Below are 71,742 nucleotides of genomic sequence, written 5' to 3'. Positions count from 1 at the left end.
TATCTATACAACCAATGTGTTTATGATTAAAGTGTTTACAAGATCACACAGGTCTTCATAGATCTAGCCTCTTAATTTTGCTTTCAAAGTGCACCAGATTGATGCATTTAACTTTAAAATGTAAAAAAAAAATCTTCCGGGGGACCATGCCCCCGGACCCCCCTAGAGGGTCCGAGATACACCCACCATAGTCTTTCAAAATCCTGTGGGAAACACTGAACTATTACAAGATAATTTTTTTTAACAAGTGCTCATGTACTCGTTGAGATTTGGACCGAATCCATGGAAGAATGGCGCCTATGTCCTATCTATTCTATTCATTATTCTATGGGTGTATTTAAACAAAAAAACAAACATATTCAAACCGAGCAAGACTTGCACATTGGACACACAGCATTGTAGGTTAGACAATTTAATGCATAGTAATTCACCAGCAGCTCAGCTTGTATGTTTATTTAAAACAATACAACATGCGTAAACCCTGGTTATATGTCAGAGGAAGGTATGAAAAAATAGATAGCGCCCAAACCTAGACACAGCCCACTGGCACACATTGTCTTTAGATAGGAATTTAGTGAAGGTGCATCGCTTATAGACATCTTGATTGCTGCTGACTCAAAGGATCATGACAAATTATTGGTTATATATATTTTTGTTTTCTTGATGTATAGAAATGCAGCTTTTAAGACATTAACTTTCACTAAACCCTTCTATGTGTTCTATATATGGGACTAAATATAGAAAAAAATCGATTTATTCATAGAGGTGTAATTATTCAGCATTTTAGTTAACAAATCTTTTTCCATTTAGGAGAGATTGAAACGATTGCCAAGATGGAAGAGTCAGAAACTGAAGGTATGTCCTACATGTTTGTTGTGTGATTAGCTAAGATGATCAGAAGCTGTTAATTTCCATTCCAAACTATTTTGTTTAGAGGCAAGAAAACAGAAGTTAAGATATTGCGTCATTAATGAGCCTGGATAACCCTTGTAGCAAGGTCCATTCTTCACGCCACCTAGGAGGCTGACACATTTCCCCTAGGTGACTTTTATTGGGCTCCTCCAGACAAAGGACGCAGGGTGGTGATGTTGAAGCCGGTCTATTGCAAGGTCTGGGTTGTAATGATACATGGCCTGGTGCTACATTTTGCCATGTAGCAGAACTCCCTGAGTGTGTGTAGAGCTGGCTGGTTTAACCTGTGCACACTGCTCAATGTGCAACAGTTGTCAAGCCCCACCCAGCCCCAGAGTCCAATCAGTCTCGGCCAGGTGAGGCTGCTTAAACCAGCCATCAACCACACACCCTAGCACAACCCTAACTCATCGACCGAGTTGCTAAAGATAGACCATGTACGCTATTGGTAATGATCAGCAAAGTTGGCTTTATTTCAAAGTGTTTTTGTCTGTATAGCTATGGTGGAGAATGGGGTTACAGAGATGACCACAGAGGAGGCATGGGACCAAAAATTGGCAGAGCCAAATGAAGCGGAACCAGGGGGCGGGCCTGAGCCGGACGGGGGACCAGCAGAGGTGGAGGTCACAGTGGTGACCCCAGAGATGGTCGAGGAAGAGGAGGAAGTGCCAAAGCCAAAGGTTGCACCTGCCCAGCCTGATGCCCCCAAGAAGGAACATGTCAACGTTGTGTTCATCGGCCATGTAGGTCAGTGGTCACATGCTCATTCTCTTGTCCTTAAAGCAATGATAAGCTGAAAGCTGGCCTATCTAGAACACCTATCTCCAGCTATATGATTGGTGGTTATGATGGTGGTATGATGTTGAGGATTAACATCATACCTCAAATCACAGACCTTGCCGTCACTGTCTATATTATAATATATATATGTACATTTTGTTCTTCCAGATGCTGGTAAATCTACAATTGGCGGCCAAATCATGTGAGTAGAATGTTCCTTGTTACTACAAAAAGTTTAAAAAAGTTATTTAAATGCTGATGTCAGGAGTCTGATATATTTGAACTTCAATTTGCCACACTTCCACCTTCACCCCTTTATCCACCACGCAATAGGGCTGAACGATTTCAGGAAAAGATCAAATTGCGATTTTTCTGGTAGATATTGCGATTTCGATTTGATCCACGATTTTCTTCAAATCAAGCTTCAGTGCAATATTCACAATGAAAAGTAATATTTACAAACATGACATCATACCATTAAAACATTACATGCCATTACTCTAATGCAAGAATGAAAACTAAAGGTAAGAATTGATTTCAAATGTATTTATTAAGAAACATGCATGTAAACTAAAGTCCTTGACCAGCAGTTGTAACAACTGAAGAACTAAAAGAGCCATCTTTGACTGTCTTAACTAGTAGAGCAAATAATCCTTAATTTTGTCAAGTTAAAAGAGTTAAACAAAATACAAAAGAAACTTTACAGTAAATGAAATTGAAAAGTAATGGTAATTAAAACTGCGCGCAGTGATGAACGGGACCTCGTAACATGTGCGCTGCCACGAGGTCCCGTTCATCACTGCGTGCAGTTTTAATTTTAATTTTTAGCGAATTCATGTAATCTGTAGAAGCAGATGAGATACATTCCCTAGGAGGACTTTGTTGAAATACAAGGCGAAAAAGTGAAAAAATTCCATTCAAAATGGCCAACTTTGACGGCACGCCACGGACACGCCCTTCAACGTACAGTCACAAATAACACGGCGTTGGTTCAGCTCCATTTCATGACTGTACTGACCAATTGTGAAGCAGGTCCGATAAATTCCCTAGGAGGAGTTCGTTCAAATACAAGGCGAAAAAGTGAAATTTGCCGGTAAAAAAGTGAAATTTGCCGGTAAAAGTGCAAATTAAAAAAGAAAACAGCTGACTTCCGGTGGGTTTTGGGGCATGGTTCCAAGAGGCTTTTCTGTAGGTATTGGCATGTTGTACGTGCATACCGAGTTTCATATATATTGGTGAAACGTGGCGCAGGGGCTGTTTTTTAAAGATCCTGTAGGGGGCGCTACACACATGACAACCACGATCTTTGGTATGTGAGCTACAGGCAACAGTCTACACGTGTCCTGTGAATTTCATATTCATAACTATTACGGTCTCCGCAGAGTGATTTACCCTCCTCTGGCGGCCATGTTGTTTTTCCAATCGACTTAATTTGATTTGAGCAGTTATGACTTTGGTCCCTAAAGGCCACTGAGTTGGTCCCGCTCAAATCAAACATTGGGTCTATGAACTGTGGCTATTTTAGTAACAGGCCACGCCCATTTTGAAGCCACGCCCCATAATTTATTTTTTTTACTCTATCTTGTTCAGAATTTGATTCTGAACAACTTTTGTATCTGGGTCAACATCATAGGAGTGAAAGTTGGTGTTGATATGAGCAATTAACTTTTGAGCAATTTTTAACCACACCCATTTTAGAACTAAAAGGCTCATGGGAGCTTTAAACTTTATTGTACAGACTAATCCTTATGTCAGATTGAAGATAATGGGCCATCGATGATATGTGCCAAAGGATTTTTGTCAATGTCGAAAAACCTGGGATCCTTGGGGAATTTGCTGTTTTTAACATAATTCAAAATGGCGGAAAATCTGGCAACCCGGAAATGTTCAGTTGAAGAGACTTTTTTGTTCATCATGAGGATTTGCATGTGTGTGCAAAGTTTCATGAGTGTACGTCAAACCGGTGGCGTGTGCTGCTTGTTTCCGTTTGAATTTTTGGACAGTTGCTATAGCGCCACCTTGGGGCCAATCAGAATTTGACGGCTAGAATATCTAAGTTACAGCAGTCCCCGCAAATGTGCCAAATAAAAATGAGTTTTCGTATATGTTCAAGGGGGGAAAAATGCAGTCGAAGTGGACTAAAAAGAATAATTAAAACTGCGCGCAGTGATGAACGGGACCTCGCGCCGGCTTGCAGCCGCCACTACGAGGTCCCGTTCATCACTGCGCGCAGTTTTAAAAAAAAATCGCGCCGGCTTGCGGCCGCGTCACGTGCCGTCGTAACATGTGTGCTGGCAAGATGTGCACATGTTAGGACCGCACGTGACGCAGCCGCAAGCCGGCACGAGGTCCCGTTCATCACTGCGCGCAGTTTTAAAAAAGCACAGTTTTAAAAAAAATTCGCAAATTGATGTAATCTGTAGAAGCAGAGGTGCCCTGTGGTGTCCTACTGATTGTTTTGACATTAACATGTAAGACCACATTTAACTGAATTACATGTTGTAACAACTTTAACTAACATTATTAACCCTACATCAATGATCCGATAAATTCCCTAGGAGGAGTTAGTTCAAATACAAGGCGACGGAATTCAAAAATGGCCAACTTTGACGGCACGCCACGGCCACGCCCTTCAACGTACAGTCACAAATAGCACGGCGTTGGTTCAGCACCATTTTTTGACTGTACTAACCAATTGTGAAGCAGATGCGATAAATTCCCTAGGAGGAGTTTGTTCAAATACAATGCGAAAAAGTGAAATTCCATTCAAAATGGCCAACTTTGACATCACGCCACGGACACGCCCTTCAACGTACAGTCCCAAATAGCACGGCGTTTATTCAGCACCATTTCATGACTGTACTGACCAATTTGGAAGCAGATTCGATAAATTCCCTAGGAGGAGTTAGTTCAAATACAAGGCGACGGAATTCAAAAATGGCCAACTTTGACGGCACGCCACGGACACGCCCTTCAACGTACAGTCACAAATAGCACGGCGTTGGTTCGGCACCATTTATTGACTGTACTGACCAATTTTGAAGCAGATCCGATTAATTCCCTAGGAGGAGTTCATTCAAATACAAGGCCAAAAAGTGAAAAAAATTCAAAATGGCCGCCGAGAGTGAAAATGAAAAAATTAAAATTTCCGACTTCCGGTGGGTTTTGGGGCATGGGTCCAAGAGGCTTTTCTGTAGATATTGTGACCTTGTACGTGCTTACCGAGTTTCATACATATTGGTGAAACGTGACGTAGGGGCTGCATTTTAAAGTTCCTGTAGGGGGCGCTACACACATGAGAAACACGATTTTTGGTATGTGAGCTACCGGCACCAGTCTACACGTGTCCTGTGAATTTCATATTCATAACTATTACGGTGTCCGCAGAGTGATTTTGAGCCTCTGGCGGCCATGTTGTATTTTAAATCGACTTAATTTTTGGTGAGCAGTTAGAACTTTGGTACCTAATGGCCATTGAGTTGGTCCCGCTCAAATCAAACATTGCGTCTATGAACTGTGGCTATTTTAGTATCGGGCCACGCCCACTTCGATGCCACGCCCCATTTGAAAAATTGTTGACTTAGTCTTGTTCAGAATTTGATTATGAACAACTTTAGTAGAGAGGTCCAACACCATAGGAGTCCAATTAATGTAGATATGTGCAATTTACTATTTTTGGGGTGAAAAACACACCCCTTTTTGAACTCAATGGCTCATGGGTACTTTGAAATTTATCCTACAGACTAATCCTTATGTCAGATTGAAGATAATGGGCCATAGATGATATCTGCCAAAGGATTTATGTCAAAGTCGAAAAACCTGGGATTCTTGGGGAATTAATTGTTTTGAACTAAATTCAAAATGGCGGGAAATCTGGCTACCGGAAGTGCTAAGTTAGTATCTGCAAATTTCTTCATTATGAGGATTTGAATATGTGTGCAAAGTCTCATGAGTTTAGGTCCAACCGGTGACGAGTTATGCTTGTGCAAACGTTGAAATTTTGGCATAGTTGGTATAGCGCCACCTAGGGGCGAATGTGAATTTGAGGGCTAGAATATCAAATTTTTCACCAGTCCCACAAAATGCACCAAGAAAAAATGAGTTTTCGAATATGTGCAGGGGGGGAAAAATGCAGTCGAAGATGAGGGAAAATAAGAATAAGAATAAACACGAGGGTTTCAATAGGGTCCTTGCCAAGTTTGGCTCGGTCCCTAATAAGAATAATCGGACCAAAAACAATAGGGACCTTGCCAGTTCTGGCTCGGTCCCTAAAAACGAAAATAAGACGACGGAATTCAAAACGGCCAACTTTGACGGCACGCCACGGACACGCCCTTCAACGTACGGTCACAAATAACACGGCGTTGGTTCAGCTCCATTTCATGACTGTACTGACCAATTGTGAAGCAGGTCCGATAAATTCCCTAGGAGGAGTTCGTTCAAATACAAGGTGAAAAAGTGAAATTTGCCGGTAAAAAAGTGAAATTTGCCGGTAAAAGTGCAAATTAAAAAAGAAAACAGCCGACTTCCGGTGGGTTTTGGGGCATGGGTCCAAGAAGATTTTCTGTAGGTATTGTCATGTTGTACGTGCCTACCGAGTTTCATACATATTGGTGAAACGTGGCGCAGGGGCTGCTTTTTAAAGATCCTGTAGGGGGCGCTACAAACATGACAACCACGATTTTTTGTATGTGAGCTACAGGCACCAGTCTACACGTTTCCTGTGAATTTCATATTCATAACTATTACGGTCTCCGCAGAGTGATTTTGAGCCTCTGGCGGCCATGTTGTTTTTCCAATCGACTTAATTTTACTTGAGCAGTTAGAACTTTGGTCCCCAAAGGCCACTGAGTTGGTCCCGCTCAAATGAAACATTGTGTCTATGAACTGTGGCTATTTTAGTAACAGGCCACGCCCATTTTGAAGCCACGCCCCATTCGAAATTTTTTTGACTTTATCTTGTTCAGAATTTGATTCTGAACAACTTTAGTAGAGGGGTCCAAGATCATAGGAGTCCAATTCATGTAGATATGTGCAATTTGCCAATTTTTGGGTAAAAACCACACCCCTTTTCGAACTCAATGGCTCATGGGTACTTGCTACTTTAGTGTACAGACTAATCCTTATGTCAAATTGAAGATAATGGGCCATAGATGATATGTGCCAAAGGATTTTTGTCAAAGTCGAAAAACCTGGGATCCTTGGGGAATTGACTGTTTTTAACTAAATTCAAAATGGCGGGAAATGTGGCTACCGGAAGTGCTAAGTTAGTATCTGCAAATTTGTTCATCATGAGGTTTTGCATGTGTGGCAAAAGTTTCATGAGTGTAGATCCAACCAGTGACGAGTTATGCTTGTGTAAACGTTGAAATTTTGTCATAGTTGCTATAGCGCCACCTTGGGGCCAATGTGAATTTGACGCATAGAATATCTAATTTACAGCAGTCCCCACAAATGCACCAAGTAAAATTGAGTTTTTGTATATGTTCAGGGGGGGAAAAATGCAGTCGAAGACGAAGGAAAAGAATAATAATAATAATCGGACCAAAAACAATAGGGACCTTGCCAGTTCTGGCTCGGTCCCTAATAAAATAAACTCTTACTAAAATAAAATGACCCTACCTCTTGCCTTCTGAAAAATATGTCAGACATAATAGGTGGGCTATGGCTCAGCAGCACCCAAATATTGCACATCTATTCTGTAAACCAGGGGTGTCAAACTCAAACTGTACAGTGGGCCAAAATTGAAGTCTTGGACAAGTCGCGGGCCAGAGTTGTTGACGGGTGGGGGGGGGGTTGCGATCTGTCGGAGTTGACGCACCAGGGTTACCGCGCCAAGACGCGCGTCAACGCGTTAACGCTGAAATGCGATATGCCGGCGGGCCAATTACTTTACATTAATTGGGGACATTACATCATAACAGGGTCCGCGGTCTGAATTGTTGACGGGGGGAGACTTTTCACTGGACTTTTTCGTCATGCACTCGTCGTGCAAATGCCTGTGGTGATTTTTCAAGTGCCGGTATAAATAGTTGACAACAGATCTCGACAGGAACACGGAAGAAACCGCGGCTTTGGCGATCACAAGATCGCGTTGTCTGAAATCGCAATTTCGATCAGAAAACGATAAATCGTTCAGCCCTACCACGCAAGATACATGAGCAGTGTTTCCCCTATAATTGTACAGGCCTGGTGAGCCCACCAGGCCAACTCAGACCCCCGACAGGCCAAACAACCATAACAAATATAAGATTAAAATGCAATATATAGTTATTATAATAACATCGCTGTTATCTTGATGTGAGTGCCATTGCCAACAGAGTGTGGCACGGGGCCGCATACACATCAATTATTGGATAAACTCCTCAAGAGTAGTGGAGGGAATGAGGGCGATGTTAAGCAGGGAGGGGAGGTAAGTAAGTAATAACAGGATGAAGGCTCACACATTTACCAACTCTAAGGGGGGGGGGGGGGGCCTATTGGTCTGTTGAAGTGTTGTTGGGCTGTGAGAAGGGCCATTTGAGGTTGGAAACCTAGGTCTGTCAGGGAGCAGGATGAGAACAGGATGACGGTGAAACATTTCTATCTGGCAATTAATACAATCCTCAACAGCCTGTAAAAAATCGACCTTGGATGTGTCACCTTTTCACAAAACGGAAATCGCCTTGATTGTGTACAGTTCCGTTCAACTCGAATGATTTGCTATTTGATTGTTGTGTGAAAAAACGCAACCAACGATGGGATTCAATGTAAAATGACTTTACAACGCACGTTGTGGGTCAGTGCTCTCATCACCAAGGACAACATGGCTAGTTATATTAATGTTGTCGAGAGGCAGCGTTAATATAATATCCTTTTGTGCTTATTATTTACTTGGTAGAATGCCCTCTAGTGGACTGAACGTTTAATAGTGGCGATGGCAAAGCATACATTTTAGAAATCCTAATGGAGGAACAGTGACAGCTCTACTGTGTTCATAATGTGCTATGTTTTTCATAGTTCATAGTTAGTTTTATGCAATAATTGCACTTTATCCAAGTAATCCTCTATTTTGGATCACTGTGTTTAAAGTCTGGATACGCGAATATAAATTGTAGACCGTCTGCTACGCCATCTGACCCAAGCAAACCGCATCAATCTGCCCTCCCACACGCCTCGTCCGTCTAGGGTTTTTTCAGTGCTCCAGGCCTGAAAATAATTATTGGAAACACTGAGTTTGAACTGGAATTGAACAGAGTTGCTTTATTTTATTTTGAATAGACAAATATCTACCAAACAGGTTGTGTGTGTCTAGCAAATAACAACTTACAAATGTGTTGCTTCCCAAACCGGTTGACGCTGAACTGACTTGTGTGTTTATTTTTTCTCTACCTGAAAGGTATCTTACAGGAATGGTGGAAAAGAGAACTCTGGAGAAATATGAGAGGGAAGCCAAGGAAAAGAATCGGGAAACCTGGTAAGAACATTGACCTGCAATACCGTTTTTTAAGTTCATTCTTGCCAGTTATAAAGTGCTTATTCCCAGGTTCAATCAGGGGGCAAATATGGGATTTTCAGTGCTGATACTGAAATTCCTTGCCGATATGTGATGTTGTTAAATGCTTAACAAATGTAGCCAAAAAATAAAAGAGAAATTATTAACAGATGCATATTACAAAATTAATTAGATGACAACATGTGTCATGTACAAATAAAAATGTATTTTGGGCTGACAGTTCTAGAAAGGAGGGGGGAGGGGTGTTACCCACAGGTTATGACCCACAGCAAATTTGTGCTATTTATTTTGTACAGTCGTTGTATAGGAGCATTTTACGGAGCCATGTGTTATAATATAGTTGTCCAAAAAGCTTTACCATCTGTGGAACATTGGCATTTACTTCTGTTTTCTTTCAACTACAGTCTTCATTCATTAACGGTGATAAAATAGTGTATTGCACTATGTGGACAAACATATACGACATATAACCACTTTCATAAAGACAAGACAAGATTGGAGCCAACGCTGTATCTTGTGCAGGTATCTGTCTTGGGCTCTGGACACAAACCAAGAAGAGAGGGACAAGGGCAAGACGGTGGAGGTTGGAAGGGCCTACTTTGAGACGGAGAAAAAGCACTTTACCATTCTGGACGCCCCAGGACACAAAAGCTTTGTGCCCAACATGATTGGCGGAGCGTCGCAAGCTGATCTTGCTGTATTGGTGAGTCCAGGACTGCCATGTTGTTGATTATTAATATAAATAATAATAATTTATACATGGATCCTTTTGATTCACTCTAGTGTAATGCCACCTTTCAGGTCCAAGTGTGTTGGACCTAATGTTGATATTGTTTTAAATAACCAAATGACAATGAATATTGTTTGAACTGCTTGATGATCTGGCCGTAATCCTATAAACTCTGTGTCTGACGGCAGGTGATCTCTGCGAGGAAGGGGGAGTTTGAGACGGGCTTTGAGAAGGGTGGTCAGACACGGGAGCATGCCATGCTCGCCAAAACAGCCGGGGTGAAGCACCTCATAGTCCTGGTCAACAAGATGGATGACCCCACAGTCAACTGGAGCCTCGAGAGGTAGGTGGAGACGGCTGGCTGGGCAGCTCCTCCTCATTTTATAAAAGGGAAGTGTATAGAATCTTTGGAGTACTGCTATTAAAGATTTGTTTAATCGACATTGTGACCTTTGCACTGTTGCTCATGTCATTGTTTTGCATAGCATTTACATTAATCCTGAATCATTTCTCCTTGCCAGGCCGATTGACCGTAACATTGGTATTGTAATGCCTTGTGTGCATTGATAATTGTGGAAAGATTGCAGGCTTTTTGAAAAATCTTTGTTCATGGCCATGTTCCTTGTACGCGCAGGTATGAAGAATGTAAGGAGAAACTAGTGCCATTTTTGAAAAAGGTGGGCTTCAACCCCAAGAAGGACATCTACTTCATGCCATGCTCAGGCCTGACAGGAGCCAACTTGAAAGAGCCTGTAGATATGTGCCCCTGGTATACGTGAGTCCCTTTGTCATACTCGTACCCTACACAATGAAACCTTATCTTTCATGGCGCATTATTGTGGATTATTGTGAAAACATCCAAAGATGTGGAGCTTGTGTTGCAAATATTTTCCCTTGACGATTGGTTATGTAGAACTATAAGGAATTATGAACATATTACATTACCAATAACATTTAATTAATTGTATGAATGTAGTATATCCTTCGGACCAGTCAGTATTCGGGCAATACTGATTGGCCACTTGATTTGGCTAGCTAAGTAGGTTGATGTATCAACCTGTATCTAATGTATCTATTCTCACATATATACTGTTGTGCTTATATTTCAGAGGTTTACCATTCATTCCACATCTGGACAATTTGCCATCTTTAAGCAGATCAAGTGATGGCCCTGTCAGATTACCAATTGTAGACAAATACAAGGTAAGGATCACCAGTTCACGCATACAGCTGTTATCAATCCCGTTGGAGCCAATACTTTTGACAGTATCACTGCTAATATTTTTAGATTATTATTAATTTGGTAATTCATTTTTCTTCTTTTTTACGATAATGTAGTCCATTTAGGTTTGCTGCAGTGAAAATAATGCATATATTTTGATATTCTATACCATACTTTGTTTCTGACAGGATATGGGCACAGTGATTCTAGGCAAACTAGAGTCGGGGATCATCTGCAAAGCACAGCAGCTGGTCATGATGCCAAACAGGGTAACATATCTGCATTATTCTAGCCAATATTGAAGTTTAAAGTATGGAATGGAGGCTAACAATATGCCGGCTGTCCGCAGCAGGGCCTACTACAGGGATTCAAGTTTTCATTTGCCACACCGCCAGGGTTTTAGGTTCAGATAGGCTGTTTTATAGATATAGCAAAAAGAACTGCAGTCATGAAGGTATTCACAGCCCACACGCACCGCCCTCCCCTAGCAGCCGAATTTCTCTAGCTGTTTGCGAGGCACATCATCCGTGGACTAATGAAATAAGGCTTCCCAAGCCATTTGGAGTGAATCCCGGGTCTGGGTCTTACCGTACATGCCATTCATTTTATGACTATGGTGTGCCAATCAAGGTCCCCCCCCCTTAGGTAATGGGGGAAGGTTTTCTGTTGATGGCTAAAAAAGAAAATACGGCACAGGGTCAATTTCAAATGACCACTGTTGCAGTCGCTCAGAGCAATTTTTCTGTAATTTAATTCAATGGGTCAGTAAGCACTGACATCTTCCAGTAGACTTGGAGCAGACAGTAGACCCTCAAATACTTTTCCTGTGAAGCATTGCTCCAATAAGTTGCGCCCACTTGTCTCATTGTGCAGATGCTATCTACACAAATGATGTGTGAAAGCTAAGACTCCACAGAGGCAAACAGTATAAGCTTTATCAAGAAATGTAATGTTCTTTCGGCAAATTTTTGAGATGTACACATTTAATGGCAGTTATTTATCCATGCATCCTGGGGTTCTAATGTTTTTTTTCCCGTGTTCCTGCTGCAGCACGTGGTGGAGGTCCTAAGTCTGCTGTCAGACGACGTGGAGACGGACGAAGCCGTGCCCGGAGAGAACCTCAAGCTGCGGTTGAAGGGCATCGAGGAGGAGGAGATCCTGCCGGGCTTCATCCTGTGCAACGCAGACAACCTCTGCCACTCGGGAAAGACCTTTGATGCCCAGGTGGGTTTAGTTTGATTTGGACCTATGCCCTGGGGCTCAACTTAAACGCTGCGTTGAGTTGTCATCAACAATGAACGTTCAACTCGTGGTTTCAAGAATGACGGAAGGAGTAGCATCTAGCGTTGACCTTCGAGAATCGAAGCATTATGAGACTAATCTAGATTGACTTTCAAAAGTCTAAATGTTTTCTTTCAACTCTTCATTTTTCCTTTGTAGATTGTCATCATCGAACACAAGTCTATCATCTGTCCTGGTTACAATGCAGTACTACACATCCACACGTGCATCGAAGAAATACAAATTACGGTGAGCATGTCTTGATAAGCTGTGTTAATATAGCCGTTCTCATCATGAAATGCATAACTAGCTTGGCCAGTTAATTGTGAATTGATCGGGTAAATTGCATGGGGAGTGAGGGCTGTTCTATGCTCTTTGGACTTTGGTCTGTTTTAAAACGTGTGTGTGTGTGTGTGTGTGTGTGTGTGTGTGTGTGTGTGTGTGTGTGTGTGTGTGTGTGTGTGTGTGTGTGTGTGTGTGTGTGTGTGTGTGTGTGTGTGTGTGTGTGTGTGTGTGTGTGTGTGTGTGTCAAAATGGCAACATGAAGAAAACTAAATTGGTTAGTTTTATTGAATTGATTTGATTGGTTAACTATACTAGCCTACTACAGAGCCTAAAAGTAGGGAACATATTCAAAACTATTAAAACCTGGTGTATCATTTTGGCTTTCATTTATAAGTCACCAATAGGCCTACTTTAGCTTGGCAGACTAACATGTACAGCCTCCACATTTCTGACATTATTGTATTTTCTTTCAAGGCCTTAATCTGTTTAGTGGACAAAAAGTCTGGCGAGAAAAGCAAGACACGGCCGCGCTTTGTCAAACAGGACCAAGTGTGCATCGCCAGACTGCGAGCTGCAGGGACCATATGCCTTGAAACATTCAAAGACTTCCCCCAGATGGGACGATTCACCTTGCGAGATGAAGGTAGGAAAAACAATGCCTGGTTCCAGCATCTGGAATTCTTTTGTACGTGCATTTATAATACTTCTGACAAATGTACTTATTGAAAGTCACTTGGATAAAAGTGTAAATTAAAATATTAAATTACTAATTACTTAATATATATAGATATATATAAATCTAATGGAATACAGCATGATATGGAGGCTTACAGGAATTTAATTACATATTAATTATGAGAAAAGATAAAACAATGATTGCTGAAGAACTACTGCTTCACGGGGAGATGTGGGCTTATTATTAATGTTGGATCAAACAAGAGACGAACAGATAAAATAGAACCTTGACGGGCAAGTGTTGCAACATGAAAATACCTGGACCAAAGGATCTGTTTGAGCTGTACCTGTTAACCAAACTCAGTCTTGTTTTTACTAATTGACTAGCATCAATTAGCCAGACAAGGATGTAAGTCAATCATTGCATATTGATCTTGTTAAAGTTGGAAACATATTGGATATTAATTTCATAATAAAGCGCTCTTCAGCAGAGAACTAATGGGATCATCCTTGGTGGTCATTAAGCTTTTTAAACCTAACAGCAAAACATACTTGCCCAAATACGTTTATTTTGTAGGCATATTTAGTGTATTTAAAAAAATAATAATAATAACTTGCCCGAATGAGCAACTACATGTCACATTTAAGTTGCCCGATCACAGAGTTCACCTGCCCCGGGCAAGCGGGCAACCATTGATGTTGAGGCCTGAGTGTTAACTGAAAACTGACAAGCCAGAACAATGGCGTTAAAGTGAGGCAAAAAGAGATGTTATCCCTGAGTCTTGGTATGATATCCCTGATGACATCCCAAGACTCACGGTTGGAATCCAAAGTGTGCATTGCTTTTGGCTTCAGAGCGCTTCACTGCAGACTCACAATCAACTGACAGATGATCAATGCTGGAGACCAAATTTTTCATTTTTCAGTTTTCACAGGATTCCCTTGTTTTTTTGCGCAATAACTAGATTATAAATTATTTTCATATGCAGCTTGCGAATTCAGAATAAGCAAATATATGCTGTAAATATATTCAGTTTCTTTATAAAATTCTAAATAAAATGCTGTACAGCCTTCTTCAGGGTGAGGAATGTATGTATACCGAAACGTGGGTCAAAATAAAGACGCAGGAAAGGAGAGATTGTGTTAACTGTGGCCTAAGTTATGCTTCTTGTCCAACTCAAGCAGTCATTATATAAAGACAATAGTATTTAATGGTGACACATTGCCTATAAAAAAGCATTGAAGTCCACACAAAGAACATACCGTACCGTTCCTTTGCACTCACTCCGTTCCGTTCCCTCAGGTAAAACCATTGCCATAGGTAAGGTGTTGAAGCTGGTCGCCGAGCGGGACTGAGGAGCCGGGGTCTACTGCGTCGTCCCTGGGGTTGGAAGGCAGGGGGCCGGCCTGTTGTCAGTCTGAGCTTTTTCACAGCCGAACAACTGCAAGTTCCCTGCGGCCCCCACTCCTCCTCGCCAGCCAAACCATGGGGGGAATCGGCTTTTGGGGGTTTCAAACAAAAAAGGACCTCCCGTGTGAAAGGAATACCTGTTTTTTAAGCAAAATGGAAAATCCTAAAATGTCTTATTCTACACGAGTCGGCTTTCTCATATTGAGAGCTCAGTTATACAATTTTTTTTTTCCCAATTTACTTTCTCTGCTCAATTAATGATTCCTAAAGAAATTATTTCCATTTTTTTTTTTTTATCACTTTGAATTGAATCAATAACAATGTATGCAGTTGGAAACAAATGTTTAATCTCCTGGCTAATTGTCTTTTGCTTTCCTTCATGTTTAGTTTATCATTTGTTCTGGCAGTGTGTTGAAGTGTGAACATGAAATAAAGCAAACCAGTATGACAATTAAATGGTCGATATATCGTTGTCTTTCTTTCCCTGACAAATGTACTTATTCTAAGTTGCTTTGGATAAAAGTGTCTGCAAAATGCCCTAAATGGAAATGTTAAATGGAAATATTGATTTGAGATCAAGTAAATCCTTTGGCATCCATCTTCACAAGTCAGATTCTGGGTTTTAGATTTTGTAATCAAGGTCATTGTTTGAAAAGTGTCCATTGGAACCTTTCACAATAAAATAAAGATTATTCTGGCAATTATAGAACATGAAGTAAAGAAATCTACTTAAGCATTTTTGAAGTCACTGATGCCTCCCAGCTCTCTTTAAAAGATAATGTTGTATTCCTTCAGTGAACCACAGCAACAAGACTTTGCTGACATATGGACTACGTTTTTGACAATTGTGTGACGATCAGTGCCTACAAACTCACCTAAAAAAGTAAGATGTATCTAAGCATATGTACACTACTGTTGAGCTGTCTCACCAACTAGGCCTACAGCCTGAACATCTTTTAGGAAATGCAGCTATTGGCTTGACATTTCTGCTTTGCTAACTTGTTTTAGTTAGATGGTAAAATATTACTTTATTTATTTGTTTGAATCCAATTGAATTGCCAATGCATAATTTCAAAGCTTTATACGATTATATTCACTGGTGCAATCAAAGCATTCACCTTGATAAACCGGATTAAGAAAAGTATTGGCTGGAACAATTCACACTAACAGACACAAACACAAGGCAGTTGTAACCCCAATTTTGCTCTTGGAAAGTGTAGTTTATACCAAAGGAGTTTTATACCATAATTTAAGGTGGTAATTTATCAGAAGTTAAAAGGCTAGATTGACTTTTATCCTCAAAGGCATAGTATGTCATTTTTGTGGCTAGGGGGCTCTCAATCCAAACAATGAAAGTCTAGTTTTATGACGTGTAGTAGCGTATGATGAATCAAGATGTGATTTCTCTTGATTATCATAAAAGTTGCTCGGACTTTAGACATGGTTGGAGCATTTGGGATCATGCAAGTACATCACAAAACAATAAATTATATAACAAAGGTGTAGTCGATTTTTTTAATGCGGAAATCTTGCATGTATAATCTATAATCCATTTTTGTCAATTGCAGCTGACAACATTCTGTTGTGAAAACCCAGCATTTATTTTAGTTTCAGTCAGACGCATCTATAATTTAGTCACTACACATATTTTAACTTATTATTTAGGCCTACATGAAACTGCCTTTAATATTATATTTTTTCCCAACTGATAACCCAGAGTATCTGAGTGATTGCCTGCCATACATATCAGTAATACATGTAGGCTATTTCAACATGCTATGAAGAAAACTATTTTGCCCTGAAACACTCACTCACAATCATACCTAAACTAATGGCAAATACTAAACTGAAACAAACAGTGCGGTGTAGTACATGTTTTAGGTTATTTTCAACAGCCCCAATATCCTTAGCAATGACAACACCATGGTCTGTGTTGATCTGTGACATTGTCATTCAAAGCCTCTTATTGGTCAAGACTTAGGCCCAGTCCCATTTCTCACTTGCTTTGAGTTCCCTTAGCTGCAAGTCAGCTCCTGAGCTGGCTAGCGTTCAAGTGTTGATTTTAAGGGAAAATAGGCAAATCTAGGGGAAGGGGGGGAATTGGGACAGGGCCTAATCCTAGGCATATCTTTTGAAAGTGATAATTTTTCTGGTTTTTCTCCATTCTAATTATTAGTATTTCCTCACTCATCAAAGCTGCTTCTATTCAATTAACAGCGGGTAGGGCCTATCTATTGGATATAGCTTACGTATCGTCAAGGTAACAAGTTCATAATTAACACATCATTACCACATTAAGTTAAGACTAAATACATACTGTACACTGTATTTACATATTGACATGTTATTTACAGAACACAAACTTCAACATTAGTTGGTGAACATGATAGATATAGACCTCTGAAGAATAAGTCCCGCCTCCGAGGCTCCGGTTGTCGGTGCCGTTAAAGTAGTAAACGATTATAAATGCTATTTTAACGGCACCGACAATCCAAAAAGCCAGTCAAAACTAGATGTAAAATGCGTGTAGTTCAAAACGTGACGCAGCTTTTACTTATTCGCCACCTACAGAGTTTGTTATGTACAATCATTCAAAAACTCCATGTTATTTCCCATAGACATTTGACCGAGGGAACCGGAGCCGCGGAGGCGGGACTTATTCTTCAGAGGTCTATTTTCTGGGAAATTATACAGAATCATGTTATGGATATTAATGTTTTGTTCCTAATTCATTGTGCTTCTTGCACATTATATATTTCAAAGCAACGTTTTGGGAATGTAGCCATGTTTCCCAACACAGGTAAATTTACAGTTTTACAACTATGATCAATAACAAGAATGAATGAATGATGCAGAAAGATTGAGGACATGGTTGTACATTTGCCATAATAGTAGAAACAAGACCAAGAGTAAAAATAAGACTGGACTAAGAGCTGATTCACATTGACATTTAGGGAATTTAGCAGACGCTTTTATCCAAAGCGACTTATAGCCTACGTACGTTTGTCAAAAGAAAGAAAATAAATATATCGCTGTCGGTACAGTAAGGATGTTCAAACCAAGTGCGAAGCGCCAACAATTGTTAGCTGCTGTTGTCTGCAGTTCTAGAGTCGGAGTCTGTGGGAATAAGAAGACAGTTTAGATGCAGACCTCACCTATTGTTTGAACAAGCATGGCTTGATCTTTTGGTTAATGGTTAACCGATGATAAAGACGTTTCTTGTTCCTGATAGGCTAGTCATACTAGTACAGATTGTTGAAACCAAACAGGAAACATAAATGGGTTATGAAGTGGGTTATTAGTAGGAAATGTTGTAGGGTATATGCAATGAAACATGTTTAAAACTTCAGCTAGAAGAGGGGTGTGAACGATGCATTAAAATTAATGGCATAATCGATATTATAATTAAAATAATATTTATTTATTCTAAACGTTATTCATATCCCAATATTTAAAGATTTAAGAAGCCTACATATATAACATAATATAGTATAAGGTAGGTCCAATTAAGTAGGTGAGCTACTTGCGGGCCATTGTAGCCATCCAAGAACATTGTTTATTCAACTATACTGGTGACCAGTTTCAGCCTACACATTTGATGAAAAGTTAAGAGAAACACACCTTTGTGGCTTTCAGACATTAGGAATAGCCTCTGATGTCCGAGTGTCAAATTCTACAAAGTCAGAGACTGTGTGCAAGTGCTCGCGCGGGAGGGTCGTCAGAGGGGCCGGTGAGGTTCCCACCGGCTGCGGGCCATCCCGAGGAAAGGCTCTGTGTTCGCCGAACGACTTTGGAGTGCGGTTCCTGAGAGAATGCAGTATCCCGTGGGACAAGCGCCTTGAAAGACTCCTCACGGTGCCCTTGATGCCCTCGGTGGCGGGTTTCCTAGGAGGTAACCCAATATCATCCTCAAGTTCCTCAGGGGGCACCTCGATGTTGCCCGTGAACCAGAACACCCACCAAATGAGACTGAGGAAAATGATAATGGCGCCAGCGTATATTAAAAAGTCGTAGAAGAAAACGTTGGCAAAAACTCCAGTGAGAAGAATAAGCATGCCCAGTATGTCGAAGGATATAGCCAGCCAGAACGCACACGCACAGTTCCCTAGTCTCCGGTAATTTGATTCCATATTGAAAGGCTAGACAGACACCGGCGGTGATCCGTCCACCGGTCTTTTCCACCGCTGTCCAATGTTTTGTGTTATTACCCTTCAAACTTTTCCAGTCAAATTGCAGGTGAGGTATTGATCGCGATTTCCTTTGGTCTACAATGTGTAGGGTAACGTCACCAGGGGGCGTGGCGGCAAGGTGAGCGAGACAATGGAAACCATCAGTATTCAGACAGATGGCTATTCTACCTTGTGCAAACTGGGGCTTTTACTGTAGGCCTAAGTCTCAGGAAATTCAGGATTTTTTGGTGTGTAATTTCTCTAGCATTTTTATTTTCAATTGACCTGCATTCATTTGGACAAAATGTACATAGAAATTCAATAATGGAATTTTAATCTTAATTTTCGTTGCAAGTAGGCCTATTGGCCTTCTCTGACAATATTAAAATAAGAGTCCAAAATACCTTTTAAATTTCCTTTTCATAGACCAACTCTGCATTATGGGTTAAAATATCAAATATTAATTCAAGTTGGACTATTTAATTCAGTGGTTCTCAAACTTTTTACCATGAGTACCACCTTAGAAATGATTTGGCTCTCCAAGTACCACCGGAATTAAAATAAAGTTACAAAGAAGGCATTAATATTAATAATATGATTTATTATTCACATAACTTTACTTGACTGAACAACCAACTGTAGACTATGTAAACTCATGTATTGTATTTAAACACTTGCAACGAGACAATACTAACAACAGGTCAGAATATAATGTTTAGGTTTGAAGGAGAATGTAGCCTACTCAGGCACAAATTGAAAATTAAGAATAGTAGGCCCTACTGTGACCTTCTCAAAGTAATCCTGGGGAATGTACCCATAAGAATAATAATAAAAAAGAAATTGGTAATGGCGACTCTGGGCCTATCATGCTTAGTGAGAGGGGTGTGCGTGGCTCTGTGAACAGAGTTCTGTGATGTCTGGGTCGATTGAGGTTAGCTTTAGCCTCAGACTTGGTTCATGATGTTGTGTCAATAAGCTCCACCTGTGTTGCGCAACTTTACCGTGCATTCACGTCGCAGCCGCGATTGCATTTGGATCACGGCAGTGTTTCCCACACAGGGGCCTCATGTAGGCCTACAAAGCTTGCTTACGCACAAAAAAGCTGCGTAAACAACTTCTCACGCAAACGTTCGGATGTACAAAGACTGACTTGACGTGAGAAAGTGCGGTTCTCCACGCAAACTAAATGCCTGGCTTACGCACATTTCTGCTGCATTTTGTCAGTTGGCGGCACATAGAGGCAATGCAGCGCAACAACATTAGGCCTACTCGATCACGAGTCATGAAGTAATATTGCAATATGAGGCTAGTTCAAAGTGGATTTGAACGTCGGGATGTGTGATCTTAAATGCACTTCAATCATACATTATTGTTGTCGAGACGCATAATGTGACACTGTTGTTGATATTAGGCTAAACGTAAACAGACCCATAAAAATATATATTACTATTGGAGTTAAAAGGAAATTAAAAGGAAGCCCCAGCAATATTATTTTCAGTAATGACTTGTTTATTAAACGTTACATATTTCATGACCACGCATGACATCGCTAATGGATCTCTCTTCACGCATATGTCGTCAGATTCTTGACTGCAGTATTATTATTTGATGTTGCGTGGAGTAAGAACAAGCCATTGTTACTTAAATTCAATCTATCAATGAACCAGTCGGTCGATTTCGAATTATGTACATATTATTGACACCTTGGGTGTATGGGAACAACCAGTCAGCATGCATCCAAATAAATGAGAATATAAAAGCATGCGCGAAATGTGGCAATAATCGATAGGTGTGATGGCAGTGTTGGCCTTGTTAGAAGATGGTCGCATTCGAAATGAAGGGTTGTACCAAGACAATTATGATTTTTTGGGCAAAAGTGAGCCGATCCCAAATCACAGCTGCCATCCTTTGCTCAAATAGGGCGAGCTCCCCGACTCCGCCCGCTGCCCGTCTGACCCACACTTCTCCGGTGGGCAGACACCTTTCTTTTTACGTCCACCTTGATGTCCGACCACTTTTTTTTTATGTCAGCCAGAGTTCGGCTTTCGGCCCCAACCTCGTTGACCGACTTGGCAACATTTTCCCACGCCAGTTTTTTGCTTTTGGTGCTGATTCCGGATGAAAGAGAGCCAAACAAGATCTTATTTCTGGCCTCTACCTCCGAAATCAGCACCTCCACCTCGCATTCACTAAAGTTATTTTTTCTTCCTTTCTCCATTTTCTCCTTTCTCCTAACGAGCGCACTACTGCAGGTTTATTTATACGAATTAGCATATTAAATGAGGGAGGAGACTGGGTGGAGAGACGGGCTCGTGCACGTGCGCACAATTTCACGTTAATTGGGATGTACAAAGAGAATCTGCGTGAAATCGTGCTTACGCAAGGATTGATACATCCGGATTTATTTGTGCGCAGCAGCTTTCCAAATTTTGGCGTCCGCAAAGTTTTAGTCAGAAATCCACGCAAGTCTTAGTACATGAGGCCCCAGGTAGCAATGTGTGGCGGATTTGTTGAAGGGGGGGGGGGCATTATCGTTAATAGAAAATGCGGATCATTTTCTTTCTCGTGTGTCTCGTTTTTCGCCCGTGCCTAAAACCGCAGCGCATTTGAAACTTGTGTGGCGGTGCGGCTTATTCTGCTTTTTTAAATAGGCTACATAAATGAAAGGCTTGCGGTTTATCCATGATGCAGCCTGTATGCGGGAAATTACGGTAGGCCCCGACAGGGCGAACCGGACCCCGACTTGAAGCGGCGGTGTCTTCTCCCTTAAGGGGCTTATTTTAGATAATAACCGGCGACGTTCTATAGGCTACATTATTACACGGCTACTTGCCGAAACGAAAAAATAACTTCACACGGTGTGTGAAGTTGTGTGAACCACGTGACTGTGGTTTTTGGGGAGGGGAGGGGTTTGAGCCCATCCGCCATGCTGGTAGCACGGTTGCCAGGAGAAACGTTGTCAGAGCGGCATACAGACAGATGAGGAAACATAGACGCAGAGACGCAGGAGAAATTACGATAGAAATAAATGGAGAAGAATAAGGCGAAGGAAAAGGGTCCTTACAGGAACAAACTCACTACCAGCGCCAAGCAGAGGTATGAGGAGAAGCTGTCAGACTTAAACAACGTCGACCCATACGAGCTACCTGCAGCAGAATGGGACAGAGACCTGGGGCCTCATGTACTAAGACTTGCGTGGATTTCTGACTAAAACTTTGCGGACGCCAAAATTTGGAAAGCTGCTGCGCACAAATAAATCCGGATGTATCAATCCTTGCGTAAGCACGATTTCACGCAGATTCTCTTTGTACATCCCAATTAACGTGAAATTGAGCGCACATGCACGAGCCCGTCTCTCCACCCAGTCTCCTCCCTCATTTAATATGCTAATTCGTATAAATAGGCCTGCAGTAGTGCGCTCGTTAGGAGAAAGGAGAACATGGAGAAAGGAAGAAAAAATAACTTTAGTGAATGCGAGGTGGAGGTGCTGATTTCGGAGGTAGAGGCCAGAAATAAGATCTTGTTTGGCTCTCTTTCCTCCGGAATAAGCACCAAAAGCAAAAAACTGGCGTGGGAAAACGTTGCCAAGTCGGTCAATGAGGTTGGGGCGGAAAGCCGAACTGTGGCTGACATTAAAAAAAGTGGTCGGACATCAAGGTGGACGTAAAAAGAAAGGTCTCTGCCCACCGGAGAAGCGTGGGTCAGAGCGCAGCGGGGCGGAGTCTGGGAGCTCGCCCTATTTGAGCAAAGGGTGGCAGCTGTGATTTGGGATCGGCTCTTTTTTGACCAAAAAATCGTAATAGTCGCGGAACACCCGTTAATTTTGAATGCGACCATCTTCTAACAAGGCCAACACTGCCATTGTCAACCTATAAAGAAAAAAAAAAAAGCATGCGCAAAATGTACCGAAATATCGGTAGGGCCTACATTTCGCGCATGCTTTTATATTCTCATTTATTTGGATGCATGCTGACGAAGGTTGTATCCATACACCCAATGTGTCAATAATATGTACATAATTCGAAATTGGCCGACTGGTTCATTGATGGATTGATTTTAACTAACAATGGCTTGTGCTTACTCCACTCAACATCACATAATAATATTGCAGTCAAGAATTTCACAACAAATGTGTGAAGAGAGATCATATGTCATGCGTGGTCCGGAAAATATGTAACGTTTAATAAACAAGCCATAAATAATATTGCTGGGGCTTCCTTTTAATTCCAATATTGACAATTTAGTTTTATGGGTCTGTTTAAGTTTAGCCTAACAACAGTGTCACATTATGCGTCTCGGCAACAATAACGCATGATTGAAGCGCATTTAAAATCACGCATTCCGACGTTCAAATCCACTTTGAACTCGCCTCATATTGCAATATTACTTCATGACTCGTGATCGCGTAGGCTTAATGTCGTTGCGCTGCATTGCCTCTATGTGCCGCCAACTGACTAAATGCACCAGAAATGTGCGTAAGCCAGGCATTTAGTTTGCGTGGAGAACCGCACTTTCTCACGTCAAGTCAGTCTTTGTACATCCGAACGTTTGCGTGAGAAGTTGCTTACGCAGCTTTTTTGTGCGTAAGCATGCTTTGTACATGAGGCCCCTGGACCTTTAACCACCTTGCACATATATGGACATAGTGAACTACTTGGTTTTTGGCATCAGTCAATATACGATGCAAGAATTTAAAAGCCATAAATCGCTAGAAAGCTATGAGACATTCTGCTGTGGTTGGGTGCAAGACCTGGGGCCTCATGTACACAGCAAAAACTGGAGTGTTGAATCAACTCCCACAGAGTCAATTTTAACACTTTTTGCGGGTTTATATAGCTCCACACTCTACAGAGTTAAATTAACACTTTCAAAATAGTTAATTATTTAACACTGTACCTAGAGTTACTTTTTAACTCCCTAGACTGGGTTGAATTAACACTATATCGAGTTACATTAACACTATATCAGAGTTACTTTTTAACTCCCTAAACTGGGTTAAATTAACACTATATCGAGTTACATTAACACTATATCAGAGTTACTTTTTAACTCTCTAAACTGGGTTAAATTAACACTTTATCGATTTACATTATATCAGAGCTCCTTTTTAACTTCCTAAATTGGGTTAAATTGACACTACATAGTTAACAGTACAATACAACCATTAAAATGACAATTCCAAGAAAAATGCATTTTCAAAAACACAATTTATTTTAACTTTTCCCCCAATGCAGTCAGTTAAAACATGAGGGTATAATGTACAAACTTCCATCTGCTTACCATTTATTTTAAGAACTTTCCCCCAATGCAGTCAGTTAAAACATAATAAACGAGGGTATAATGTACAAACTTTCAAAAATTACGGAACTGTCTGTTGTATGGTTGAGCAAGGAGATGGCTTCCTGGTATGCATCCCCATCAAGCTGCTGGTCAACAACAATGGACCTGCGCACATTTGGGCCTCCTGAAAAAAAGCACACAATTCTTTCAAGAAAAAAAAACAAGAAACACCCTAGATGAAGTTGTAAGAAAGAAAGAAAAATGAGGGGTACTTAGAGAAAGAAAGACAGTTGCGTAGAGATAGATAGTGCCGTAGATAGATAGATAGATAGATAGATAGATAGATAGATAGATAGATAGACTGACCTCCTCCTGGGGAAAAGCCAGTGGGGCTACTTGTAGATGCATGTCCTCTTCGAATCTTTCTCTGAATCGTTTTCAGACGCCAAGAAATGTATCCGGTGCTGCTTGCAGGATCATAGAAATGTTCCTAAAATGGAAATACATTCAAAATTAATGTGATGTCAACCTCATAAGCTACTGTGAAATTTCAGAATCTAAATGTTACTGTAATGTAGACAAAACATGAAAATTATGTAAACAGAGAGTACAATAATAATGACTATACATAGCCTTTCTTGGAGTATGGGTCTTTGAGGGACGGGAACACTGTCACTATCCCAAGAGCGTACTCTTCTCGAACAGCTTTGCTGGGGAGTTGCCTGAGAAAAGATCAAATTAGCATTAATACAAGGGCCAAGTAGTTAACTTGTTAATAAAAAAAAGGATAGTACAGACAAATAGAACACACATACCCGTGTTTATCAATCATGTGTGCCACTATTATATTGACCAACTTTCTTCTGGTAGCATCTGTTAGAGTTTGTGTTGTGTGATACTCTTGGAGGACCTCTTCACCACCTGAGCTGGTACCAAGGACATCTTCAATCAACTTTGAAAAAGAAGCAAAAAAACAAATGTGATAAACTGCCTTTCTAGAGCTTAAGGATGACAAATGTTGATTTTAAGAAACCTGTGAGTACTTAGCACAACCTTTCTAGCAGATGCTGCAGTAAGTGGGCCCTCAAGTCTTGGTTTCTTCCTAGGAACATCATCTAGGAGTATAGTTGATGTACTTGCACATGAACTGAAGCTTGAATCAGAATAATCGGATGGAGAGGACAAGGAGCAATCGGAAAATTCTAAAAAAAAAAAAAAAAAAAAAAGGGGGTGGGGTGTTTATTTGCAGTATACAAGCCAACGGCACACCATAGACTCAACTCATTTAATCAATTGATTCTCAGTCTTGATAGGCAATTCAGAAATATTTTCAGAAATTGTTTTAAAGGCATGAATTAGATTAATCAAAAATACATTTGGTATTCATGTTGGATTTATGTCAGTTAAAATGACATTTAAACCATTTAATAAAAGTCAGGCTGAATGTCCCTGTTGTGTAACCACAAAGAATGATATTGAATATTTGATCCACCTTTAAGTGTATTAAATGACTTAATTCTGAAAACATTAAATTGAAATTGTTTACTGTATTTCTGTACTTATAAATTTGCATTAGTGTTTTGCACATTGCATTATGTAATTTACCCCTTTACATTTCTCACCGTCATTTGAGAAAACTGATAGAGTCACATTGCCTTGGCTGACAAGGTCACTGAAAATGTCCTCATCAACTTCTGTCCCTGTTGCATCTTTGTACACTAATTTTGCGTCAGGTGGCAGGCAAAATCTCTCGATGACTGGAAAAGACAAGATACATCTGAGTGGACCTTTAAGCTAGCACTGATCTTGCCTCATTTCACATTCAATAATTTAATCCACCACTGTAAACAAATTCAGAGATAATCCCCTGCATAAAATACATTCCCTTTTCAGTCCAAATCTTAAAAGAAAGGGGCGTTGTTCTGCCCTTTATATCAAACCAAGCATAAGTAAAACAAAAACAAACCTTTGTCATGGAACTGCACAAAATCAAAACATCCATCAACCTCATCCAACTTCACATACTTCTGCTGTTGGCAATACCGAACCTGGATCAGCATTTTTCTGAGACATGCAACAACAAACAAATGTCAGTAAACACTTAACATGCAAGAAATAATTATTTAACACTCACATAAACGTTGTGTATCATGCAAGAAATTGTTTCATTATTAATTTCACTGCATGTCTAAGATTAAACCACATTCAGCAGCTGCTGGGAGGCTGAACATGCCACAGCAGGCCCAGTGGAAACGCTCTCATTGATGAACGTGGCAGCGACTAGCTGTAGTGACTGCAGCACATGCTACCGTAATTAACATTTACATTTGAGGCAAAACTGATTTATTAAAACATTCCCCTCTGTTAAAAGCTGGTTTTCAGCGACCAAACAAACACAACACAGCACCAGTAAAGTTTACCCTTTTTAGTCTGACTGCCCACTACTACCCATTAATCAGAGTTATTAACCCTCAGATGACCCCTAGACATTTATGTCCACCTGGCACTCTATCCTACCCCCCCACGGTCAAAGGAAAGGTCACTGGGGGCTGATTTTTGGCAAGGAGGTGTATTTTTGGGTCACCTCTGAATGTCCCAAATTTCAGAATGATAGTCAAATTTTTGGGCTCGTAATGAAAAATAAACACGTTAAAGAGCAACTTGCAGGTTTAATTTATATTCTACTCAATGCATGATATTGTCTGAAAAGGTCTTCTAAAAACGTAAAACGTAGAAATTACTATGTTACACAAAACGTAAAATATATAATTTGATGAAAATGCGCCAATTTTTAAGCTATCGTTGAACCCCCTAGCAACAAGTCCTATGACGTAGGCAGAGGCACTCCCCTTCGCGCGCCACTCTCTCACTGTGGGTTTCGACGTAGTACGAGAGCGGTAGCAAGAGACAGATTGCGTTTGCGATTGAGTTTAGTCATGGTGAATTATTGTGTTTGTGCAGGATGCACGAATTCCTGCCTGACAGAACATCGTGTCCATCATTTTCCGTCAAGGAAAAGCAAGGCTTTTCGTTTGTGGGTGCGTTTTGTGGAGGTGAAGAGAGCAGACTTCACGGCAGCGTCTGTCACCGTACACTCGGTGATTTGTAGCGCTCATTTCACTCCGGAGAGCTATCGACAAGGAGATTTGTTGGAGTCTCAGATGGATTTCGGAATAAGGATCATGTGAGGCTGATCGCTGATGCTGTTCCCGCTGTTCACTTGATGGTTTCAAGTTCAAAGCCGAAGGATCCACTTGAAACCGACGCGGGCGGGACTGGAGGACCGAGTGCTACCACTGCTAGTGCTAGCAGAAAGGCTTTGCACCGAAAGCTGTCTCTTAGCCGAGTAAGTCTTACTTTTACCTCTTTTAACTGCTGTTTTGGTGATTTCCTAATGTGTTAGTGTATTAATGGCGGAATAGAGAAGTGATTTGAGCATTGGGCAATCCTCCAGCTAGTTAGCAACATAGGCCCACAACACATTTGGCTATTGCATTAGCAAACATTTTGTAGCTGATGACGTGTGTTCCGATATCCATACTTCCATAGTACACTATCCGCACTCACTAAGTGCGCTGATTTTCAGATGTCAATGTCTTCCAAAACCATGGTGCACTACCCAGAAATTCCCGCAAAAAAACTCTTTACGTGTAGTAGCTATAAAAGCTACAAAATAACTAAATGAATGCAGGCTATGTGGAAAATGCTCGTTGAGTCCACACTTCGCGGTTTGACCGTTTTGAGTACACCATCCCGGTCCTTTCAGTACACTTCTATTCGCCCCGATCTGAATTGGAACGCCCTACCTACTCAAACTAAGCATAGTGAGTGCGGATAGTATGGATATTGGAACACGGCACATAGTGACATGGTTAGCATAGTTCTAGCCCAACACTCCCGTTTCCCCATTCGGTTTTGTATCCTGTGTTACTCTCAAGTGATTTCACAATTTATTTATTGATAAATTCTCTGAAATCCCATATGTTTGCCCCTCAAGTTGACAGACAATGTTGCTTAGGGTTAATGGATGAATCTGGCTACATCTAATGCAGTAACATAGTAGCACACACCTCATTGAAAAAGGTCCAAATTGTTCATTAGAATTACATCACATGGAGGATCGCCTCATGAAACGTGATTAAAGTAACCTTAACCTCTTGCTGGAATGTACTGTATTGCCAGCGTCAGACCACTTTTCTTTTTGTTTTAGTTGTGGTGCCTAATACTGAAGTGTACCTTTTTCCTATAGACTTCTCTTAGCAGTCCTCCATTTCAATGAGAATGGAGACAGAGATGTATCCCGGACAAACAGTGGTGAGGCACGCTACGCGTTATCCCAGGTTTCGCAAGGGTGGCTGGGTTGTCCGACCCATAAAAGAGAAACCATCATATGGTGAGAACTTCATTCAGTTTCTAAAGATATTTTTTTAAGTCTAGTCAAATTTTACCTGACTCAGTCAATGAATTAACTATTCCATTAAATGTGATCTCAATATTTCTTTCCCTCATCTAGAATATGCATCGGCCCTGATGGTCTCACTAAGAGAGGCATACATGAGGTCACCACAGTCCCTCCAAGAAGACAGCAACATCCTGTCCTCAGCTGCACCTGCCCCCCTATCCACACACCACAAGATCGCCAAGGATGAGGCAGTCGGCCACTATCTTCAACGTCATTCACGTTTCAAACAATAAATACATTGTTTACACCAAGGCATTTAGTGTGTTCATTTTGTTAAAGATGTATGTTTATTTATTGATCATCCCCCATATGCCGGCCATTTGAAACCTCTGTATGTTCCCCCTTCTTCTGGAAACTGTCTCCTGATTGCAGCCACAATACAAGCGGTTATCGCCTTCCTGATCTCCCTGCCCAGAAACCCATGTGCCCATCGGACCACCTGTCTAGGCTGTATATCGGAATTGCCTAGAATGAGGGGATAAAAATATTTGATGTAACAGTTTCCATTCTATTCAATAATTAAGTGTATGTGTACATTTAATTAAATATCCACTTAACTGTGAGCATCAAATGCTAATCTTTTGACAGTTTGTTAATTGTGTAGAGAACTGACAAGTATTGGTGTAAGGTGGATAATAATAAGGTAGTATAATTGTATTGTAAATTAGTCTTGTGTAAACATACTCTGCTCTGCTGGTGTGGATAGCGCCATGCTCCTGCCTGAAGTTGAGGTATGCAACCTGCAGCGAAAATGGGTTGAGGCAGCAAGCATCAAACCCGGGATGGAGCGTCAGGCAAGTAATGTCCGTGGCTGGGACTAAATCCTGCACTAGGGCTCAGTAAGCATCCACCTTTGACAACACATGCTGTCCACTGCCAATGCCATAGCCTCACAATGTCCACAAAGGCACCTAGCCAATAAAACACTAATCAGCCGTTTGGAGAAACCCTTCTTTCTAATTTGGCCCCCTCTCCTTCCTTCTAGCAGGCAAAATTGTATACTGGATTTTCAGACAGTGAGATATGATTGTTAGACTGTTATTGTAACTTTGGTATTGACATTATCTATGCATGTAGTCAATATAGCTAGCAGCTAGTGCTAATCAGCTTGAGCTTCCTTGTCTGCGTTAAAATCTCAGGTTGTACGTAAAGACAAAACGTTGCTGGCTTAAATTAAGACAATCTTCATGGATGTTTAATCAAGAACAAGGTCGTAAGTATGTTTGTTAAAGCAGATTTATTGCATAACACCAATGTATGCTCGTTGGCGTGCGTTTCTTCCTCAAAATCCATGTTAACCGCGCTTGGACTTGACTGGACTCCCTCGCGCTACGTCATTTCCGGTCGGCGGTTTCATAGAGACGGAAGTTATTTTCATAATAATATCACAATTTTAGCTCAAAATATCGTTTTAGAATGGTTAAAAAATTATTCAGTCCTGCACATCTAGTTGTGTTATCCTTAATATACACTATTCTATGTAATGGTGTTTAACCTGCATGTTGCTCTTTAAGGATCCTTCGTTGGACATAAATGTCCACCTCCGCCTATGGGATTTTCAATGTATTTTTGAAAATTTTTTTTAACTAACAGGTATCACCATGTAACGTTCCAATTTTATTACTCACATTTAGACAAACATTTTTTGTATTACAAGTTTACTGAAATTTTATGTTTAAATATGTAAATGAGGCAATATCTAATGAAATATTCACTGATTTATTTACATTTACATTTACAGAACTGAAATGGATAAAGCTATTTTCAAAATTCTTTTTTTATTTTGTTGACATATTTGTGTCTAAAGTTTTCCCCGAAGGAATTTTGGATATCTCTTTTTATCACTCTGTAAATGAGAAAATACTGTCAATACCGTACAAAAAATCATATTTCGCCATATGCGTATGAATAAAATGTTGTATGAATGATATATCAACAATCCACTTAGAAAAAAAACCTTCAGAATATAATACAGACTGGAATAAAGAATAAAAAAATTTAAAAATTTTTTTTCTAAAAATAAATGAAAATAGAGAACTCATGTGTTGTTGCTGCAACAACAACAGGCCGGGAAGGGGTTAAAAAAATTTGTAACCCATGTCAAAAGTGGTTTTTATGATAGGTCAAGATCCAGCCTTATATGTATCACAAAATTTTTTGGAGTAACTGATGTCTAAATGTCTCTTACTACAAGTTGAAAATTGTGTCAAGGGGTAAAAATTGAAAAAGGCTGAAGGAGCACCTGAGGGTTAACCACACCTGTATGATCAGAGCCTCGGACACTCTGGTCTCGGTGCAACGGTAACAAGTGTATGGTCGGAGAAATGGGAAGAGGGAGTATTGGGCAGTCGGACTGATGCCATGGACCCGCCATGAACTTCAAGTTAGCTTGTTAACCTGTGCTAACGTTAGCCCCAAACTATATTCGACAGTTAAATATGAAGCCTTGTTTTTACAACCTCTCAAGCACGCGTGAGACTTGGTAAAATGCAACGGATAACATAGGAAACCGGTTTTTTATTGTTAATGTTTATTTTTTAGCAAGTGGTAGTGGTGAAGTTAACATTGCATTAAAAAAAAAAATCCAAACATTCGCTGTCCAGTGCCAACCACAAAAAATGCTTAGCAAAGTTACATAAATATTCTCAGCAGATGTTTAATTCAATGTTATTGTTCCTACAAGTTTGATTTTGTAGCTTACCTCTCGTGTAAAACTCCAACTCCGCATCCATTCCTGATTCCAGCAGCGAAATAAACGACGGTTGACCACGCCACGCACAGAGACTATTGATTGATGCACGGGTTCACCCTGCTGAAAGCCCAGGGGCATAACACACGGGTTTACCTGGACTGAAGCCCAGGGGCCTATCAAGCAAGTTAACTCGGCCGAGATGCACTTTACATCTCTACAGAGTTGATTTGCTTAGGTTTGAATAACTCTGTTAAATAACTCCAACACTGAACACCATTTTAATCAGAATGTGTTAAAATGACACTTTGAGAGTTGAAATCAACTCTGACATGTTTAACCCTGAAATTTCAACACTCCAGTTTTTGCTGTGTACAAAGACTTGCGTGGATTTCTGACTAAAACTTTGCGGACGCCAAAATCTGGAAAGCTGCTGCGCACAAATAAATCCGGATGTATCAATCCTTGCGTAAGCACGATTTCACGCAGATTCTCTTTGTACATCCCAATTAACGTGAAATTGAGCGCACATGCACGAGCCCGTCTCTCCACCCAGTCTCCTCCCTCATTTAATATGCTAATTTGTATAAATAGGCCTGCAGTAGTGCGCTCGTTAGGAGAAAGGAGAACATGGAGAAAGGAAGAAAAAATAACTTTAGTGAATGCGAGGTGGAGGTGCTGATTTCGGAGGTAGAGGCCAGAAATAAGATCTTGTTTGGCTCTCTTTCCTCCGGAATCAGCACCAAAAGCAAAAAACTGGCGTGGGAAAACGTTGCCAAGTCGGTCAATGAGGTTGGGGCGGAAAGCCGAACTGTGGCTGGCATTAAAAAAAAGTGGTCGGACATCAAGGTGGACGTAAAAAGAAAGTTGTCCCACCGGAGAAGCGTGAGTCAGAGCGCAGCGGGGCGGAGTCTGGGAGCTCGCCCTATTTGAGCAAAGGGTGGCAGCTGTGATTCGGGATCGGCTCCTTTTTGACAAAAAAATCATAATAGTCGCGGAACACCCGTTAATTTTGAATGCGACCATCTTCTAACAAGGCCAACACTGCCATTGTCAACCTATCGATTATTGCCACATTTTGCGCATGCTTTTATATTCATATATATTTATTTGGATGCTGACGATAGGTTGTGTCAATAATATGTACATAATTCAAAATTGGCCGACTGGTTCATTGATGGATTGATTTTAAGTAACAATGGCTTGTGCTTATTCCACTCAACATCACATAATAATATTGCAGTCAAGAATTTCACAACAAATGTGTGAAGAGAGATCATATGTCATGCGTGGTCCGGAAAATATGTAACGTTTAATAATCAAGCCATCAATGAAAATAATATTGCTGGGGCTTCCTTTTAATTCCAATATTGACAATTTAGTTTTATGGGTCTGTTTAAGTTTAGCCTAACAACAGTGTCACATTATGCGTCTCGACAACAATAACGCATGATTGAAGCGCATTTAAGATCACGCATTACAACGTTCAAATCCACTTTGAACTCGCCTCATATTGCAATATTACTTCATGACTCGTGATCGAGTAGGCCTAATGTTGTTGCGCTGCATTGCCTCTATGTGCCGCCAACTGACAAAATGCAGCAGAAATGTGCGTAAGCCAGGCATTTAGTTTGCGTGGAGAACCGCACTTTCTCACGTCAAGTCAGTCTTTGTACATCCGAACGTTTGCGTGAGAAGTTGCTTACGCAGCTTTTTTGTGCGTAAGCAAGCTTTGTACATGAGGCCCCTGGCCATCTACAAGCCTCCAAACGCTCAAAACACTGTTGTACTGGCAAAGGTAAGTTGCTTCACCTTTTGAGTTGTATGCTAATACTAATGTGTTGTGAATACATTGCGTTGACCAAAGTGACAAAGTAATTTACCGCGATTGTTTCGTAAACACTAGATTGTAACGAGGTGTTCCATGCACACAAACGTTAGATTAACTTCCCACATGTTTTGCAGCTTGTTATGCTAATTTGATTTTAGCCCAATGAAACATACTAGGCATTGTGTGTTGGGGGCTTCGAAGTAGACAAACCAGTTCTGGTTAGGCTAGGGTAGTTAATGGTCTGGTTAGACTAAAGCAAGCCATTAACGGTGTGAATGAAAGGTCTGTGAGATTCAGGCTGCAGACAAATGTAAATCTGGAAAGCTGCATACAAATGGAAATGGGGGTCTAGACTAGGCTGTAACTTGAAATAAAATGTGCCCCTTGTCTTCAAGGCTTTTTACTGTTTCTCTAATTTATTTACCTCTTGTATCTAACAGGTCATGCATTCACGACGGCTCTGCAAGCCTCCACTCACCCCATGGGTCATCCTCACACCATCGGGGCAAGTGTGTTCGGCCCACTGTACATGCATGGCTGGTGTAGCGGAGTCGTGCACCCATGTCGGAGCCCTGCTGTTTATGGTCGATGCCTGTGTACGGTTAAAGGAGAAGGCCACAGTCACAGACGAACCGGCCTACTGGAAGTTGCCAAGCAGCATCAACAAGGTCCTGCCAGAGGTTGGCCAACGCATCAATTTCATATCTGCTGCAGCTACACGGAGGTCTCTAAACAGACGAATAGACGGTGAGACCCACAATAGTCCTGCGCTGAGAACACGTCCAGCCAAAACAGCCAATGACACACCGACACCAACACCGGAAGAGCTAGCAGTATTCTACCGGGAAATCAGCACGACAGGGACAAGATCAGCAATTTTGAGTGTGCTACCCGAATACTGCGATGAGTTCAGAGACCCTATTCGGCCCATCCGCTGCTTACAGTCTCTGGCTAATGGAAGCGGCCTTGAAAGGAGTGACTTGCCTGCGCTGCAGAAGCACTGCCAGACCATAGGGAGCATTGCTGATGTGTCTGAGGAACAGGCAGTGCAGATAGAGAGAAGGACGCGGGGACAGCACAACTCATCACTTTGGTTTGCTGCACGGGCTGGAAGAATCACAGCCTCCTCAATGCATTGTGTTTATGCAACAGACATTAGTTCACCAGCACCCTCCACCATAAAGAGGGTTTGTTATCCTACACGTGGGCCGGGAACCGCAGCCACCAGTTGGGGCATCAAACATGAGGAGACAGCGAGGCAGGCATACACTGCCCAAACAAAGGATCAGCACACCGATCAACAAGTGGAAACTTGTGGGTTTTTTGTCAACCCGGCCTTCCCACAGGTAGGAGCATCGCCAGATGCCATTGTTACTTGCACTTGTTGTGGGAAAGGCTGCATAGAAGTGAAATGCCCCGCAAAGTACAAGGACAGCACAATCCTTGGTGCGTACTCATCAGATGACCGCAACTTCTGTCTGCATGCTGTTGATGGTCAGGTGCACCTCAAGAAGAACCACCAGTACTACACCCAGGTCCAGACCCAACTGTTTGTAACAGAGAGTGCCTACTGTGACTTTGTAGTGTGGACACTGAATGACTGTGTGATTCTGAGCATAGCTCCAGACAAAACATTTTGGAATGCACGGCTTCAGAAGGCACAGGACTTCTTTGTGAAGGTGGCTCTCCCTGAACTTGCGGTACAATATTTCTCGATACCACCTACCTCCCAAGCATCACCTGGCCCCAGTGTGCTTCGTGAACTACAGCCACAGACCGTGGTGAAGAGGCCAAGGAATTGTACATCCATGCACATTTCTTTATTGCTATTTTTAAATGTTTATTTTTAAATGCACATTGTTCTTTTGCCCACCCAAGAAATCCGACCTCCTCGTGATGTCGGATACTTGCTCTCCTAAGTGCGTTCTCCATTTAGGGAACCTAAAAAACTGTAGCCCACTGTTCTTACGGTTTCCTCGGCGATCGTGTGAGGCATTGGAGCAGTTTTTAACGCAGCAGTTGCTTCCAGGCATTGTTAACAGTAAATAATTTCAACAACCTCCTCTGCTAGCAGCTACCGTGTCAACAATAACGCAAAGCTCAGCTGCACTCGGAGGGGCGTACCTACCAACATGGCGGAAAGGGGGGGGCTTACACGGCTTACTGTGCCGTGAGGTCAACTCCTCATTCCTAAATGAGAACACAATTCGGTGTTTAGCTAGGCTAGTTGCACACGTCTTTTTTATGTAGACTAGCCTAGTCAAGGCCTGCGGTTCGATTAATACTTTTCTATTAGATGTAGGTACCCAATGTGTTCGCGTTATCCATACAGCATGGCCTTTTCATGCATTTTAATTGCCCATAGATAGGCTACACCAGCGGTCCCCAACCACCGGGCCATTCAGCTCTTAGCAGATCTTAGCTAGATTCCTGACCGGGCCTATGGCCGGCGGCGGAACCCCGACCGCGAAGCCCCCCGGCGGCGGAGCTAAGATCTGAATATTAGCCCCAGTTTGATGATTCGGATCTTAGATTATGGTAGGTGAAAAGTTTGGACCCCTGGGCTACACTATCCATTGGAAATTGACACAGTTTCTCGTCGGTGAGTTCGCCTTAGCACTACAGGCATCATGCACTTAGCACGTGATCAGACCACCAGAGTTGTTGGTCGTAGCACATTGAGACTAGTGCCGCGGTCAGTCGACCGCCTATTTATTTTTGTTCTCCCGTCAAACGGCTCACTGTAAATTCACCTCCGCACAAGTCTGTGCGCGCCCTGCTGGTTAATCTGCTATGGCATGCTCTTTCTTCCCCCTCCCCCCGCCTTCACTGCTTTGATATGAAAAATGGCTGAGGCAGGTGAGTCCTCCGAATCAAGTCGAGTATTTCAGGCCAACTGGTAAAGGAGTGTCACGGCTTTCAAACACACAAACCATAAAGCCTATGGACGCCTCAGAACGGACTAGTCAACGCGCTGCGGCATCACTCGGTGTGTGTGTGTGTGTGTGTGTGTGTGTGTGTGTGTGTGTGTGTGTGTGTGTGTGTGTGTGTGTGTGTGTGTGTGTGTGTGTGTGTGTGTGTGTGTGTGTAAAATAAAAAAATAAAAAAATAAATAAAATAAACTACAAAAACAGCGTCCCTTATTCGCTTTAAATACTTTATTTACCGCGCCGTATTAATTCCCAAGTTTTGAAAAGAAAAGAAAGTATTTGAAGCGAATAAGCGACGACACACACGCACGAACACACGTGCACGCACGTTCATTCACGCAAGCAGGCACCCACTACAACCTGGAGAGGCTGTAAATGCTTTTAAAAATGATAATGGCTATAGACAATTTTTGACAGGTTACAAATTCTCCCAATTTACTTACTATTCCTCTGTACATATTTGTTTTTTCCTGCATTTTACAGATTTGTGAGGAGTTTTTCTGTATTACAAACAAAGATCTACTCTGAACATTCAGAGCTGCTGTAGAAAAATATGCGCCCCTACTGCTGAGTTTGTACCGCGCCCGAAAAACAGAGTTTGGCAAGGATCTGAAGGAGATACTGAGAAAGCTTGATGATGAGGTGTGTGCACAGTACAGTACCAAACAATACTTTTGCCCAGATGAAATTCAATCTGTTGAATTACAATTAGTCTTGCTATTATTAGAGCTATCTTTCTGTTTTTTCTTTTTTTCTTTGAGACCACCAACATCGTCAGACACGGCAAGGAAGCAGCCATGAAAGGACTTCCTGTGTTCCTGCGTGAAGATCCTAATCTACTTTTCAAGCAGTGTCTTGTAAGTATTAATGGTCATTAATATAAATTTTACAAGCATAGAGATACAATTGTAAAATGAAGATACTGTAATTGAAAATACTAGAAAATCTGAAAGTTTATTTCTGTTTCGCCCTCGGACTGCTTGAGAGAGGGAAGGGAAGTTAATTGCCTGTCTTATATAAAAGCTTATTGGTTGTGAAGTGAGTCCCTCTAGCACATTTGACAGGGGTTTCAGATTATACCATGAGGAAGATGCTGCTTTGATATACAGGTTGTTGTTATACAGATGTTAGACCGAGGCTACCTGCTTTGGCTAGAACTAGGGGGCTAGATCACAGCCATATCACTCACCACCTGTCAGGTCATTCTTTTGATTCTAGTGATTAGGACTAGGCCTCTACAGGCTACAAGCTATTATTTTTCTTACAGTCCGAGTCAAATGTTCTGGGCCACATAACTACAAGGGTGATATACTCTTCTACATTGGGTTGGAACCATTTCCTTGGTTTTGTGGACATTGCAGGTTATGCTGGTGAGCTGGCACGCATCTCACAGGGGTGAATTATACCATAGATTATAGATAGATAGATTATACCATGAGGGAAGATGCTTTTATTGAGCTGGCTCCTCTTTGCTCTTTTATCTGTTTAAATGTGCGCTATGCATGATGGTGGAAGTTCAGTTTGTATTATTTGTTTAAATTTCTTGGTTGATGCTTTTGCCCAACAGAACGTAGAGTAGGTTTAAAGTTTAGGATCACTTTGAATGTTCTTGTTTTCAATGGAAACACACATGAGTTATCCTGCATAGGAAATATAGGAGACCAAATCTTTATTCATTTTTTCCAGATTCATATGGCGGTCTTATCATGGTAAACTAGCTCATTGTCAGGTGTTTAACAGCGACACACACTCGGAGACAGTAAAGAAAGACGGGTCCGAGCTGCTACGCGCGTTTGAAGTGCTCTCACCGTTCTCATGCACACAATTGTTTTTTTAATACATAAATTAAAGGCTTGCGGTTTGTCCACGATGCGGCCTATATGCGGGAAATTACGGTAGTGTAGTTAACATAGTTTTCATAGTTATCAGCCTACGTGCTGCTGAGAAGACCAGAGTTTTTTTACAACACCCTCAGGGGTCGCATAGCTATTGGATCATGAGGAGATATTAGCTGAATGCTAGGAAATGTTATTTGTTTAAAGGTCCCATGGCATGCTATTTTATGGATGCTTTAATAAAGGTGTTAGTGGGCCCCTAATACAGTACTTGAAGACGTTTAAGAAATTCAGCCTTGGTGCAGAGTTACAGCCACTACAAGCCAGTCCCACAATGAGCTCTCCACAGACGTGCCGTTTTTAGAGGCGGGTCAAGGTGGAGGGTGGGGGTGTGGCCCTGAGCAGCTTGCAGCCACGGTACCATGCGCTAGTGTTTACAGTGGAACACTGAACACTCCGGGTGCTCCGGCGGGAGTCCTGGAGCTCTATATCTAAATAATATCATATTATATTTAGATATCTATATAATATATATTATCATGGTCAAAAGCTGTTTGCGCCTCTGTATGATATTATGAATCTCAAACGACTGCGACGGGTTCTCAGACGCCTCTGGTTCTTCCACTTCCACGTCAATATTAAGTAGGCTACAGACTCAACGGAGAAATGAAATGGAGGAGAAGGGGATTGTTGCCTGCGATTGTTGCCCGGGGTTGTCTGCGTCGGGTTGGTTGAGAAGGAATTGGGAACCGCGACATGGAGGAGAAAAGGATTGTTGCCCAGGATTGTCTGTCTGAGCCCCGCGGAACGCTGGCCGCCCCCGGGGCTGCCCGCCCAACCCTGCTGCCACGGCAGCGGTCCGTCTGAGCCCCGCTGCCCGCTGGCCACCCCCGGGGCTACCTGCTGAACGCTGGCCAACCCCGGGGCTGTCCGCCCAGCCCCACTGCCCGCTACAGCGGGGCTCCGACGGACAATCCTAGGAAACAATCCTTTTTTCCTCCATGTCGCGGTTCCCAATTCCTTCTCAACCAACCCGACGCAGTCTAGTCTTTTCACCAAATGGGAGCTACATGCAAGCTTGCGTTATTGTGTTGCATGTTATGCGCCATGAAGGCCGCCTCATACCTCCGGATCCGGACGAAATTTGTCCGTCCGTACTAAACGTTGTCTCCGGGACTACCCTTCATACCTCCGTCCGGTTTCAGTGTTATGGATGTTATGCAAAACAACCTCTAGAGGGCAGTGTATAAAATGACCGGCATCGACAATCGCAAACATGGTATCTGTAGAGGAGATGATTATGCTCTGTGTCATCCGGCACAAAGTGTACGTGGAGGTGGCATGTGGCACCCCTCACCAACCTGCAGATTCTCTGCTCAAAATTTAAATTCAAAAAAGTTTTATTGGCATAAAAAATATACATTTGCATTGCCAAAGCAGGTGTACAATAAAATTATAAGGTCAAGTATATAGTATAATATAAGTATAAAACGTTAAATACAAAATATATATACATATCAGTTATTATAGGCCTACTACTCTCGTGGTTGGGACTTCTGCCTCTACTGCCGCCTCGATCTCCGGTGGTAGTGCTCCGGTTTGTCCGGAGCACTCCGGATTCGTAAGCTCAGAGGCGACGGACCCACTGACGGACGCCCTCCAGGACCAGACAAAAGCGTCCGTATCCGTATTTACCGTAGGGTGTGAATGGGCCTTTACACCAACAGCGGAACGGTTATCCAAATAACAAAGAACACTTGCGTTACAGTGTGTATTCACACACACACATGTGGCGCTCGCACGGTCCTAGCTCATTGTCTCATTGACGGGCCAAATTCTCTGGGCGGGCCAAATTCTCTGGGCGGGCCAAGCAGAGAAAGGGGAGGTAACATGGCCCCATATGACGTCATATGGGGCCGGAAGCCAAATCGAAGCGTTTCAGCGATCCTTTTTTCAAAGACGGCGCAAGATAGCTACTTCTCGGTTTACACCTAACGCAATTTTTAGCTACTGGGGGATCATAGGGAGGCTAGGGGAACTCGACTTAATGTTAGAAAACCTCAAAGTGAACATTTTTAAATGGCTTATAATTCATAGGGCTCCTTTTTAGGTATAGGCCCATTTGATTGTTGTTTCTGCTGATCAGGTGCACCAACCCATTGCAGCAGCAAATTTGATGATGGAGGTGTGATTGCTGCTCTGCAGCGGGTGCATCACATAGCCCTGGGCAGAGCCGTATATAGAGAGAGTTCTGCCAACTGAAATCATGGGTGCCATCTTGTAGACCCAAGTCAGCTCACTGTACAACGTCTGCCAATGGAACGAAGATGGGATGTTGCAACAAATCGCTCATTATCATCATAAACTGTTTGTGAATGTTAAAAGGTTTCTCATACTTTGCTAAAATATAAACGCTTTTACAAATATATCACGTTGAACGTCTCGAGAAGACAGACAATTATGCCTACATCACCTACAGGGCTCCAGACTAACTTTTTGACAGGTAGCACTGGCCACCTAGCTTTTCATTTAGTAGCACCAAAACAAATTAGGTAGCACCATATTTTTCTTTGTAAAGCGTGTTATTAATACATGACCTTATGTTTATGAAAGATTGACAAATAAATAGATAAAGAATAAAAATAAAGATAAATAAACGCCTTAAATTAAGCACATAACATGGAATATTTATATTTACACACACACACACACACACACACACACACACACACACACACACACACACACACACACACACACACACACACAATTCTGTGTGTTTTTATAAGATACCTGGGCATGATGGCATTAAATAAAAATTTAATTCTAACGGAAATTATAATTAACCTATAGAGCATTTTTCCATATAGTTATTATCATTTGGCTATATGAGACACACTCCTTACCTTCTGCATGGCCATGTTCAACCACAATATGGCCAATAAGACTATTGGGTTTCCATCTTCAACGATACGGGCATATATAATCTCGCACTCTTTGGTGGATTTGTCAGTGGAACCGTCAAGCATGAACGAGAGGTAGGGGGCGGATGCGACTTTGTCAGCGGTCTTTCCCTTGAGTGTGTCTGCTATAACTCCCACAAATTGTGCACACGCAGTGTCGTTGGAATATTTGGGGTTGACGTTCAGTCCGTTATTCTTCATCATTTTGTGAACGGGAGTTCCTCTTTAGCGATGTTGTAGGCGGTGTTAAACTTGATGATCATTTGTTCATTCTCCGCCGAGCGATTGGTCTCATCTATCCGATTAAATGAGGTGGGGAGAGACTGAGAGCTTCATGTGATGCAGCGGTCCCTGCACGTCTTGTGCTTTTGGCTTTCATTGTGTAATTTTAATGACTGAACTTTGAATTGTGTAGACCCATTTACAAAATGTGTTTTGCCTGCAACGGACAGGCCACATGTCCTGCAGTACACACACCATGGTTTGTCCCTCATAACGCAACCACGGGAACTGCGCCAGCCATTTTTGTTGAAAACAATACTTTTTTTTTCTCTCCCCACTGCCCCCCGCCTCTTTCACCAACCTGTCACTGTCCTCTTCAGAATAAGAATCTGAGATTCTTTTTGCTTCCTCTGCTAACCCTTCTCCAGCACCAACAACAGCCTAATTTGTTTCCTCCTCCGAGACATTTTTCTTCTTAAAAGAATCTACTATCGACCGCTTCATATCTGCTCGTCCTCCTGCAAGTAGCACCGGAGCAACCTCATTAAATTTTAACTCACACCTTAAGAAATTAGGTCGCATATGCGACCTAATAGGTCGCACTCTGGAGCCCTGATCGCCTATCAGTGGAGCCGCGTTCACCTTCTCCGATAGCCGTCGCCGTGTAGCCTACGATTACTTATTGAGACATTGGCTAAAAATTACAACTTCTTGGTTATTTATTTTAATCTAGACTATAAATATTTCCCTTAAACATCAAATTAACCCTTCTCGTAGCCTACTTAGGTGTCATGATCAGACTGTCTATTGTTAAAAGTCTGACTGATGACTAATGCCCAAGGGAAAAAAGACCATACACGTATGATTTTGTTTATCAATTAAAGAGTTTTCTCTTTCATAAAAAATGAATCAGACGTTAGCAATATAAAAATAACTTTGGTTACTTCTTAGACTATAACTTATAATACATTCTGAATGTTTGCATTCAAATCCTAGCAGTACGCAATAATTTGTACAACATTTAAACAACAGACTCTCAGGAAGATCCTCCAACAGGAAAATTCATATTCAATATTCATATTAAAATATCAACAGTGAAATCAGGGAAGAGCCATTAAAACATCTCAAATATTACGGTAAAAGTATACATTTTGTATTAGACAATCTTTAATATCTTTACTTCTTACACTATAGCGTATAATACATTCTGAATACATTCTGAATGTTTGCATTCAGAGATGGTTCATCTTCAGTCCGTTTCGTTTGGTGGGTCTGCTGGGCGGTGTCGGTGGGGTAAAGACGAACAGTGTTGGGATGGAATTTGGCTTGAGCTTCCTAACACCATCAGCTCTGTGACTCTAACTGTGTCTCATCGAAGTGGTCCTACAAACGGAGTCAGACATTTTAATGCAATTTCAAAGAGAAAGTAAATGATGGTAATGGATTTTCACAGAATGGCATCTAACCAATGCATAGTTATTGCATGGATTACATAAGCGCTTTGGCACCATGCTGTTTGCACTAGACTCTAGACAAGAGTAACATGAATCTCTCCAGCAAACATGAACTGACCATGTATTATCTGTAACTCGAGAAATTGCTGACCAAGCAATGCTGCAAAAGGGCATTTGTTTGCAATATATCCACATGATTTCCGTGCAAAGTTAATCACAATCTTTCTGACATGCATGAACATAAACAAAGACAATGCAGCCAGTGTTTTGAAAGAATGCAGGGTAAAATGCAGCAGTGCAGAAAGATAGCACGTCAAGTAGGCTAGCCTTGCAATGATGTAGTATTAATAGTTGTCATTATTCTAAAAATTGCATAGATTTTCACAGAATGGCATCTAACCAGTGCATACTTATGCATAAAAGAGCCTGGTGGAAAAATACAGACGGCAGATGCAGGTTGTTTGTCCCGGAGTTCAGTGCTAGCATTAGCATAAAAAAGGCGCAAAGAGCTAGCGAGCATCGTGTAGCTTAACACTACTAGGCTAAGTTCAAATCAAATTCACTTTGGTTAGTACTTTTTTCGAAGCATGCCATGAATTGATGGGGTACAATAATATTTTCCAAATGTGTTTTCTTTACAAAGTCCATGATAGAAATGTTCTTACCTCACACAACAAGGAAAAATTATTCGGCTTCCAGTTCATCCTTCTGACCCTCTGCTCCCACAATTTCCTCCTAGTAGGGTCCTGAGGGAAATGATGCAGACGTTTACCACGTCCGGGCCTTAGAGAGCAACCATAGGCTACACAACACGACATTTTCTTTCGAAAAAAGTAATGATATTACAGATATATATTCCTCTCTTGTACGTTGTCGCACTTGCCTTGATAGCATGGTAATGACGATTGATTAATGTTTGGTCTGTAAGATGGCGTACACAAAACACGTGACTACCTTTGAACCAATCCACGACAGAATTGTCCTGAACGTTCTAAACAGAGTTGGCGGAACTCTCTCTATATACGGCTCTGGCCCTGGGAAGAACTTGTGCTGAGGGATAGTGGATGTCACATATTCTACTCTGGCCACCTGTGATCGGTTCTTTTAAGCAATCTTACACTCGATGGCGTTCTTGAATGTCATTGGTACGCAAAGCACAGCCGTAGGAACGAGGCGCTTGCGCCGAGTTCCCAAGTCCTGTGCTTCAAGTACCAATAATGACATTCAAGAACACCATCGAGTGTAAGATTGCAAATCAATAACACAAACCATCTTCATTATCAACAATATTGTAAAATGTTTTCATATTGTGGGTTAATTTGCCCTCAAATTCAAGCTTTCTGCCAGAGTTCATCTCTATCAGAAAATAGTTCCTATAGTAAAAGCGCCTCGTTCCTACTGCGCAAGTGAAACAATGTAACAGTTGAACGTTGTTATGGAAACTAGGCTCATGAAAGTAGTTTCAGCTAGTTAGCGTAGCGATACTTTCTGTAATTAGGCACATTATTTTTGTCCGTTCTTTCACCAGGCATTTAAACACACTCTAGAATGGGAATTGACCAATCGGAGTGCTTGCTTAAACTTGTGTGTTATTGAATACCACATGTATATACCACAAGTCAGCTTTACAAATTTTCTCATTTTTCCCATGGACAGCACCAGATAGGCTTGAATGACGGGGATATGGATCAGTATACACCGGAATGGTCCTTCAACAACAAAGCTAAAATGACAGACAACTTCATATTGGATATGACAATCCAATTTGAGATGCCTGGCTCCCTACAAGACATGTAGTATGTGATGTGAGTTTGAATTGAAAATCATATTTCTTAATGTCCTAAACAGGAAACTGATCCAGATGACGTGGCTGCCAAGGGAGTCACTGTGGGAATTCTGTATGTCCTGTGTGGCTGAAGCCTCATCCCCCAAGATCCAAAACATCGCACTCATCTTAGAGGAATCCATAGTAGTAAAGGACCTTCCGGATACTCCCATGGCCTACCTTCTCTGCCTCCTTTATGCACTCAATATTTCCTATCCGGAGGACCTTAAGTACACCTTTGAAACACGTGTTCCTGGATAATGGCCCAAAATGCTCTGTGTGCGATCTCTAAAGAAAAAGCTTTGTCTTGTCTAAACGTTGCAAAAAGAAAAGTGAAATAAAGAAACAGGTTTTCCCTCTTGGAGTCAGCTCTGATTAGCAGCTGTGAAATTTGACAAGTTCACATAATTGTTTTGTGTTGTGTTCTCAGACTAATTGCTGGTTAATAACTCAAAAGTTTGTAAAATGTGTGTTACACCCATTTGTAAGTTATGTAGTTATTGCTAATAAGGCAACGTGAAATTTGACATTGATTTATTTTATTTATATTTTTCTACATTGTTACATTGCTACATTGATTGTTCTAGCAAAATGTTAATGCAGAATGTATTTTCAAGTTAGACCTGTGAAGCCATACGTGTCAAGACAGCTGTGAATGACATGTTATGTGAATTTTAACAGAACTTTTTCATGTTAATTCTCTTGATGCCCATAGTCATCTCTGACCAGCAGCTGGCAAACTAATGTTTTAAGTGTTTATCACACATTTTATTGTCTTAAATTGTATTTTAGATGCATCTGAGCAGGGATTATTGTTCTAGCATAAGTGTAACTGCAGAATATTTTTCAAGTTATACCTGAATATTTGGCCATATTGTTGATTTTGAAATTCACACTTTGATCACTGACTAGCAGCTGTGAATGACATGTCATGTGAAATTTAACACTGGACTTTTTCATGTTAATTCTCTTGATGCCCATAGTCATCTCTGACCAGCAGCTGGCAAACTAATGTTTTAAGTGTTTATCAAGTGAAGAATGGGGAGATCGCACACTAGGGCTGAGAAGTTCCAAAAGTATTTTAAAAGCCGAAACAACAATTACAGGACACATAAACAAGGGGAAACGTTTCGGGTCTAGCCCTTCATCCGTGTTCCTTGTACGTGATGCGTCACAGGGCGCAGCGGCCTTTTATAGGCTCGCTTGCCAATCACCCCAAGACACATGAGTGTGTTTGGGGTCACAGTGTATCCAAATCACCAAAGTTACACCACAGGTACTATAATATCACGATTATATACAGACATGTACAGGAGATATAACATTTGTATACAGAAACATAGTCACATTTTAATAGTGATGCCATATTTAAATTTAAATGTAAAAAAAAAAATATATATATATATATAAAACATAACAATATTTAGAAAAAGGTACACATCACCCTTATCAAAAGCAATATCATCATAGCACATTAGGTTATCTTGCGTCCATGTTGGCCTAGTCCATTATTCAACCAACTATTCTAATTACAACAGTTACAGCGAACATGTTAAGGTAAATTCATTATTGATACCACAGAGACGGTCTCCTAAGACCAGTTCAGACCAAAGATTCGCGACGCAACGAGACTCTTTTGGGACGTCGCAGGGGAAAAGTTGCAGCAGTGTGAACTGGTCGTCGCAAGTTGCAAGGAGTCCCCAAAGATTGAACATGTCAAGATTGACCAGCTCTGACGGGGGGATCCCGAGGCGTTCCCAGGCCAGTGTTGAGATATAATCTCTCCACCTAGTCCTGGGTCTTCCCCGGGGTCTCCTCCCCACTGGTCGTGCCTGGAACACCTCCCAAGGGAGGCGTCCAGTGGGCATCCTTACCAGATGCCCGAACCACCTCAACTGACTCCTTTCTAAGCAAAGGAGCAGCGGCTCTGGTGTCTGCCATATTTGGCATTGTAATTTCATCTTAAACAACACTCATCCATCCCCGTGCAGTCTCTTACCATTAAAAAAATGGTAAGAGACTGCCCCTCCCCCCCACAGTCAACATTTACACCCGCGGACCCTGCTATGTATGCATTACAAGATTCTACAGAATCTCACGCCAGTAATGTAATGCATTACTGAACTGGTCGTAGGAGACCATTCGGGAACCATGCCTATGTAGGTAAACGAATGATACGTCTAAACGTAAAAAAAATTATTCTATAAAAAAAATTATGAAAAAAAAATTATATAAAAAAAAAAAATATATATAAAAAATTATTTAAAAAAAAATTATAAAAAAAAAATTATATAAAAAAAATTAAATAAAAAAACAAATGCGCACAAATGTTTTTTTTTGGACCTGCGCGCGCATCTTTTTTTTTACATGCGCACGCGCATCTTTTTTTGGACATGCGCGCGCAGGTCCAAAAAAAAACATTTGTGGGTCCAATTTTTTTTAATATATTTTTTTTAATTTATAATTTTTTTTTATAATTTTTTTTTTATATAAATTTTTTTTTTATATAATTTTTTTTTTATATAATTTTTTTTTAAATTATTTTTTTTATGTAATTTTTTTTATATATAATTTTTTTTTCATAATTTTTTTTTATAGAATTATTTTTTTTATACATTTTTTTATAGAATTTCACGATACAATTTTTTTTTTTCATAATTTTTTTAAATATCTTTTTTTTATATAATTTTTTTTCATATCTTTTTTTAAATCTGTTTTTATATATATTTATATATATTTTTATAATTATTATTTTTTTATTATTTAATAATAGGTAAGACCGCACGGGGATGGATAATGAGCGTTGTTTAAGATGAAATTACAATGCCAAATATGGCAGACACCTTCAGATATATGAGAGACCCCCTCAGTTTTTTGACTTTGTTGCCTTTTTGGGAGCTTGGTTCCCTCTGGCTCCCACGTAATTCGATTTATACATTTCAGAGCTGCCAACTTGCACGGTGCACCGTGTGACACACGTTTTTGCCTGCTTACACACGCCACACATCCAATTTCTCACGGCCAAAAAAACAAAAAACACGCGTCCATTGGATACATTGCATTCTTTCGTAGTGGCGACTTCTCGACTGCAAGGGAAGCTCGGCTTCCCCTAAAATTCCCCGAAAATTAAATGGTCAGATATATACTGTTGTGTTAACATTTCATTGATTAAAAATGCGTTAGAACACGTCCATCTCGAAGACGAGTTCGTTCAGAATCAGCTGCTTATCGCAGGTCGACTGACTCGATGTCCTTCTCATACACTTACGTGTTTAATTTGCGTGTGTTTAGACAGATGGGCGTGCACACACACGCGCACCAAGCATCACCCGCATTCATTCATTATTTTAAACACTCACTCGCGGTAAAACTATGTTTTCTCACGATCAAATACTCATCAATCCTAAAAGTAATGGGCTTGTAGGGCCTACACGATGTCTTTGTCAAGAACATATGTGTTGGCTGTACGGTGTTTGCAGATGCATTGATTTAAAAGTAGGCCTACAATTTACCGCTGTATCAGCTGTTCTTTCCCAAATCATTTAACCAATCATTTAGGCCTACCCTAAAACTAGATTTTGTTTTGGAAGCCTGGAATATACTTTCTCGAATCCATTATTGTTATTATTATTATTATTATTATTATTATTTTAACGCATTGCATAGCTTACTATACTTCATTCATGTTCATTCATGCAGCCCTATGTATGCATAATCTTTGACATCATAATATTTAACATGCAAGTGTAGTGGTGCCTGGTTGCTGCGGGGGAAAATCAGCTTTGCGCCGGGTGCAAACTAGCAACGACACATGCGTCGGTGTAGAGAGTCAATTGCGCCGGGCGCAAGATAGGGCCCTTCTTCTGTTTGGCGCACATGGCTAATTTGCATACGCGCACAGGACTGTCGGAATGGGAACATGTCGGACTGGCAGCATTACGGGGGCGCGATTACGGGCTGGCGGAGTTACATTTAAAAAACGCGTTCAAGTAAAAATAAATAAGAAAAGCGGAATCAATTTGTGGCGCTCGTTGTTCAATCTGTGGCGCAGCGCCACACATTGGCCTATGTGTGGGAAACACTGCACGGCCATCACACATGTGCTCATTCGGAGCATTGTAAATCATTTACGCGTACCACCGTTTGAGAACCACTGATTTAATTGCAAGGAAAAGTCCTGTAGGCCTACTTATTTAATATTACATAAGTATCAAATATAATAGTACACCAACAGATAGTTCAGCAACTGGACTGGAGCAACGCATACACATTTTCCTGCACAACCTGCTTGCTACTTGTAGCATGTAGGACTACACGTTACTACACCCAATTAACCTTGCATCATGTACATCTGTATGTTTCAAAGTGCAACCAGTGAAACTCATGGTGTTGTATAATTATTGAGGCTATATAAATAGCAGTGACTGAGTTGTCTGTCTCATGTTTAACAAACTTACACAAGTACACACGACATGTATACTGAACGCTCTTCCTTCAAGCCAGCCCCAGTAGGCCTACCTTTAAATACTAAATACCACCCGGACTGGCCTAAACTCAGCAGGAAATGAGTGAAAGCTTAGTCACTTTTCTGCAAAGTGGGACTGAACAACATTCATCTTCATGTTATCCTCAAACAAGGTTACAGTAAGCGAAAATGTACCCTAAATGTAAATTGAGGTGATAAAAAACGCGACAAAGCCACCGACACACCATTTTACCGGAAGTAAACAAACATGACGCTTGGTGAACATCATACGTCATTCTGTACCCTGCTTTTGATTGGTAGTCGGAAGTCACGTTACAGGAAAACTGTTCACATGCGAATGCGTGCATCGTGTTTAGCCACGGAGAGTAATATGTAACTCAACGGAGCAATAGGCGATATGGACGATTAATACCCCGTCTGATGGTGTCTTTTGTTACCGATCGTGGTCGTTTTTTGTACTGAAGCTCGATAATGTAGTTCATGTTAAGGCCACATAACCAAAGTAAAAAGGGTTACCAAAGTAAACATACACTACTATTTTTTTTTCAAAGCGCCGCAGTTTATTGTTTTCTTTTGCAAATGAATAGAAACGAATATACTATATCAACGTATTAATTTACTTATAAAGTATGGAGATCGATGGTCGTGATTTCCTGAACACTCCTCCTATGAAGACCGTACGGTTCGGAGGGAGTGTTGTTGCTACGTTAGCTAAATACAAACAGGTAACGTTAGACCTATGCTCCTGTTATATACATGTATGTGCCTGTAATAGCTTGACATTTTCAGCTATTAACCATTTTCAATGTGCTTATTGGGAATTGTGTTGACATCACAGTGTCGTGGAAGTGTGTGTATGTATGTTTACACTCAGCTACTCAATTTAGTGCAAGCCTTTTTGTCGTTGAATATTAATGTTTACTTGTTGAAACCATTTTGAATGAAGGGAGACTTGCAACAGTACGAGCTACTGAAGCGCCAGTTGTCAGATCCAGATATCAAGGTAAATACCACTCGTGTCAGTCATATACTTTTAACATTTGTGATTGGTGCAGTTTCCCCTTGATTTAATTTCTCTGGCTTACAGGATGGGCAGATCATCAATTGGCTACAAGAGTTTCGAAGTTGTGTGACATTGCTCAGCAAGGACCATGAACATCTTATCCACACAATTTTAGTGAGTATTACTTTTGAAATCATTTATTGAATAGTTTATTATTACGATTATTCCTATATTTTACAATATGAGGTTTCTTCTCATTTAGTTTCTTGAGCGATTCTTAGTTTTACCTGCCAATCTTTTACTTTGTATATTACTAATTCATACTTTCATCTTCTCTCATTTAGACGACTGTAACTCCCTTTACACTTGCCTTAACCAAGCTGCTCTGACTCACCTACAGTTAGTACAAAATGCGGCTTTTAACCCAAAACAAGCCATAGGTCCCATACAACTCCCATTCTTGCGTCACTCTAATCCCTTCCTGTTTGATGTAGGGTAGATTAAAAAAATGATTTATTACTTATATTGCGTTGCACGGCCTAGTTCCTGCTTATTGCTGGGCTATTGGTCCATTTTTCAACCAGTCAATCAATCAGATCGTCCAATAAATGCCTTCTATATTCTTCGCTCCAGCCTTATTCAAAAGGCAACAGCACTTATATCTTGCTGGCCCAACAGATCTTCTGGATCTGTCGATTGTTTTAAGCAGCACCTGTTGACAAATTTCTAAAGATTTGTCTTTTTATACAATTGTATCTTGTATCTTTTCAATTTTGTTTAAATGCTGTTTTGCTGTTTGTTTTAAATGATCCTTTTAGCTGTGTTTACATTCTACGCCCTTTTATAGGCTAGCCATTTGACTAAGTTGTAGTATTTATGGCCACATAAACTTAGGTTTTTGTTCTAAAAAGTGCTATATAAATTAACCTTGACCTACTTTCTAAGTTATTATGCTTCTGGCCATTCCTCGAGGGACGATTAGGGAGAATATTTTCCAGCATGCTGTTTACCCAAAAATGCTTTAGATGGAAAATTAAGCACCTCCTTTTTTATTATATATTTTAACAAAAATAGATTCTCAATTTAGTCTTACTAGAATAACCATGCTTATTATTGGTTGTGTGTACATCCATGGTATTGTACTGTGTATGATTTTGTTTGTGGTGGTGTCGCATCCCCAGAGGCTGCCCTGGCTTGGCCGTAGTCCTGCGGTCATAGAGGAGTACCTCGCCTTCCTGGGGAACCTGGTGTCAGCCCAAACAGTCTTCCTCTGTGCCTGCCTCAAAATGGTCATTTCCCACTTTACTCCCAGTAAGGATCCCTTTGTTTTTTTCTCAGGAGAGAGTCTCGCACAAACACACATGTAGCTAGCTTTGAATGTCTGTACCATCTTAGTTGGAGTTCTTTTTTTAAATGAATCGTCCTCACCGCTGGATGCTTCTTAATTATATACACTGGACCTTTAAGATAGTGTTATGCTGGGCCAGCTATTTCACAGATACTGATGGCTGTGCAGAAATCTTCCAATTTGATAACATGTCCTTTTTTTTTGTATATGAGACAATAAAGGGAAGCCATTATAAGTTTGTCAGCTTTTTATATTTTACATTATTAACAAAGTTTAAATGTTTTGCCCTTCAATGCAAATGTTTCACCACTACAACACCCAATTGCAGTCACTTTCTCTCAGCTCCTAATGTCAATGAAAAAATCCATAGAAGAATTTCATACTGTATACCTGCTCAACCCCTATACCACACACGCATCAGTAATTCCACACATTGGAATGGTTTCGATACAAATAACCCTTTGTGAATATGAAGGTTGAGCTTTGTTCCTTTTTTATTGTTGATGCCTTCAATTGCTCGCCTATTAAGACTTATTTTCATCTTTTTCAGAGAGAGTTAAAATCTGTGAAGGAGGTGTGGACATCTCGGATTCAGACGATGATGAAGATGAAAGTATGTTTAAAGCTTCATTTCAATGCATTCTCTCTCCATATGCAACAAGTAATTTATAACTTCTCAGTGGGGCTCTATGATGAATCGTTTTTTCTGTATTACATTTGACAACTCTCACACGTTTGGAGTGGTGGATTTCAGTGTTTTTGCCCCATTTACTTTCCGTGTATCAAAAGGCGGAAAAATAATAAAAAGACTGACAGAATAATAATTATAAACACTAATAAGAAGAAACATTACCTTTGCATTGCAACCACACATTATTGAAATAATGACTAATGTAAAAATCTGAAATTTCGTTAATTATCCAAGGTAATAAATGGAGGTACAATTACATTGAACTCTGTGGTCACCTCATGTTGACACATTTAATTGTGATCAATTTTGCAGGAATATTTAAATCAGTGATTTATTGATTCAATTATTTCCAAGCTGAACATATTAAATATTTTTTGCATGCTTTCTATTGGTGAAAAGATTCCAGTTGTTGCATCTGATTTCATCTTTTTGTTTGGTTTCAAGACCTTGCCAGAAACTTCGGCCACTGCCACCAGGCCCTGCAGGTCATCATCAGATACGTCCCGTCGTAAGTTTCATCCTCTTTTGGCCCCAGGCCGCGCTGAATAGCCCTCATCTCTTATTGAGTATGAGTATACTCTCAGGCTTCTTCTGTCCCCACAGCACAAGTCACTTCCTGGTGCCCATTTTAAATGAGAACTTCCCGTTTGTGCAGAAGTCCACCAGAACCTTGGTGAGTGTTTCACATCAAATTCTACACTGAACATTGGCAACAGGACAGATTTTTTCCCAAAGTAGTTTCATTGTTATTGCCATCCATAATGATCATAATAATTGGTTTCATGAATACCTTTTCTAACTATGTTAATGATTGTTCTACAGGAGTGTTATGTCCATAACCTTCTGAGGGTGACCGTGTACATCCCATCCATTCAGAGAGATGTATTGGAAATCGTCATTGGAAAGATGCTGAAACTAGACGTGAGTGCCTGTTGCTTGACTGCCCACAAAAGTCTGTACCACCAACATTTGCCTAACTATGTTAAGTGTTCGAATTGCGTTAAAATTGCTGAGCTAATGCATTATTGAAAGAAATGTGTGTTCAAGTGATCTAACAGCCTGAATGTAAACAATTGTTAGACTGCCATAGACAGCCATCCAGGTATCAAGCAGTTAAAATTCCTTTGTTACTGTCACTATTGAGGTAACAAGTAGCTATCCATCCTCTATTACAATCACTATCCAGGTATCAAGCTGCTAATATTCCTCTGTGACTATCGTTATCCAAGCAATAAGCAGCCAATGTTAATGGTAACTTTTTGCCATTTGCCATCCAGGTTACAAGTAGCTAACATTCCGCAGTGCATTTCATTGGAGGTCTGATTTAAAGGTGCCATCTGAACGGCACACACAAACTAATCTTTTCCCAAAGACAAAATCAACAAGATGGATGTCGCCCATAGTTTACAATGAAGCACGTTGGCAGCTTTTTACCTTTTATAATTGGTGTGGGTACCGTGGTAAGCACCTAATTGGTATACTTGTCTGGTCTTGTGAAGTCTTAATTAAAAGTGTTTTCCCAGGTAAGTGCACCGCGGGCAGCGATCGAGGAGGCGGAGGAGAGAAGCATGCAGCAACAGAGCGAGCGCACAGAGGAAGGACTCTTCGACATGGTAATGTGGACAACTTGATCATCTATCCCTTTGACTCCGCAGTCAAAGGGATGGGTGTCGATGTAATGGTAATTGGCATTGTAATAGCCAATTACCATTATGTGCTGTAATTATTGGAGGTGTAACTCTGGAAAAGTCTGATCTATTTAGTTATTTTGATCCTATATATTTTAAATAATGCTACCTTTCAGGCATCAGATTGTTGAAAATGGGACTAGGATTGAATTGGCTCCACCATCCTTTCAGAGAGTTCCCCCTTCTTCCCGCAGAGTGTAGATGTTGGATGGGGAGTTGTGTAAGCTGTAGGTTGGCTCACTCTTTTATACCAGAGGCCATCTTAGAGCTGTTTCTTTCAGGACGTTATTCTGGTATTCAATGATTCTATTTCTAATACGTGCATACATCTATTCATGTTTTTTCCCCCCTTCCACAGGACGAGGATGAGCCTGGGAACGAGGGCTCAGGGTCTGGTCTGACGGCTCACCCTGTGGCCGAGAAGCTGGACACCCTGATGATGGTGATGCTGGGCTACATTAGGGACGTCTGCCTGCCCAAGGGTGGGTGTAGGGTGTAGAGTGTAAGGGCACCTCTTGCCTCTAAACCCACGCAACTAAAACTGATATCGCACCCCCGAATATCCGCACACACTCCGTTCCAGGTGTTAGGACATGAGATGAGAGGCTTAACGCCTGGGATCGAGGTTAGGCTCAACATGTGTGTAATTCTCCATAGTGAAGAAATGTAGGAAGGAGGCCGTGGGCATTTTTGGGGTTATTTATTTGTCAGAAACGTGTTCTCAAAAGGTGTTGACCTACAGCACCTTTCTAAGCTCACCAAGATTGCCTTTTGTCGCCGTTTTATCCGTAGGCGCTCTGGATGTGGAGAGGACAAAGGAGCTGTTCAGAGACCTTCTATGCATCTTTGACAAGCTGATCCTGCCCACGCATGCCTCGTGCCACGTGCAGTACATCCTCTTCTACCTCTGCAGCTTCAGAGTGGTGAGGGTTTCAAGCACACTGTTTCTCAATGTCTGTGATTTGGAGGAAGTGTGTATCCAGTGGGGATGTTACAATTGAAACAGCTGTGGCATCATTGGCTTTTTTGTGGTTAAATATTCCAAGCTTTTGTAACAAAATCCCTTTGGAAATAGTCCTACATCACTCAGTTAAGAACCTTTCTCACTCTATCGACTGTGTCCAATTGTTGCAAGTCTAAGGTGTTATATCATCAGTTCAAGGTCCCCATGGCGAATGGTTTGACCTGCTGTATTCAAGTAGACGGACACCCTTTATTATGTGTGGCCCACATAATCCATGTCCTTTTCCACCACCTCTTTGACTCACCTCCCTCAGGCTCTTGCGGAGGCCTTCCTGGAGCACCTGTGGAAGATCTTCCAGAGCCCCTCCTACGCTCCAGTGCTGCGGCAGGCTGCCGCCGGCTACATCGGCAGCCTCCTGGCCCGGGCCAGCTTCCTGCCTGTGGTGTAAGCACCTGTCACCTCTTTGTAAATGAATTAAAGGTGACATATTATACCACAAGGTGTGAGTGTGATTAGCTGTTACAAGCCGTTGCTCATCTATCCGTCATCCATACATCTAGGAGGACATGCCCACTTGTGATGTCAGAAGAGGCCGATTTTCAAACGGCTTGTAATCACACTAACACCTGGTGGTATAATGTGTCACCTTTAAGAAATCCCATGAATGCAATATAAACCTTGTCACAAACACAAACTCTACACTTCACTCTGTTGCTTGTTATTGTGACTGTGGATATTTAGCATTTTAACTCTGTTTCTTTCCCCCCTCCCCCATAGCACTGTTCGTGCGTGCATTGACCTTCTGGTGCAGTGGATCCACGGCTACATCGACAGCCTGGACGGCGGCAGCAGACAGGCCTGCTGCGACATCACACTGCACGGGCCCTTCTACACGGCATGCCAGGCCGTGTTCTACGCACTCATCTTCAGGCACCGCAGCATCCTGGAGGTCAACATGAAGAAAGGTTACCATTGTTCCAAGTCTAAAGAACGTGGAATTGCTATAGACCTCTTGACGAATAAGTCCCGCCCCCGGGGCTCCCGGTTCCCTCGGTCAAATGACCATGGGAAATAACATGGGGGTTTTGAATGATCGTACATAACAAACTCTGTAGGTGGCGAAGAAGTGAAAGCTGCGTCACGCTTTGAACTACACACTTTTTTACCATCTAGTTTCGACTGGGATTTTGGATTGTCGGTGCCATTAAAGTAGTTAACTATTATGAAGAAGCATTATGCTAACGCGGATCTGCACAGACTTGGGACGTCACGACTCTCCCAGGCAAGGTTGCATAGCAACGGCAATGTTTCATAGTTTGTCTTCACCAAAATGGAGTTCAGTCAGTGGCACCAGAGCCCGCCTACAAAGGTGGCGCCAACGCTGCTCGTTCATGTGTGAAATCTTCATGTTTGATAGGTTATTAAGAAATTCTGTAGTTCTGTATCAAGGCGTGGAGAAAAGAGGCTGAACCTCGCCAGCGATTAAGTTTTATAGACCACTGAAATCATGCATGAAATGACCATCACGTTTTGTCACGGTTGTGACTGGTTGCGAGCAAAGACATCTAACAAGTATGACGTATGAGGTCTGTGCAGATTGGAACTAGCTCCCGGTTAGCATTAATAATAGTTCTACTACTAGTTCTAGTACTACTTTAACGGCACAGACAATCCAAAAACCCAGTCAAAACTAGATACAAAAAGTGTGTAGCTCAAAACGTGACGCAACTTTTACTTCGTCGCCACCTACAGAGTTTGTTATGTACGATCATTCAAAACCCCATTGAATAAGTCCAGCCTCGGAGGCGGGACTTATTCTTCAGAGGTCTATAGACAAACACTGGGGATGCAAACCTGCAAATTGCTCTTTAGATGAACACGGATGCTGGAATGTCTTAATGCTGGTTATTCCACCAGGATCATTACCACCGTGATCTGGTCAGGATTAATTTGTTGAATAAATCATTTGACAAATACATGATTGATTTGATATTCTGTAAATAATTTATTGAAGAAAAGGAATAATAATAAGCGCATAACATCTCGTACATCTTACCTGGTAGGCCTACTTCCTCCTTTTTGAAAAGTCTTGTGAAAACACAACTAGCAAGCCAACAGTGGTTCCCTTCCTAACTTCATAGCAAGGTTATGAAGTTAAGAATGTAACTGTTGACATTAGAAGGCCCAGGATAATGTAGTGGTTGAGTGCATGTGAATGGATTGCTCTAAAGACTTGCTTCTACTACTAGATATGTTGTACACACAAATGGATGCGGTGTGATTTACTTCATATTCTTTGTGTTTTAGGTCTGGCCTATCTTCAGGGTCTGAATCTTGAGCGTGTGGTGATGTGTCAGCTGAACCCCCTTAATGTCTGCCTGCCCGCTGTCATCAACCTCTTTGCTGCCTTCACCAGGTAACCCTCTCTCTGACTCCCACCATGTCATCTGTTAGTCGACCGTGATCTTCACTCTAGCATAAGTTATCATTCATATCATATGTTCTCATTTTCAGGAAGTACCAGGTGGCGTTCTGCTACACGGTCATAGAGAAGAACAACCGTCAGATGCTGCCGGTGGTCCGCAGCTCCAGCGGGGGGGACTCTGTGGCCACCAACACGAACCCCCTGGACAGTTTCTTCCCTTTCGACCCCTACCTGCTCAAGAGGTATGAGCGCCCTGCTAGTCTCGTGGTGTTTGTGTTAAAGTTATTGCCATATAAAGTTTTTTTGATTTATTATTGATATGGTACTACTTTTATTAACAATAAATCGATCATATAACTGTGGCAAGACGTTGATCTGCCTTCAACCCACACAAAGTGTTTTTCATGTCTTTAGGGAGTTGCTTTATTTGCTGTGTCTGACTGCAGGTCCAGTATTGTCATCCAGCCTCTGTACCAGGTGTGGGAGGAGGCTGAAGACTCAGAGGAAGTGGTCACCCAAAGGGAGAAACTGGTGAGGAATTTAAGGTTGATGGTCAATTACTTCATATGCATTTGCATTGCTGACCTTTTGGGAGCCATTAGCCAGTCACTGCAGGCTTGTTCCATGTATATATGCATCAATATATATCTATACGACAATTCACCATGACGTCACAATTCGTTCTTCCGGGTGGCAAAAGCCGAAGCGTTCTCCGATGGCACCACTAATAAACAAACCCTTCCATGTCATTTGACCAGGGCAGAGCGATCGAGAAAACTGAGTAAATGGCTTGAATTAATGATTTTCTTCTTGCGGGGTGCTACAGGACGTCTAATTAATATATATAAATATAACTTATATTATATTATATTAATATTGTTTACGTCATCGTTTCAACTTCAGATCAACAACAATGTTTTTAACTATGTAACTATGCTACGCTTCAGGTCAGTGGTAGCCGCTCGTGTTCTGCCACCCGGAAGTGTCGTTATGGCTTGTTTACAAACATTCTGAAGTGCCGTATATATGACAAATATTAAACAACATACAGTAAATAACCAGTTAGCATATTGAGTGTATAGTTTTAAGTCTTCCCTCTCAAGCTCAGCCCGGAGGTCTAGCTACAGTTTACAGCACTGTTCTAAAGTCTAGGTTTCAAGAAAATCTTGTTTTGCTTCATAGATGTTGTCATTTAAGTACTATGGCCGCAATCGTTTGGCTACGTAACGCTTGGGTTATGCCGTTTAGAGACCTCATTATTCACTGTCTGAAATGAATTCTTCACTGACATCACTGTCGCTTATCTTCAATTAAAGTGGCTGAGCCGTCAGTTTGTTTGAATAGTTTGAAATAACTTGGGGATGTGGGAATAATGACAAGCATAGGACTACCGTGCAAACCTAAAAAATCTAACCCACAAACGGGGGGGGAGTGATACCCGCTCTCCAGTGAGATGCATGCTGGGTATTCCTCTAACCAAGATCAATGAACAGGCCGTATGCTCTGCCTGGTCTGTTTGGTGAACGCATCCCCACTTCCTCTGTTCCAGCGATCGGTGGACGAGGAGGATGACTTCCTCAACAAGGAGACCCCCCACTCGGACCCCCGGATCATGGGCATGACCCCAGGCTCTTACGACCGGGCCTTCCCCTGCAGCCCCTGCAGTGTGGGCTCGCCTCCCGTGGGCTTTCCCTGAACCCGGTCGTCAACCACCGCTCTCTCAATGACTCTGAGGACCGCTGGGTACAGATGTGTGCTGCTGCTGCTGCTTGTCAGATCAGGCCACCCTCCTGTTAGGCTGTGGGCCTGCAAGAGTGTTTTATTTATTCTGGTAGGCCGTGGAAGATCCCGGTGTGAGCGTCACACTTGGAAAAAGGGCAAATCTGTCGCTGTAGCTGCAGTGGCTGTAGATACATTGTTGGAAAACGATGCCACGTTGTTTAAAGAATGGCTTATTTCTACGACTATCGAAACCTGGGAACCTTTTGTGTTCAAAAAGGTGTGTGGTAAGATGAACTTTTGGGGTCAGAAGGCATTCTATGGAGAGCTTTCATCTGCTTTATATGTTTATAAGTTCTAATTATAAAAATAAAAAAGTAATTTTTATTCACTCATTTTGCGTTTCTCGTTTGTCCAGACATGGAATTGGCTCCATTCAATTCACTTGCTTCAATTGTTTTGGTAATGCCTTCAGATGTTTCGTACATACAATAGTACATTCTTTCATGCCTTACTAAAAATTTAATATGCCCAGTCAGCCCAAGGTCAATGCATAGAATAGTTCTTGGAATAGGGAGAGGAGTTGGGACACACCTTTCCTTTTGAAAGTACTGGTTGAACCATCTCAAATATGCTGTAATAATTGCATTACAACGGGTCATATATTGAAACAATAAGTCCATTTCTGGTGTAGTCCTTTATTATAAATGGTAGCATAATAACGAAATTGAGGCCACAATGTAGATTCCATAAAGGAACATCTGTTTTTTTTTGTTTTTTTAAGCATTTTCAACATTTTTAGAATGCAACTCATAACAAGTGATCTCTTGTAATTTCCAGCTGACGACAGATTTATGCCTTCCTCAGCCAACTTTTAGAATCCTTTTTGTGCTTCATTAAATGTAACCATGCAGTCAAAAAAATTCAAAATGTGCCTTTTACCTTTTTGGTTCGACCTCAAACAAAAAATGTTGCAAATAAGTTTATACTAATTAGGATTACAGGATGGATTTTCGAATTTGTGCTTGACAGTTATACATTTCCAAGCAAATTAAATACAATTGTTTATATATATATATATATATATATATATATATATAGAACCTGATGCGTGAATAATGGTAGCGTTAATAAATACATAACTCAAAGTCATTGTAAAGATGTAGAAAGATGACAGTATCAACAATAATCACCTATACCCAATACTCAGATCTCTGAAAACTATGGCCTATATGTTTGATGATATGGAAGACACTAAGATGACATTTATAAACATACTTTGGCATTAAACATTGGCCATTCGCTTGCAATGGTTTAATCAACATATTGGAAGACTGCTAGGATTGTAATGCAGTAAAATCTATTTGAGCCTGTACACAATAAATAGGTGTTAGATGTGGAGAGCAGTTTGCTGTTTAAAACTGACTACACAGTGTGGTGGCAACCTGGCACATAGTTCACCCTCAGATGGTTTGACCCTTAGATGGTTTACCTGAGGTGGCATCAAACATTGTAAATAGTGTTATTTTCACAATTTATTTTCATTTAACAGTTGAGAAAGCTGCTCTGCAAATCAGACAAAGAACAGGCCTCCATGTTGACCATGATTTTTTTGTTTAGTTTTCCCTTGAAATGTTTAAACTTTCAAAGCACAGAGGACGACAACCCAGTTTTGGTTTTCATTTTTAAGAGGAATTTAGTTTGTGAGTGCAGCCAGCCGTTCGGTGCATACGGCAAACGACAATGAATGACATCTGCCTTTTATTCTTCCCGGTTCACACTTGGGGTGCACTCCTGTCCATTGCGTCCACACTCTCTGCCTCGCTGCATGATGCTGTGGGGCACAAATAATAGTCAATTCAATGGATGTCAACGTGTTGTTGACGGCAAGCATTTTCACTTGTTCATTTGTGTGTCTGTGTGTGTTAACGGGGACAGCCTGTTAGGCTTCAAAACTGAGAGGTAATCTTATTTTCAAACATTAGCCAGGTTAAAAGTGACATATTATACCACCAGGTGTGAGTGTGATGGGTGGACACGCCCACTTGTGATGTCAGAAGGGGCCGATTTTCAAAACGGCTTGTAACAGCTAACAGCTTAACCCTTAACCCATTAATAAAAAAGAAAAACCTTGGAAGGTAACCAGTGGGAGAAGGAAGTTACCTTCAGGGGGATGAACAAAAAAGTTTTTGTTCACGGTTTGGCATTTTAAGTTATAATATGATAGTGTGCGTGTGTGTGTGTAACCCATATTAATTAATAGATACGTTTTAGCCAGTAATTTACCTTATGGTTTGTTTCAATAATTAAGTGTTGTAAACACTGCTGTATCCATTTAATTTCCCACCAGTCATACCCGTGTCTTCGGTGTTGAGTACGCAGACTCTCTCCACCAGCCTCTTGGCCTCCATGGCCAGCTGGAAGGCCGGGTCGGGGCGTGGCGAGGGGGTGCCCGGGCTGTCCTTCACTGGGGACGACCCACTGCTCCTGAAGCACATGGAAAACACACGCCATGTTGCCTGGATATGTCCAATGTACCGGTGAAACAAAGGTCTGGCTTAAAGGGAAGTCTTCCTTACCCGTTCTCTCCACTGACCAGGGAAGGAGCTGACAGCACTTTGTGGACGTTCTGAATAGAGCCAGGACACAACATGAGTTTGTAAGTGGCTAACCAAAAGTGATTTAATATCCTGAACCTATTCCATTCCATATTTTAAAGGTACAGATTTTATTTATAATACTTTGTGTACATACAATTCCCATTTAATATGAAAGTAGGTAAACACACATAAACACATATTTTGGTCTCAAACCACCCTAATCAATGCAATTCATTTAATACTTATAATACTTATAATTATTTTCATAAAATGACTGTTTGTGACAGTGTGGTTGGCCACTAGAGGGCGTAATGCATCTGGTGGAAGAAGCTGCTACGACAGATGGACTGGCATAACTGGATTAAATCCCAACCAGGTCGCAGTAGACGTTTCCCTTGTTTGTTCGAATTATCTTGTGGCTTACAGAGGTATATCTGCTCCGATCCGTATACAACGTTATAGGCATTAGGACGACGATGTTATGAGATATTATTACTCTTATTATATCTTGTGTCCAGCTGCCAAGATAATGACTACACAACTGAATATGTTATAGCAGTTTCATCACCAACCAATAAGATGAGCCAATAGCCTCTGCTAGGGTGCTTCTCTCACATGGCTAGAATGCCTCTGAGCTCTCTCTCATTTTATATCGCGGCTCAGTGCCTAGTGGTGTACTTTATTGTTACAAATATGGAGTAGAACAGCATTTAATGCCAAGTCTCAAATTATATGCATCCAGTCAAACAAAGTGTTTTGCACAACCTGTGCAAATCCCAGCAGCTTGTTGTTTGAGGTCTCCAGCTGTCTCCTGGTGGTCTCTGAGCGTCTCAGCTGCCAGTCAACAGCCCTCAGCCTCCTGTTCAGATCACCAACATCTTCCTGGTACGTGAAGACGGCATCAGACATTACAATCAAACCTCAAAGGCACTCACTGCACACATACTTGATACATTAATACATATACATATATACATAATTGCAGACAATAACAATAGAGGACCTTGGTGGCCTCCGGGTCCAGCGGCCGTGGCGGCGGCGGCCTCTTGTCAGTCAGCTGGTTCTTCAGGTCCCTGATCTCGGCCTCCAGCAGCTGGATCACCTCCTCGTAGTCCTGCTCGGCGCTGCTGGGCGGCTGCACCGGGCGGGCCGGCGGCACCGAGCCGTCCTCCGCGGCCTGCAGACGGTCCCTCAGTCTGGTGTTCTCCTCCACGGTCAGGCAAGCCTTCTGGGGAATGGCGGAGGGGTCAGGGTTAACTTGAGGTCTTGGGGGTTAGTTAGTCAGTTGGGCGGCAGTAGATCATGACGTGAGAGCGGTTGCTGGTTCGATCCCCGGCTCCTCCTAGCTGAGTGTCGAGGTGTGTCCCTGAGCAAGACGCCTCACCCTGACTGCTCCTGACGTGTGTGAATGAATGATTGTAAGTCGCTTTAGATAAAAGCGTCAGCAAAATCCCCTAAATGTAAAATGGAAATGTAGTTTGGGTAGGATTGGATTAGGATTGTTTAGCATACTCTTATCCAGCGCAATAGCAGAAATTCTGTGGGGAGACGGCACAGAGCCTGGCCCGGATATCAGATACTGAAAAGGGCAGAGTTAGGGCTTGTGTGTTCTATAGTGGCCAGTCTACACAGTTTTGATTTCAAACCTAAAGACGCTTTTCCTAAGAACCTCTTTTTCTGGACAGGATGTTTCAGCTTGTCTTTCCACCTGGTAAGTTTTTCTACTGCTTACCGAGTCTGTGTTCACTTTCAATCACCAATTATGCACTTACAGATCACCACCAACATGATTGGTTGATACAAATATGAAGCAAAAGAAAGTGAAACGCTTCATTCACCCACATTTCAGCTGGTCTGTTTATCAGACTTGAGATATGGATCTTAAGTCTGGTGAGACTAGGTTAAGGGTAAGTGCTACTAGTGTCATATCTATGTGAAAGAGCCAAATTTAATAAATATTAAAACTAACCATATTGAATAATGACTTTATATTTGTTCACATGGAAAGACACTTAGAAATAAACTGTAGAAAGATAGAGAGTCATGCAACTCTTATTTTGAAGTGATTTAAGGAAGTCCAGAGACTCGAAGCCCAGACTGAACCACCACATACCCTTTTTGACTTATGACTTACAGTCATTTCTTTAATGCAAGTAGATTGAGAGGGGGGGGGGCATATGCAAAAACAAATATAGCATGAGCTAGTAGACTAGTCTGGTTCCTAGGCTCCTCGGATCCTTACCTGGGCTGTTTTCTGTAACTCCTCCTCGAGTGTCTTTTTACTGTCCTCTGTGTCCTTCAGCATCCCCTGTAATGTTAGAACGTTACGGTCAAACACTGGTTGGGTTGGCAGGAAACTGCACTGACACAGCTAGAATACCTTCTAGACTCACAAATCAGAACAAATTTGATTCTATTTTGGTTACGTTTAAGTTTGTATTTGATTTGCTTTCATGGGTAATACCAATAAGAAATCACCTTTAAGGCAAGTCCTTGTGTCCTAAATAACTAACTACCTAAGTATTTAGTCTGGCCTGTGTTATCACATTTTTAGACAAAGCCATTAGGCCTGTTTATATAACATTTGGATACAAATGGTGGATGTCACATCATCACATCAATCCCCTCCTGTATTTGTCATTCAAGACAGAAAAACACGTTGCAGAATGTAGTGGCTGTATCATTATCTTCATATTTAATTTCATTGCATTTTGTGCCATGGTTATATTTTGAAAAGTCATGATGTTGATGAACAATGATGTTGTGTGTCCACTGACCTTAAGCTGCCTCATCTGGTTCTGCAGTTGTTTGAGTTCCATCTGAAACTGTTCCATGTCCTCACTGCTGTAGCTGCACTCTGACTCGTAGGTCTGTGCAGGCAGAGAACACAAACCAACAGTGGTCATTCTGATGGTGTGTGTGTTGTATCTTGCTTCTGCCACCAGGCATTTAGAGAGCATCCAACGAGCTGTTCCACAACAGGTATGCAACTCAAACCCCCCCTGATATCCCCAAGATCCTCTGGGATTTGAGCAATTTGTATCTTTATATGTTTATGAATCTGATTATGTTTTGAAGGCAGTAACTTACAGGCGAGTGGAAGGCTGAAGTGTCCATCAAACTTGCTGCTTCATGGTAGGAGAACATAAAGGGACCCTGGGCAAGGCCTGCCTCCTCCAAATTATCCTGGAATATTTCACGGGTGGCCTCCACAAAATCTGTTTTGGAGGAGTTTATCGCAAGACGTTGTCATATGGATTAAGCTAATTTCCTTATAGAACATACTAACCAGTGCATGAATGCAGCAAATTGATACCAGCCTGTTTTTAATGGACAGTTCTGAAGACAGTTACAACACATACTCAAGTGATAGATAGACAAGCAGCAACACTCAAAGACTCAAAGAAAATTTTAGCTCTTCATGCATCATGGTCTTTGGTGGTTTGCGAGATGTTACTCTAAAATTAGCATTTTATGTACCAAAGTTCATATAACATCTGTAATTTCAACACCTCAAGCATGTATTGGTTTTAATGCAGAATATGTGACTACACCTGTGTGCGTGCGTACATGTGTGTGGGCTGTTGAATGTCTAAATGTAAATGGCTGCATGCTGTACCTCCATAGGACACTGTTCCCTGTGTGTCTGTGGTCAGACTTTGTCTTAACTGCCTCCTCTTTTCCTCTGTGACTTCCAGACCAAGGAAGAACAATGCCTAAAACAGAGAAAAAAACACACAGATTCTTACAGAGAACAGCGACATCAACAACCAAACCATTGCAAGTGGACAGGATTTGCATGACTGAACCTTCTGCCCATTACTATAGACCTGGTGCCACATATAACAGCTTATACACTCTTTACTGTGTTTCTCTGTCTTCAATCACAGATATCTTGTGAATTTCAGGGCACTGAGCATGTCTTCGATAGCGAGGAGGATCAGCAGTAGATAAATAAGGAAGTGCTGTTGCAGTGAAATATCAGAGTTACAGAATGCCTGAAGGGTCTTTCAAAATGAAAGATTTGTGCAAAAAGTGCAAAAGTAAGACTTTCTACTCTATCAAGCTTGTGTTATCTTTGTATAGTAGCTTATCATATAGTCATACAGCTCTATAGTTGCAGAGCAAATGATATGTCCAGCATTACAAGGATGAAGGGGGGGAAAAGAAGAAATATTTTTACATATTATTCTATTTTCTAATATCATTTTTATTTCCTTACTGTATTTTTGTCACGTATAGCTCATTATATTGATGGACATAAATGGAGTTGCGGTACAGCAGAACTAACCAGGTCCAGCTTGTCAAACTGAAGACGTATGTGAGGATCCAGGGTGATCTTGGGCTTGGTCCCCGGTGTGCTGCTCTGACTGGCAGCTGAGGCTGAACCCAACATGGAGGAGAGATCAGGGGCGAGGAGAGCCACAGCAGGTGAAAATAAAGTACAAGATTAGGGAAAGGATTGAAAGTCTTCATGTGGTTGAGGTAAATCAGTGCCAAACAATGCCAGGACAAACGATATATGCCGGGAAAGATTATATATGTTTCCAATAATGATATTTAAAGGGATATTCAGAGTTACAAACAAGGCTCTGAGGCAGTCCTGTGCTAATGATGAAACAGAACAGAAACTATGAGTTGTATTCCAATTTGTACCATAAGCTACCTGAATGTAATTGTCTTCACAGATCAGCCAATACTGCTCAAAATGCTTAAAAACGGGCTACAAATTAATAGAGAACTCAATTAGAAGGGTATAATAATAATAATAATAATAATAATAATAATAATAATAATAATAATAATTATTATTATATTATGATTATTGTTTGAAGGTAAACCAATATTCAGAAATTACACATTTAGATAACAATTAATTCTGAGGGTAAAATAAAAGGCATTGAGCCTAGAGGGACAAACAGATGATTAAAAAGGGAGAATGTGATTATGGAGATCAGAGGAAAGGGTCAATGTGTGAAGAGTGAGTTAGCTTGCGTGTGAGAGGGAGAGAGAGAGGCTAAGAGGCAATGCTCAATATTAATTTGATGAGTTCGCCTGTCCTAGATTTGTGTGTTTGTTAGCTCCCAGCATTGCAGCCTGTGTGTGTGTGTGTGTGTGTGTGTGTATGTGTGTGTGTGTGTGTGTGTGTGTGTGTGTGCGTGTGCACGCATGAGCATGCATGTGGGAGAGTGCTCGTTGTTGCTAAGAGTAAGAGCCTATTGCTCTGATAAGGTCCCCCCACCCCCCCCCCCCCCACCCCCTCCAGCCCAGCAGGAGGATTTAAGCCTGTCTCTCTCTACAGGGCTCTGCTCACACACACACGTCTGACAGGCTTCCTGTTGTGACACAACAGCATGGGAATTATGTTTTGACGCATTTCAGCTGTAGTCACGCAAACCCACCTACCGTCCCAGACCACAGATACAGTACAGTGAGGTCCAACAGTACAGAAAATACGGTATTCCATTCAATGATAGATACTGCTCTGTGTTATATTTAAATATAAGTACAGTATAATCAGATTTAAATCAACTACAGTATTGGGTTTAAATAGTAGAAACAGTATTAACTGAAACTGAATCGCTTCTAAGGACTATTTTTGAAAAAGCATAAATCGCAGCTGTCCAATGTATGAGTATGTGTTTGTGTGTGTTTATTATGTTACTGAGTGTGTGCGTGTGTGTATGCATGTGGGGGGGATAGACACCTGTTAGACTTTGAACCTTAACTGCTGACTGCTACTGTGATGTTTGCCAGTAGGTAAAGCCACGGACAAAAGCAGTTGATACAGTGAAATTGTTGGTGGATTTGCTTACTGAAGCAGGCAGTAAGTAAGACAGTAAGTAAGACAGTACTGTAAGTGAGACAGTAGGTGGTCTGGTGGCCTGTCCTGGAGGCCAGTGGATAACCTTGGCTATAGCCTAATCTGGGCCAATAGGATTTGGTCAATCAGGTGTCTGTGCATGCCCACCTGACAACCTGCTCAGTTGGGCAACTTTAATGGGCTTTGCGATTAGCTGATAGGAAGTGTAGTCAAGATTCAGACAAACTGCATTTTTATTTGTTTATGTTTGGATGTTAGTGTCTGCAATGTTGTAACAGAAATCATGTGTATGCTTATGCTACATATGTAGCCTAATAGTTGAATGATTTACACAGGTTTCTGGCAAGGTTATGATTTGGGCTGGTCTTTAATGGGTTGGCCAGATTTGAAGTTATGATTGGGAATCAAAACTCTCAATTTGATCTGGCAACAATGGCTGCTAATCCCTTCAGTTTAAAAAAATAGTTGATTTGTACCTGAAATGTTAATATCTGGTGGGAAGATGTCAGGGGAAGAAGACGAGACTGTGGCCGTTTCCTCCGGATGACTCTTTAGACGTAGAGACATGGAAAAGTTAGATAGTATGGTTCAAATGTACAGCGACACATACAAACACATTATACATTTTGTCTGATGCATTGCATTATACTACTTGTAGCTTATTGCAATTTACTATACCCATCCCTAGATGTGTTTTCCTAATACAATCCTATTTCAGTAAAATTATAAGTAAGAATGCACTATAATGAAGGACTGCCAAACAGACTGATCAAAGCAACTTAGTTGCAACAATATCCATTACAGCTGATTAATGTATATTGGATGTAGAATGTTTACATATGTGAATAACTTATATAACAAATACATCAACATTAGTATAGTAATGGCTGTGAACAGATCTACAGTAACATAGGTCTTTTAAAAGATAACGCGGCACCAACAAACACAAGGTGAGTGTACCTCAGGAGATCGGTGGTGAAGTTTGTAGCGTGCAGAACCTGAGCTGCTGCCTGCAGCCCGCTGCACCCCGTTGTGAAGGGAAGAGCTGCTGGCGAAAGAGCCCTTACCAGGAATAAAGGCTATCTCCACCACACTGTCCTGGCTGTGGAGAGTACCACATACAGCAAGGCACATAAGTCACCGGCACTGGTACTCCCAACAATGCTCACACTATGCTTAGATTATGCTTAGATATCAAGTTAAAGAGCGATGTTGTAGATGTACTTAATAACTGCAGCACGATGAACTGTCCTGTGAGCATGGAAAGACATTTTTTCTCATTTGGGCTGTTTTTACCAAGACACCAAGATCACCTTTACAATACCAAATCCTCTATTCGACCTATCTGAGCCAATTGTTGTAACTAGTTCTCAAGGACGTCCTTGATACATGTTGGACGTGTTCCTCACCTGAACTTGACTTTTTTCAACATGCTTTTGGCTTCCTCGTGTGTCACGCCTATCAAGGACTCCTTGTTGATGGCGATGAGTTGATCCCCCGGCCTCAAACGCCCATCCTAGAGGTAAATACACTGTTGACATGATGGCTTTGGTTTTGTTTCCTTTTTTAGGGATACGCTTTTTACACTGTTTCTTTTCTTTTTTTCTTTCTTTCTTGTTTGTCGAGCAGCACATTCTGTCCTGTTGATGCCCGCCAAGATGCAGACGTACCAACCTCGTATGTAACCTGGCCGTGTCATTAGCCCGTGAAGTGAGTCTTTGCACTGAAAGTACGGATTTTGTGTACAGTAGGTCAAAAGAGATAACAAAGGCCAAAGATACAGCTTTTAGTCTGCTGGTCTCTAATGTAGGTTAGGCTTAGCGCAGATTAACTGCTCCATATCAGTCACATGTGTAATAAGTGAGTTATGTCTCCACCTCCCTGGTGAAGGAATAGGCATGAAGAGCGTTGTCCCGAGCCGGTGTCTGACACAGTGCAGGACACACGGTGATGCACTGCAGCGCCAATGGGGTTCAAATCCCCAGGTTTTCATTTTTCTCTAACATTCATACTCCTCAACTCAACGGACGCCATCAAGGCTCATGTTTATTGGACACCAAAAAGTGGTGTCCTTAAATTCTGGATGGCAGACGCTAGCGTTAACTCTCCATGGTCCTGGTTGACTAGAAATGAAACTGACCTGATGCGGTTTGAAAGTCAAACATTGTTATTATTAATATTATGTAAGTAATCTCTCTGAAAATCCTGGAACAAAGTCAAAGGCGGTCACAGGGATAAATGCTTTGTAACCTACTGACCCATACTCTGCATAAGCTCAAAACTCTTCTCCTGGACCTGCCAATCTATTACTTTTGGTGTAGAGACACCAAACCCCTAGCTTACCCGATGGCAATCTCCCCCGGAGAGCACCTCCTGGATGAAGACCGCAGGCCCATCAGGGCGGTTGGACCCCCCTCCGAGTGTGATTCCAAGGCTGGAGGAGTGTGCCAGTGTAATCAACTGGATGACCCCCTCACCTGGATGGCTGGAAGATGTCAACACACACAGAGGACGGGCAGAGTTTGGTTTGGTGTCACCTTGTTGACGCGCTGGCATAAGGCTCAGTTATGTTTCCTCATCGTTTTAGTGATTGGACCAATCACAGCCCTTGCTGCTGCATCGCCTCGAAGGGTGACATTTTTAGGAGGCGCACGTCAGGCCCTTGCGGTGGACGCAAGGAGGATCCGCAAGGGTGTAATGGTTAACCCCCTTGCATTGCGTCGACGTGGAACTATAACTAAGCCTTTACAGCAGTGATGGTAAACCCGGATCATTTTAAGGATTCGGGTCATTCTGTGTCCCTCACTAATATGATTTGTGTGAGTCTGGGTTGTGTGAGTCTCTTGAGTCACTTGAGTCACTTGAGTCATATTCACCTGATCACTAAAGAAACTTGTTCCTAGTCCACTGTTTCCGACCACTGACATTAATAAAAAAAAAAAACCTCTGTTGATTCACTTGATGCCAGCCAGTCACTTGTTAAGCGAACCACTCGAACATAGAGCATGTGAGTGAGTCCTACTGAACTACTCACAGGAGCCATGCAAGAGTCACGCGTCCATACGGTGGATCTGTCCGGTGGCACTCGAGTGATAGTAAGCAGGTGACAAGACGCTGTATTAATCCTCGGCGAGAAAACAGGGTCAAATAACATTTATTTGAGGATTTAAGGAATGGATTTTCAACATTTGTAGTAGCCTTCTACCCAATGCATTGTGCCAGTCAAATATTGGAATAAATCAGCTACATTAGTGGGCTAATAACTCGAGGAAGTGTGAGTTCTCCTGGTGCAGGAAGCTCTTATAAGTCGTGACTCAGTCTGTCTGTTAGAATCCCCAACTCACCGTCATGATTCCCTTTGTACCCGGAGCTGCTGCTGCAGGAAATTATCCTATGATCCAGGATCTCAGACTGTGGCTCACTCTGTCCCCTCTTTTGACATTTGGTATAAATGAACTTGTTGCTGCAAGTTATAGAACTTTTGGCAGTCTATATAGAGTTATATGTTGTAATTGGGTTGTAAAAATTTCAAGAGGTTTGTGTTTAAAGCAATTTTCATTTTTTTTTTGTTAATATCCAAATTTGGGAGGACTCAACAGACTCGAGTTAATGGTCACTAAAGATCCACGATTCTTGGGTTATTTTAGGGGCACGGGTGAAAGAGCCGGGTAGGGAGTCATCTGCTCATTACTACTATACAGAGCAAACACCAACATTTCTACCTGAGGGAGCGCATTAGAGGCCCACTGTTGTTGTACGCGCTCTGCGATCCTGCAGGGCTCAAGAGCAGCGGACTCTGGGAACGGGACGAGGAGCCGGACGACGTGCTCTCCAGTTGTCTGCTTCCTTTTTCAGTTCGCGGACAGGTAGGAGATCATGGAGGAAGGAGGAGAGGAAAAGCAATTTTCTAACACGTTTTACAAAAGGTCTTGTCTGTTGCAAACTTCCACAATCATGTCATGGATGTCATAATGAAATGTTAAGAATGGTTAAGGTTAAGAATACAAAATCACAGAAGCAGATATCAATAAATAAATAACATACACAATAATAAAATATGGCAGAAAGGATCTGGCGTATATGTGTCTGATTATTGTTAAAGGAAAGCAGTTGTAGGTGTGACTGCAGTCATTGGCTGCATCAGACAAGAAAAGAAAAGAAAAGATTGGGTAATCGGGAATGTCTAATACAATGCAAAACCTGGAGCCACCAACCTTGCACTTGAATGGGAGAGTTTCGCGTTGATCCTGTGCTACTGTTGGATCCATACTTTTCAAGTAGCTCAGCAAATTCTCTCCTATTTAGGGCATGCAACAGAAACATGTGATCACCTTATATCAGTCAGAGATTCAAGTTACCAATGTTAATTATTCAGGAAAGATAAAATATGCATGGAACACATTTATGCAACACAATAATGCAAGTTCTTCCTCTTTCTGCACTGTGCAGTTAAGTTAAAGCTGAGGTGGTAAGTGTATAATAGTATAGTAGTAGTAGTACTAACAGTAGTATAATATAATATAATTAACTAGTTCCTTGGTAA

At 41.4% G+C, this 71,742-nt stretch overlaps 4 protein-coding genes and 1 long non-coding RNA gene across 5 annotated transcripts in view; 3 read left to right on the top strand and 2 right to left on the bottom strand.

The window, feature by feature from the left end:
* gspt1l (G1 to S phase transition 1, like) overlaps positions 1–15,241 on the top strand; it is a 20,173-nt gene extending 4,932 nt beyond the window's left edge. Inside the window, exons 3-15 of the mRNA XM_084488582.1 lie at positions 811–855; positions 1,411–1,659; positions 1,861–1,894; positions 9,071–9,148; positions 9,710–9,890; positions 10,106–10,260; positions 10,552–10,692; positions 11,027–11,120; positions 11,328–11,408; positions 12,190–12,363; positions 12,580–12,669; positions 13,180–13,348; positions 14,684–15,241. Of these exons, the coding sequence (XP_084344708.1) occupies positions 811–855; positions 1,411–1,659; positions 1,861–1,894; positions 9,071–9,148; positions 9,710–9,890; positions 10,106–10,260; positions 10,552–10,692; positions 11,027–11,120; positions 11,328–11,408; positions 12,190–12,363; positions 12,580–12,669; positions 13,180–13,348; positions 14,684–14,736 (1,544 nt within the window). The 3' untranslated portion in view covers positions 14,737–15,241. The remainder of the gene's footprint in view (positions 1–810; positions 856–1,410; positions 1,660–1,860; positions 1,895–9,070; positions 9,149–9,709; positions 9,891–10,105; positions 10,261–10,551; positions 10,693–11,026; positions 11,121–11,327; positions 11,409–12,189; positions 12,364–12,579; positions 12,670–13,179; positions 13,349–14,683) is intronic.
* Positions 15,242–24,193: 8,952 nt separating this feature from the next.
* LOC311385152 (uncharacterized protein) lies at positions 24,194–31,517 on the bottom strand. The gene is made up of 8 exons (XM_084488711.1): positions 31,404–31,517; positions 26,207–26,304; positions 25,863–25,997; positions 25,294–25,442; positions 25,056–25,192; positions 24,869–24,962; positions 24,607–24,730; positions 24,194–24,424 (listed from the first exon to the last, which is right to left on the bottom strand). The coding sequence occupies exons 2-8, from the start codon at positions 26,298–26,300 to the stop codon at positions 24,276–24,278; spliced, it is 882 nt and encodes a 293-aa protein (XP_084344837.1). The 5' UTR covers positions 26,301–26,304; positions 31,404–31,517; the 3' UTR covers positions 24,194–24,275.
* Positions 31,518–36,699: 5,182 nt separating this feature from the next.
* Positions 36,700–45,252, top strand: LOC311420333. The gene is made up of 3 exons (XR_014684009.1): positions 36,700–36,794; positions 36,914–37,009; positions 44,475–45,252. It is a non-coding gene; the product is annotated as an uncharacterized lncRNA (long non-coding RNA).
* Positions 45,253–49,301: 4,049 nt separating this feature from the next.
* On the top strand, positions 49,302–59,155 carry rrn3 (RRN3 homolog, RNA polymerase I transcription factor). The gene is made up of 17 exons (XM_084467636.1): positions 49,302–49,662; positions 49,884–49,940; positions 50,025–50,114; positions 51,122–51,251; positions 51,839–51,901; positions 52,424–52,487; positions 52,583–52,652; positions 52,802–52,900; positions 53,503–53,592; positions 54,026–54,149; positions 54,460–54,590; positions 54,945–55,075; positions 55,409–55,596; positions 56,939–57,047; positions 57,146–57,298; positions 57,503–57,587; positions 58,606–59,155. Exons 1-17 carry the CDS (start codon positions 49,567–49,569, stop codon positions 58,750–58,752), a joined length of 1,827 nt encoding a protein of 608 aa, XP_084323762.1. The 5' UTR covers positions 49,302–49,566; the 3' UTR covers positions 58,753–59,155.
* A 1,395-nt stretch (positions 59,156–60,550) lies between these two features.
* The window catches only part of LOC311383004 (syntaxin-binding protein 4), a gene marked incomplete at its 3' end in the record, with an annotated part of 21,426 nt that continues 10,234 nt past the window's right edge, over positions 60,551–71,742 (bottom strand). Inside the window, 16 exon segments of the mRNA XM_084488551.1 lie at positions 60,551–60,609; positions 61,132–61,262; positions 61,355–61,404; positions 62,141–62,257; positions 62,379–62,603; positions 63,618–63,683; positions 64,153–64,245; positions 64,466–64,593; positions 64,995–65,091; positions 65,667–65,758; positions 67,676–67,748; positions 68,160–68,301; positions 68,609–68,715; positions 69,543–69,684; positions 70,922–71,037; positions 71,412–71,496. Of these exon segments, the coding sequence (XP_084344677.1) occupies positions 60,551–60,609; positions 61,132–61,262; positions 61,355–61,404; positions 62,141–62,257; positions 62,379–62,603; positions 63,618–63,683; positions 64,153–64,245; positions 64,466–64,593; positions 64,995–65,091; positions 65,667–65,758; positions 67,676–67,748; positions 68,160–68,301; positions 68,609–68,715; positions 69,543–69,684; positions 70,922–71,037; positions 71,412–71,496 (1,723 nt within the window).

Source organism: Micromesistius poutassou, assembly GCF_964030765.1.
Source record: "Micromesistius poutassou genome assembly, chromosome: 1".
Lineage (NCBI taxonomy): Eukaryota > Metazoa > Chordata > Actinopteri > Gadiformes > Gadidae > Micromesistius > Micromesistius poutassou.
The sequence above is the reverse complement of the archived record's forward strand: the minus strand, read 5'-3'. Positions and strand labels throughout refer to the sequence as shown.

Coding starts and splice junctions, on each gene's coding strand:
- LOC311385152 (XM_084488711.1), bottom strand. CDS start 26,300: ATGCTGATCCAGGTTCGGTATTGCCAACAGCAGAAGTATGTGAAGTTG. Junction 25,998..26,206: donor TGTGCAGTTCCATGACAAAG/GTTTGTTTTTGT, acceptor TGTCTTTTCCAG/TCATCGAGAGATTTTGCCTG. Junction 24,731..24,868: donor CATACTCCAAGAAAGGCTAT/GTATAGTCATTA, acceptor TTTCCATTTTAG/GAACATTTCTATGATCCTGC.
- rrn3 (XM_084467636.1), top strand. CDS start 49,567: ATGGAGATCGATGGTCGTGATTTCCTGAACACTCCTCCTATGAAGACC. Junction 52,901..53,502: donor GAAAGATGCTGAAACTAGAC/GTGAGTGCCTGT, acceptor GTGTTTTCCCAG/GTAAGTGCACCGCGGGCAGC. Junction 54,591..54,944: donor ACCTCTGCAGCTTCAGAGTG/GTGAGGGTTTCA, acceptor CACCTCCCTCAG/GCTCTTGCGGAGGCCTTCCT.